This window comes from Engystomops pustulosus, chromosome 5 (genome assembly GCF_040894005.1).
Source record: "Engystomops pustulosus chromosome 5, aEngPut4.maternal, whole genome shotgun sequence".
Lineage (NCBI taxonomy): Eukaryota > Metazoa > Chordata > Amphibia > Anura > Leptodactylidae > Engystomops > Engystomops pustulosus.
The window spans coordinates 205,632,347-205,693,294 of record NC_092415.1 but is presented as its reverse complement, the minus strand read 5'-3'; the positions used below and the strand labels follow the sequence as shown (position 1 = coordinate 205,693,294).

At 46.9% G+C, this 60,948-nt stretch overlaps 4 protein-coding genes across 4 annotated transcripts; 2 read left to right on the top strand and 2 right to left on the bottom strand.

Annotated features, from left to right (window-relative positions):
* The first annotated feature begins 4,741 nt into the window (after nucleotides 1-4,741).
* On the top strand, nucleotides 4,742-26,105 carry LOC140133812 (uncharacterized). The gene is made up of 6 exons (XM_072154418.1): nucleotides 4,742-4,990; nucleotides 21,170-21,259; nucleotides 22,812-22,880; nucleotides 22,960-23,070; nucleotides 23,307-23,945; nucleotides 24,705-26,105. Exons 2-6 carry the CDS (start codon nucleotides 21,178-21,180, stop codon nucleotides 25,493-25,495), a joined length of 1,692 nt encoding a protein of 563 aa, XP_072010519.1. The 5' UTR covers nucleotides 4,742-4,990; nucleotides 21,170-21,177; the 3' UTR covers nucleotides 25,496-26,105.
* Nucleotides 26,106-31,962: 5,857 nt separating this feature from the next.
* Nucleotides 31,963-43,789, bottom strand: SELENON (selenoprotein N). Its single transcript, XM_072154416.1, has 2 exons — nucleotides 43,555-43,789; nucleotides 31,963-36,845 (listed from the first exon to the last, which is right to left on the bottom strand). The coding sequence occupies exon 2, from the start codon at nucleotides 36,841-36,843 to the stop codon at nucleotides 35,149-35,151; it is 1,695 nt and encodes a 564-aa protein (XP_072010517.1). The 5' UTR covers nucleotides 36,844-36,845; nucleotides 43,555-43,789; the 3' UTR covers nucleotides 31,963-35,148.
* A 3,679-nt stretch (nucleotides 43,790-47,468) lies between these two features.
* On the top strand, nucleotides 47,469-50,989 carry LOC140133810 (E3 ubiquitin/ISG15 ligase TRIM25-like). Its single transcript, XM_072154415.1, has one exon. The coding sequence runs from the start codon at nucleotides 47,526-47,528 to the stop codon at nucleotides 49,209-49,211; it is 1,686 nt and encodes a 561-aa protein (XP_072010516.1). The 5' UTR covers nucleotides 47,469-47,525; the 3' UTR covers nucleotides 49,212-50,989.
* A 4,419-nt stretch (nucleotides 50,990-55,408) lies between these two features.
* DNAJC19 (DnaJ heat shock protein family (Hsp40) member C19) lies at nucleotides 55,409-58,710 on the bottom strand. Its single transcript, XM_072154414.1, has 6 exons — nucleotides 58,551-58,710; nucleotides 57,684-57,735; nucleotides 57,129-57,202; nucleotides 56,969-57,045; nucleotides 56,272-56,342; nucleotides 55,409-55,936 (listed from the first exon to the last, which is right to left on the bottom strand). The coding sequence occupies exons 1-6, from the start codon at nucleotides 58,551-58,553 to the stop codon at nucleotides 55,866-55,868; spliced, it is 348 nt and encodes a 115-aa protein (XP_072010515.1). The 5' UTR covers nucleotides 58,554-58,710; the 3' UTR covers nucleotides 55,409-55,865.
* Nucleotides 58,711-60,948: the final 2,238 nt, after the last annotated feature.

Below are 60,948 nucleotides of genomic sequence, written 5' to 3'. Positions count from 1 at the left end.
AGGGGGATCTCCCTGTGTATGTGCAGGTCCAGTATTTGGGAGGGGGATCTCCCTGTGTATGTGCAGGTCCAGTATTTGGGAGGGGGGTCTCCCTGTGTATGTGCTGGTCCAGTATTTGGGAGGGGGATCTCCCTGTGTATGGGCAGGTCCAGTATTTGGGAGGGGGATCTCCCCGTGTATGTGTAGGTCCAGTATTTGGGAGGGGGATCTCTCTGTGTATGTGCAGGTCCAGTATTTGGGAGGGGGATCTCCCTGTGTATGTGCAGGTCCAGTATTTGGGAGGGGGATCTCCCTGTGTATGTGCAGGTCCAGTATTTGGGAGGGGGATCTCCCTGTGTATGTGTAGGTCCAGTATTTGGGAGGGGGATCTCCCTGTGTATGTGCAGGTCCAGTATTTGGGAGGGGGATCTCCCTGTGTATGTGCAGGTCCAGTATTTGGGAGGGGGATCTCCCCGTGTATGTGTAGGTCCAGTATTTGGGAGGGGGATCTCCCTGTGTATGTGTAGGTCCAGTATTTGGGAAAGGGATCTCCCTGTGTATGTGTAGGTCCAGTATTTGGGGAGGGGGATCTCCCCGTGTATTTGCAGGTCCAGTATTCGGGAGGGGGATCTCCCTGTGTATGTGCAGGTCCAGTATTTGGGGAGGGGGATCTCCCTGTGTATGTGCAGGTCCAGTATTTGGGAGGGGGATCTCTCTGTGTATGTACAGGTCCAGTATTTGGGAGGGGGATCTCCCTGTGTCTGTGCAGGTCCAGTATTTGGGAGGGGGATCTCCCTGTGTCTGTGCAGGTCCAGTATTTGGGAGGGGGATCTCCCTGTGTATGTGTAGGTCCAGTATTTGGGAGGGGGATCTCCCTGTGTATGTGTAGGTCCAGTATTTGGGATGGGGATCTTCCTGTGTCTGTGCAGGTTCAGTATTTGGGAGGGGGATCTCCCTGTGTATGTGCAGGTCCAGTATTTGGGAGGGGGATCTCCCTGTGTATGTGCAGGTCCAGTATTTGGGAGGGGGATCTCCCTGTGTATGTGCAGGTCCAGTATTTGGGAGGGGGATCTCCCCGTGTATGTGCAGGTCCAGTATTTGGGAGGGGGATCTCCCTGTGTATGTGCAGGTCCAGTATTTGGGAGGGGGATCTCCCTGTGTATGTGCAGGTCCAGTATTTGGGAGGGGGGTCTCCCTGTGTATGTGCTGGTCCAGTATTTGGGAGGGGGATCTCCCTGTGTATGGGCAGGTCCAGTATTTGGGAGGGGGATCTCCCCGTGTATGTGTAGGTCCAGTATTTGGGAGGGGGATCTCTCTGTGTATGTGCAGGTCCAGTATTTGGGAGGGGGATCTCCCTGTGTATGTGCAGGTCCAGTATTTGGGAGGGGGATCTCCCTGTGTATGTGCAGGTCCAGTATTTGGGAGGGGGATCTCCCTGTGTATGTGTAGGTCCAGTATTTGGGAGGGGGATCTCCCTGTGTATGTGCAGGTCCAGTATTTGGGAGGGGGATCTCCCTGTGTATGTGCAGGTCCAGTATTTGGGAGGGGGATCTCTCTGTGTATGTACAGGTCCAGTATTTGGGAGGGGGATCTCCCTGTGTATGTGCAGGTCCAGTATTTGGGAGGGGGATCTCCCTGTGTATGTGCAGGTCCAGTATTTGGGAAGGGGATCTCCCTGTGTATGTGCAGGTCCAGTATTTGGGAGGGGGATCTCCCTGTGTCTGTGCAGGTCCAGTATTTGGGAGGGGGATCTCCCTGTGTATGTGCAGGTCCAGTATTTGGGGAGGGGGATCTCCCCGTGTATTTGCAGGTCCAGTATTCGGGAGGGGGATCTCCCTGTGTATGTGTAGGTCCAGTATTTGGGAGGGGGATCTCCCTGTGTATGTGTAGGTCCAGTATTTGGGATGGGGATCTTCCTGTGTCTGTGCAGGTTCAGTATTTGGGAGGGGGATCTCCCCGTGTATGTGTAGGTCCAGTATTTGGGAGGGGGATCTCCCCGTGTATGTGCAGGTCCAGTATTTGGGGAGGGGGATCTCCCTGTGTATGTGCAGGTCCAGTATTTGGGAGGGGGATCTCCCTGTGTATGTGCAGGTCCAGTATTTGGGAGGGGGATCTCCCTGTGTATGTGCAGGTCCAGTATTTGGGAGGGGGATCTCCCTGTGTATGTGCAGGTCCAGTATTTGGGAGGGGGATCTCCCTGTGTATGTGCAGGTCCAGTATTTGGGAGGGGGATCTCCCCGTGTATGTGCAGGTCCAGTATTTGGGAGGGGGATCTCCCCGTGTATGTGCAGGTCCAGTATTTGGGAGGGGGATCTCCCCGTGTATGTGCAGGTCCAGTATTTGGGAGGGGGATCTCCCCGTGTATGTGCAGGTCCAGTATTTGGGGAGGGGGATCTCCCTGTGTATGTGCAGGTCCAGTATTTGGGAGGGGGATCTCCCTGTGTATGTGCAGGTCCAGTATTTGGGAAAGGGATCTCCCCGTGTATGTGTAGGTCCAGTATTTGGGAGGGGGATCTCCCCGTGTATGTGTAGGTCCAGTATTTGGGAGGGGGATCTCCCCATGTATGTGCAGGTCCAGTATTTGGGAGGGGGATCTCCCTGTGTATGTGCAGGTCCAGTATTTGGGAGGGGGATCTCCCTGTGTATGTGCAGGTCCAGTATTTGGGATGGGGATCTTCCTGTGTATGTGCAGGTCCAGTATTTGGGAGGGGGATCTCCCTGTGTATGTGCAGGTCCAGTATTTGGGGAGGGGGATCTCCCTGTGTATGGGCAGGTCCAGTATTTGGGAGGGGGATCTCCCTGTGTATGTGCAGGTCCAGTATTTGGGAGGGGGATCTCCCTGTGTATGTGCAGGTCCAGTATTTGGGAGGGGGATCTCCCTGTGTATGTGCAGGTCCAGTATTTGGGAGGGGGATCTCCCTGTGTATGTGCAGGTCCAGTATTTGGGAAGGGGATCTCCCTGTGTATGTGCAGGTCCAGTATTTGGGAGGGGGATCTCCCTGTGTATGTGTAGGTCCAGTATTTGGGAGGGGGATCTCCCTGTGTATGTGCAGGTCCAGTATTTGGGAGGGGGATCTCCCCGTGTATGTGCAGGTCCAGTATTTGGGAGGGGGATCTCCCCGTGTATGTGCAGGTCCAGTCTTTGGGAGGGGGATCTCCCTGTGTATGTGCAGGTCCAGTATTTGGGAGGGGGATCTCCCTGTGTATGTGCAGGTCCAGTATTTGGGAGGGGGATCTCCCTGTGTATGCGCAGGTCCACTATTTGGGAGGGGGATCTCCCTGTGTATGTGCAGGTCCAGTATTTGGGAGGGGGATCTCCCTGTGTATGTGCAGGTCCAGTATTTGGGAGGGGGATCTCCCTGTGTATGTGTAGGTCCAGTATTTGGGAGGGGGATCTCTCTGTGTACGTGCAGGTCCAGTATTTGGGAGGGGGATCTCCCCGTGTATGTGCAGGTCCAGTATTTGGGAGGGGGATCTCCCTGTGTATGTGCAGGTCCAGTATTTGGGAGGGGGATCTCCCTGTCTATGTGCAGGTCCAGTATTTGGGAGGGGGATCTCCCTGTGTATGTGCAGGTCCAGTATTTGGGAGGATGATCTCTCTGTGTATGTGCAGGTCCAGTATTTGGGAGGGGGATCTCCCTGTGTATGTGCAGGTCCAGTATTTGGGAGGGGGATCTCCCTGTGTATGTGCAGGTCCAGTATTTGGGAGGGGGATCTCCCCGTGTATGTGCAGGTCCAGTATTTGGGAGGGGGATCTCCCTGTGTATGTGTAGGTCCAGTATTTGGGAGGGGGATCTCCCTGTGTATGTGCAGGTCCAGTATTTGGGAGGGGGATCTCCCTGTGTATGTGCAGGTCCAGTATTTGGGAGGGGGATCTCCCCGTGTATGTGCAGGTCCAGTATTTGGGAGGGGGATCTCCCTGTCTATGTGCAGGTCCAGTATTTGGGGAGGGGGATCTCCCTGTGTATGTGCAGGTCCAGTATTTGGGAGGGGGATCTCCCTGTGTATGTGCAGGTCCAGTATTTGGGAGGAGGATCTCCCTGTGTATGTGCAGGTCCAGTATTTGGGAGGGGGATCTCCCTGTGTATGTGCAGGTCCAGTATTTGGGAGGGGGATCTCCCTGTGTATGCGCAGGTCCACTATTTGGGAGGGGGATCTCCCTGTGTATGTGTAGGTCCAGTATTTGGGAGGGGGATCTCCCTGTGTATGTGCAGGTCCAGTATTTGGGAGGGGGATCTCCCTGTGTATGTGCAGGTCCAGTATTTGGGAGGGGGATCTCTCTGTGTATGTGCAGGTCCAGTATTTGGGAGGGGGATCTCCCTGTCTATGTGCAGGTCCAGTATTTGGGAGGGGGATCTCCCTGTCTATGTGCAGGTCCAGTATTTGGGAGGGGGATCTCCCTGTCTATGTGCAGGTCCAGTATTTGGGGAGGGGGATCTCCCTGTGTATGTGCAGGTCCAGTATTTGGGAGGGGGATCTCCCTGTGTATGTGCAGGTCCAGTATTTGGGAGGAGGATCTCCCTGTGTATGTGCAGGTCCAGTATTTGGGAGGGGGATCTCCCTGTGTATGTGCAGGTCCAGTATTTGGGAGGGGGATCTCCCTGTGTATGCGCAGGTCCACTATTTGGGAGGGGGATCTCCCTGTGTATGTGTAGGTCCAGTATTTGGGAGGGGGATCTCCCTGTGTATGTGCAGGTCCAGTATTTGGGAGGGGGATCTCCCTGTGTATGTGCAGGTCCAGTATTTGGGAGGGGGATCTCTCTGTGTATGTTGAGGTCCAGTATCTGTGTCAGTGCAGACCCTCCCCGCGCCCCTCCATCCCCGCCTCCTGTTTGCGCTTCCTTTGTGCCGGCTGCAGCCTCCAGGAAGAGGACGGATTGTTTATGTTCCTGGATGAGGGTCTCGCTGCATTCAGGGGTCTAGTACAGAGGGGCCCCAGAGGACTCCGCCAGGGGCCACTTCCTGCAGGGCTCATCCTCATTACTTCCCCTGCCCCCACTGCTGTTACTAGGTAAGATACTGCACATCCCCCCACCCCAGAGTATTAACCCTTACAGCTCTGTATTCTCCATTCTAAGCTGTCTATCTATCTCCTATCTATCTCCTATCTATCTATCTATCTATCTATCTCCTATCTATCTATCTATCTATCTATCTATCTATCTCCTATCTATCTATCTATCTATCTATCTCATATCTATCTATCTCATATCTATCTATCTATCTCATATCTATCTATCTATCTATCTATCTATCTCATATCTATCTATCTATCTATCTCTCTCATATCTATCTATCTATCTATCTATCTCCTATCTATCTATCTATCTATCTATCTATCTATCTATCTCATATCTATCTATCTATCTATCTATCTCATATCTATCTATCTCATATCTATCTATCTATCTATCTATCTATCTATCTCATATCTATCTATCTATCTCTCTCATATCTATCTATCTATCTATCTCATATCTATCTATCTATCTATCTATCTCATATCTATCTATATCATATCTATCTATCTATCTCATATCTATCTATCTATCTATCTCATATCTATCTATCTATCTCATATCTATCTATCTATCTATCTATCTATCTATCTATCTATCTCATATCTATCTATCTATCTATCTCTCTCATATCTATCTATCTATCTATCTATCTCATATCTATCTATATCATATCTATCTATCTATCTCATATCTATCTATATCATATCTATCTATCTATCTATCTATCTCATATCTATCTATCTATCTATCTATCTATCTCATATCTATCTATCTATCTCATATCTATCTATCTCATATCTATCTATCTATCTATCTATCTATCTCATATCTATCTCATATCTATCTATCTATCTATCTATCTCCTATCTATCTATCTATCTATCTATCTATCTATCTATCTATCTATCTATCTATCTATCTCATATCTATCTATCTATCTATCTCATATCTATCTATCTCATATCTATCTCATATCTATCTATCTATCTATCTATCTATCTCATATCTATCTATGTTTCTATCTATCTATCTTTATATATCCTTCTATTAATTGATCTTTCTTAGAGCCTGATACATTATAAGCCGCCAGTATCATTCTATAAGTTTTGTATCTTCCTCCTTATATTTCTTTCTTTCTCTTCCTTTTCATCATTACAATCTTTTTCTCTCCTTCCTCCTTTCATTTATTTAGTTCTTTTTTTTTCTCTCTTCCTTCTATCTTTCTTTTGCCTCCATACCTTACCCTTCTTCTTTTTTCACTAAATTCCTTTCTCATCTCATCTCATTTCCTTCCCATCCTCTCTCTTTACTTCCTTTTATTGCTTTCTTTCTTTGAACCTTTCTTACTCCATTATTTCTTTTTTTATATTATTTTCCTTTTTTTCTCTTTCCCTCCATCCATCCCTCCCTTTCTTCTTTCTTTATCCCTTCACCTTCTCTCCCTTTCTTTCTCTCCATACTTTATCTACTTCTATCATTCTCTTCATCTTTTTTCCACACACTTTCTACTTATTTCCTTTCCTACCTTCTCCCTCCTTCACTTTCCTTCCTCTTCCCAAAACTTTCTTCCTCTTTCCTCTATCTTTCTTTCTTCCTTCCTTTCTTTCCTTTTCCACTCACTTCTGTCCTTCCTTCCCCTTCCTTCTTCTTCCATCCTTCCCTTTCTTTTCCCCTTCCTTCCAGGTGGGAGGCCGATGCTGGCTTGACAGACGTCTGTCTTTTGGTTTAAGAAACAGATTTATTGGTAAAATTCAGATGGTCCACACAGTAGTAGATCTTCGCTTCAGCAATGTCTGTCCACATCTACTACTATGTGTACATCTACTACTGTGTGTACATCTACTACTGTGTGTACATCTACTACTGTGTGTACATCTACTACTGTGTGTACATCTACTACTGTGTGTCCATCTACTCCTGTGTGTACATCTACTACTGTGTGTACATCTACTACTGTGTGTACAGCTACTGCTGTGTGTACATCTACTACTGTGTGTACATCTACTGCTGTGTACATCTACTACTGTGTGTACATCTACTGCTGTGTGTACATCTACTGCTGTGTGTACATCTACTACTGTGTGTACATCTACTACTGTGTGTACATCTACTACTGTGTGTACATCTACTACTGTGTGTACATCTACTACTGTGTGTACATCTACTACTGTGTGTACATCTACTGCTGTGTGTACAGCTACTACTGTGTGTACATCTACTACTGTGTGTACATCTACTGCTGTGTGTACATCTACTACTGTGTGTACATCTACTACTGTGTGTACATCTACTGCTGTGTGTCCATCTACTGCTGTGTGTACATCTACTACTGTGTGTACATCTACTGCTGTGTGTACATCTACTGCTGTGTGTACATCTACTCCTGTGTGTACATCTACTGCTGTGTGTCCATCTACTACTGTGTGTACATCTACTGCTGTGTGTCCATCTACTGCTGTGTGTCCATCTACTGCTGTGTGTCCATCTACTACTGTGTGTACATCTACTGCTGTGTGTACATCTACTACCGTGTGTACATCTACTGCTGTGTGTACATCTACTACTGTGTGTACATCTACTACCGTGTGTACATCTACTACTATGTGTACATCTACTACTGTGTGTACATTAGAGAAGAGCGAGCACTAAAATGCTCGGGTACTCGTTATTCGAGACGAACTTTTCCCGATGCTCGAGTGCTCGTCTCGAATAACGAACCCCATTGAAGTCAATGGGAGACTCGAGCATTTTTCAAGGGGACCAAGGCTCTGCACAGGGAAGCTTGGCCAAACACCTGGGAACCTCAGAAAAGGATGGAAACACCACGGAAATGGACAGGAAACAGCAGGGGCAGCATGCATGGATGCCTCTGAGGCTGCATAATCGCACCATTATGCCAAAATTATGGGCAACAGCATGGCCATGACAGAGTGACAGAATGAAGCTAGATAGCATCTAAAACATCCAATAATTGACCCTGACACTATAGGGGACGGCATGCAGCGGCAGCAGCGGCAGGCTAGAGAGTGGCATGGCGACATACCCTAAATGGACTCAGGCTTCAAACCAATGGGTAGCAGAGAGGAACCAAAGGAGGTGAGCAAGAAGCGCTCAAATAATATCGGTACATGATAAAAGTTTGCCAGTATATTTTGTGGATTACACAGCAGGGTGGCGACCAAGTTAACATGGAAGCCATGAAAACAACCCAAAATTCTGCCTGACACAGCTCGTTTGATAAGGGGACGATGTATGGAGGCAGTGAACTAGTAGTAGATTAAAGGTGCTGCAGTTAAAACTATGTTAGTTGGTTCTTGGCATGGAGCTGGCGCTCCGCTGCCAGGCGAGCTTTCGCCAATCCAAGCCCCTGTCTCTAGGCTACTCCCCAAACAGCACTTCTAAGAACCTTTTGTATAAGATCAAGTGTAGTAGCGTTCTTATAAGTTTGGGATATGGCGGGTGAGGGGAATGTAAACAGATGCGCAAGAAGCGCTGAAATAATATCCCTAAATGAAAAAAGTTTGCCAGTATATTTTGTGGATTACACAGCAGGGTGGCGACAAAGTTAACAAGTTTGATGTGGAATGCCCTGTAATAGCTCTTGGGCGGTGTGCCTTTTATCACCTAGGCTCAGCAGTTTGAGCACCGCCTGCTGTCGCTTAGCGACGGCACTGCTGCTGTGCCTAGAGCTACCGACTGATGGCGCCATGCCCACGGATGGTAATTCGGAGGAGGAGGAGGTGGAGGAGGGGTGGGAGGAGGAGGAGGCATAGTAGGCCTGAAACACCTGGACCGAGGTAGGCCCCGCAATCCTCTGCGTCGGCAGTATATGACCAGCCCCAGGGTCAGACTCAGTCCCAGCCTGCACCAAGTTAAGTGTAGTAGCGTTCTTATAAGTTTGGGATATGGCGGGTGAGGGGAATGTAAACAGATGCGCAAGAAGCGCTGAAATAATATCCGTAAATGGTAAAAGTTTTCCAGTATATTTTGAGGATTACACAGCAGGGTGGCGACAAAGTTAACAAGTTTGTTGTGGAAGCCATGAAAACAACCCAAAATTCTGCCTGACACAGCACGTTTGATAAGGCGGGCATGTATGGAGGCAGTGAACTAGTAGTAGATTAAAGGTGCTGCAGTTAAAACTATGTTAGTTGGATCTTGGCATGGAGCTGGCGCTCCGCTGCCAGGCGAGCTTTCGCCAATCCAAGCCCCTGTCTCTAGGCTACTCCCCAAACAGCACTTCTAAGAACCTTTTGTATAAGATCAAGTGTAGTAGCGTTCTTATAAGTTTAGGATATGGCGGGTGAGGGGAATGTAAACAGATGCGCAAGAAGCGCTGAAATAATATCCGTAAATGGTAAAAGTTTGCCAGTATATTTTGTGGATAACACAGCAGGGTGGCGACAAAGTTAACAACTTTGATGTGGAATCCATGAAAAAAACCCAAATTTCGGCCTGACACACCTCGTTTGATAAGGGGACGATGTATGGAGGCAGCTATATGGACGACTTTTGGAGGTAGCAATGGAGACAACGTGTGGAGGCTGCTATGGAGACAATTCAATTTGGATAGTGCCTGTATGTGGCAGTCCAAAAAAGTTTTCAAACCAGAGGAGCAGGTAGGTGGCCCTCCAGAAAAATGGAATAGATTGAGTGCCTGTATGTGGCAGTCCAAAAAAGTTTTCAAACCAGAGGAGCAGGTAGGTGGCCCTCCAGAAAAATGGAATAGATTGAGTGCCTGTATGTGGCAGTCCAAAAAAGTTTTCAAACCAGAGGAGCAGGTAGGTGGCCCTCCAGAAAAATTTAATAGATTGAGTGCCTGTATGTGGCAGTCCAAAAAATTGTTTAAAACAGAGGACCGGGTCGGTGGCCCTCCATAAAAATTAAATGCATAAAGTACTATAGCTAGAGCCAGTGGGCCCTGTCAAAAAATAGCCAGTTTCCTCTGCTTTACTGTACAAAGAGGAGGAGAAGGAGGAAAATGAGGAGGAGGAGGAGTGGATAAATTATTCAGGTTGAGCTTCCTTCACCTGGTGGAGATTGGAAATTAGGAGAAATCCATGCTTTATTCATCTTGATAAGCGTCAGCCTGTCAGCGCTGTCAGTCGACAGGCGTGTACGCTTATCGGTGATGATGCCACCAGCTGCACTGAAAACCCGCTCGGACAAGACGCTAGCGGCAGAGCAGGCAAGAACCTCCAAGGCGTACAGCGCCAGTTCGTGCCACATGTCCAGCTTTGAAACCCAGTAGTTGTAAGGAGCTGTGTGATCATTTAGGACGATGGTATGGTCAGCTACGTACTCCCTCACCATCTTTCTGTAAAGATCAGCCCTACTCTGCCGAGACTGGGGACAGGTGACAGTGTCTTGCTGGGGTGACATAAAGCTGGCAAAAGCCTTGTAAAGCTTACCCTTGCCAGTGCTGGACAAGCTGCCTGCTCGCCTACTCTCCCTCGCTACTTGTCCCACAGAAGTACGCCCTCTGCCGCTAGTGCTGTCAGAAGGGAAATACTGTTTCAGCTTGTGCACCAGGGCCTGCTGGTATTCATGCATTCTCACACTCCTTTCCTCTCCAGGGATGAGAGTGGAAAGATTTTGCTTGTACCGTGGGTCCAGGAGAGTGAACACCCAGTAATCGGTGCTGGAATAAATTCTTTGAACGCGAGGGTCACGGGAAAGGCAGCCTAGCATGAAATCTGCCATATGCGCCAGAGTACCAACGCGTAAGAATTCACTCCCCTCACTGGCCTGACTGTCCATTTCCTCCTCCTCCAACTCCTCCAACTCCTCTTCTTCTGCCCATACACGCTCAACAGTGAAGGACTCAACAATGGTCCCCTCTTGTGTCTCGCCAACATTCTCCTCCTCTTCCTCCTCATCCTCCTCCACCTCCACCTCCTCCGATATGCGCTGAGAAACAGACCTAAGGGTGCTTTGGCTATCAACAAGGGAATCTTCTTCCCCCGTCTCTTGTGACGAGCGCAAAGCTTCCGACTTCATGCTGACCAGAGAGTTTTTCAACAGGCCAAGCAGCGGGATGGTGAGGCTGATGATGGCGGCATCGCCACTGACCATCTGTGTTGACTCCTCAAAGTTACTCAGCACCTGACAGATATCAGACATCCACGTCCACTCCTCATTGTAGACTTGAGGAAGCTGACTGACCTGACTACCAGTTCTGGTGGAAGTTGACATCTGGCAGTCTACAATCGCTCGGCGCTGCTGGTAAACTCTGGATAACATGGTCAGTGTTGAATTCCACCTCGTGGGCACGTCGCACAACAGTCGGTGAGCGGGCAGTTGGAGGCGGCGCTGCGCTGCCCTGAGAGTGGCAGCATCTGTGCTGGACTTCCTGAAATGCGCACAGATGCGGCGCACCTTCGTGAGCAAATCAGACAGATTGGGGTATGTCTTGAGGAAACGCTGAACTATCAGATTTAACACATGGGCCAGGCATGACACATGTGTCAGTCTGCCGAGTTGCAGAGCCGCCACCAGGTTACGGCCGTTGCCACACACAACCATGCCTGGCTTCAGGTTCAGCGGTGCCAGCCACAGATCAGTCTGCGCCGTGATGCCCTGTAATAGCTCTTGGGCGGTGTGCCTTTTATCGCCTAGGCTCAGCAGTTTGAGCACCGCCTGCTGTCGCTTAGCGTCGGCACTGCTGCTGTGCCTAGAGCTACCGACTGATGGCGCCATGCCCACGGATGGTCGTTCGGAGGAGGAGGTGGAGGAGGGGTGGGAGGAGGAGGAGGCATAGTAGGCCTGAAACACCTGGACCGAGGTAGGCCCCGCAATCCTCGGCGTCGGCAGTATATGACCAGCCGCAGGGTCAGACTCGGTCCCAGCCTCCACCAAGTTAACCCAATGTGCCGTCAGCGATATATAGTGGCCCTGCCCGGCAGCACTCGTCCACGTGTCCGTGGTCAGGTGGACCTTGTCAGAAACGGCGTTGGTCAGGGCACGGATTATGTTGTCTGACACGTGCTGGTGCAGGGCTGGGACGGCACATCGGGAAAAGTAGTGGCGGCTGGGGACCGAATACCGAGGGGCGGCCGCCGCCATGAGGCTGCGAAAGGCCTCGGTCTCTACTAGCCTATAGGGCAGCTTCTCCAGGCTTAGCAATCTGGAGATGTGCACATTAAGGGCTTGGGAGTGCGGGTGGGTTGCACTATATTTGCGTTTCCGCTCCAGCGTCTGGGGTATGGAGAGCTGAACGCTGGTGGATGCTGTGGAGGATCGTGGAGGCGACGATGGGGTTTTTGTGGCAGGGTCCTGGGCAGGGGGCTGACTATCAGCTGACACAGGGGAAGGAGCAGTGGTGTGCACGGCCGGAGGTGAACGCGCTTGTTGCCACTGAGTGGGGTGTTTAGCATTCATATGCCTGCGCATACTGGTGGTAGTTAAGCTATTAGTGGTGGAACCCCTGCTGATCCTGGTTTGGCAAATGTGGCACACCACAGTCCGTCGGTCATCCGGTGTTTCCTGTTCTGGTCGAGGACTCTCCTCCGTCTCAGAAGCACTGTGTTCACCTGGCCTCTCAACCCAGCTTGGGTCTGTCACCTCATCATCCTCCGATCCCTCAGTCTGCTCCCCCCTCGGACTTCCTGCCCTGACAACAACTTTCCCACTGTCTGACAACCGTGTCTCCTCATCGTCGGACACCTCTTTACACACTTCTTCCACTACGTCAACAAGGTCATCATCACCCACAGACTGCGACTGGTGGAAAACCTGGGCATCGGAAAATTGCTCATCAGCAACCGGACAAGTGGTTTGTGACTGTGGGAAGGGTCCAGAAAACAGTTCCTCAGAGTATGCCGGTTCAAATGGCAAATTTTGCTGGGAGGGGGCAGACTGGGGGGGAGGAGGCTGAGGTGCAGGAGCTGGAGGAGTGCCGATTTCGGTGACATGGGTGGACTGCGTGGAAGACTGACTGGTGGACAAATGGCTAGAAGCATTGTCGGCAATCCACGACATCACCTGTTCGCACTGTTCTGGCCTCAACAGTGCTCTACCACGAGTCCCAGTAACTTCAGACATGAACCTAGGGAGTGTAGCTCTGCGGCGTTCCCCTGCTCCCTCATAAGCAGGTGGTGTCTCACCCCGCCCAGGACCACGGCCTCTGACCCCTGCAGTAGTTGGACGCCCACGTCCACGCCCTCGTCCTCTACCCCTAGCCCTCGGGTTAAACATTTTGAAAATGAGAGTTATAACTTTAATTTTTTTTTTAACTTTTTTTGGTGTTTTTTTTGTGTTTTTTAGTTTTTAAAACCAAACGATGCTATCCTATTGCTATGGCTATTTTCTAGCCAAGTATTACAGCACACTACTATGCCAGATGAGATGACGCTGAGTTATGAAAAAAATAAACGTAAAATAAAAAAGGAAATGGCAGACTGTGCCTAATTGAAATCCAACACCGGGCCCTAATAAATTTACCCACTTCGGTCTTTGCGATGGATATGTGCGTCACTAAGCGCAAAACACAGCGGTCGCAAGTCTGACTCCAAATTGCTCACAATTTACTAGTAGATGCACTGCAACAACTACAGCCACCAGCAGATCAACCAGAAATCAAATATATATAACGCTATTGTAGGCGTAAGTAAGCCTTTTGGATTCTCCTATGGCTATTTTCTAGCCAAGTATGAAAGCACACTACTATGCCAGATGAGATGACGCTGAGTTATGAAAAAAATAAACGTAAAATAAAAAAGGAAATGGCAGACTCTGCCTAATTGAAATCCAACCCCTAATAAATTTTCCCACTTTGGTGTTTGAGGTGGATATGTGCGTCACTAAGCGCTAAACACAACGGTAGCAAGTCCCCCTGCTAATTCCTCACAATATGGTACTAGCTGCACTACTAGTGCCAGCAAGCCCAGCCACAAGCAAATAAAAAAAAAAAAGTATAACGTTATTGTAGCCCTAAGAAGGGCTGTTGGGTTCTTTGAGAATCACTCCTGCCTAACAGTAAGCTAATAGAACAGCCTAACGCTTTCCCTGACCAGCAGCAGCTCTCTCCCTAGCGGCATCCAGACAGAGAATGATCCGAGCAGCGCGGGCAGCGGCTAGTCTATCCCAGGGTCACCTGATCTGGCCAGCCAACCACTGCTATCTACGTGTAAGGGTACCACGTCATGCTGGGTGGAGTGCAGAGTCTCCTGGCTTGTGATTGGCTCTGTTTCTGGCCGCCAAAAAGCAAAACGGCGGGAGCTGCCATTTTCTCGAGCGGGCGAAATACTCGTGCGAGCAACGAGCAGTTACGAGTACGCTAATGCTCGATCGAGCATCAAGCTCGGACGAGTATGTTCGCTCATCTCTAGTGTACATCTACTACTGTGTGTACATCTACTGCTGTGTGTCCATCTACTACTGTGTGTACATCTACTGCTGTCTGTACATCTACTACTGTGTGTACATCTACTACTGTGTGTACATCTACTGCTGTGTGTCCATCTACTACTGTGTGTACATCTACTGCTGTCTGTACATCTACTACTGTGTGTACATCTACTACTGTGTGTACATCTACTGCTGTGTGTACATCTACTGCTGTGTGTACAGCTACTACTGTGTGTACATCTACTACTGTGTGTCCATCTACTGCTGTGTGTACATCTACTACTGTGTGTACATCTACTGCTGTGTGTCCATCTACTGCTGTGTGTACATCTACTACTGTGTGTACATCTACTACTGTGTGTCCATCTACTGCTGTGTGTACAGCTACTACTGTGTGTACATCTACTACTGTGTGTACATCTACTGCTGTGTGTACATCTACTACTGTGTGCACATCTACTACTGTGTGTCCATCTACTGCTGTGTGTACATCTACTACTGTGTGTCCATCTACTGCTGTGTGTACATCTACTACTGTGTGTCCATCTACTGCTGTGTGTACATCTACTACTGTGTGTACATCTACTCCTGTGTGTACAGCTACTACTGTGTGTACATCTACTACTGTTTGTACATCTACTACTGTGTGTACATCTACTACTGTGTGTACATCTACTACTGTGTGTACATCTACTACTGTGTGTACATCTACTGCTGTGTGTACATCTACTACTGTGTGTACATCTACTACTGTGTGTACATCTACTACTATGTGTACATCTACTACTATGTGTACATCTACTACCGTGTGTACATCTACTACCGTGTGTACATCTACTACTATGTGTACATCTACTACTGTGTGTCCATCTACTGCTGTGTGTACATCTACTGCTGTGTGCACATCTACTACTGTGTGTACATCTACTACTGTGTGTACATCTACTACTGTGTGTACATCTACTACCGTGTGTACATCTACTACCGTGTGTACATCTACTACTATGTGTCCATCTACTGCTGTGTGTACATCTACTGCTGTGTGTACATCTACTGCTGTGTGTACATCTACTGCTGTGTGTACATCTACTGCTGTGTGTACATCTACTACTGTGTGTATATCTACTACTGTGTGTACATCTACTACTGTGTGTACATCTACTGCTGTGTGTACATCTACTGCTGTGTGTACATCTACTACTGTGTGTACATCTACTACTGTGTGTACATCATCTACTGCTGTGTGTACATCTACTACTGTGTGCACATCTACTACTGTGTGTAAATCTACTGCTGTGTGTACATCTACTACTGTGTGTACATCTACTGCTGTGTGTACATCTACTACTGTGTGTACATCTACTACTGTGTGTACATCTACTACTGTGTGTACATCTACTGCTGTGTGTACATCTACTACTGTGTGTACATCTACTACTGTGTGTACATCATCTACTGCTGTGTGTACATCTACTACTGTGTGCACATCTACTACTGTGTGTAAATCTACTGCTGTGTGTACATCTACTACTGTGTGTACATCTACTGCTGTGTGTACATCTACTACTGTGTGTACATCTACTGCTGTGTGTACATCTACTGCTGTGTGTACATCTACTACTGTGTGTACATCTACTGCTGTGTGTACATCTACTCCTGTGTGTACATCTACTACTGTGTGTACATCTACTACTGTGTGTACATCTACTGCTGTGTGTACATCTACTGCTGTGTGTACATCTACTACTGTGTGTACATCTACTTCTGTGTGTACATCTACTACTGTGTGTACATCTACTGCTGTGTGTACATCTACTCCTGTGTGTACATCTACTACTGTGTGTACATCTACTACTGTGTGTACATCTACTGCTGTGTGTACATCTACTGCTGTGTGTACATCTACTACTGTGTGTACATCTACTTCTGTGTGTACATCTACTACTGTGTGTACATCTACTACTGTGTGTACATCTACTGCTGTGTGTACATCTACTGCTGTGTGTACATCTACTACTGTGTGTACATCTACTGCTGTGTGTACATCTACTACTGTGTGTACATCTACTACTGTGTGTACATCTACTGCTGTGTGTACATCTACTACTGTGTGTACATCTACTGCTGTGTGTACATCTACTGCTGTGTGTACATCTACTACTGTGTGTACATCTACTACTGTGTGTACATCTACTGCTGTGTGTACATCTACTGCTGTGTGTACATCTACTACTGTGTGTACATCTACTACTGTGTGTACATCTACTACTGTGTGTACATCTACTGCTGTGTGTACATCTACTCCTGTGTGTACATCTACTCCTGTGTGTACATCTACTACTGTGTGTACATCTACTGCTGTGTGTACATCTACTACTGTGTGTACATCTACTACTGTGTGTACATCTACTCCTGTGTGTACATCTACTACTGTGTGTACATCTACTGCTGTGTGTACATCTACTACTGTGTGTACATCTACTGCTGTGTGTAAATCTACTGCTGTGTGTACATCTACTACTGTGTGTACATCTACTGCTGTGTGTACATCTACTGCTGTGTGTACATCTACTGCTGTGTGTACATCTACTGCTGTGTGTACATCTACTGCTGTGTGTACATCTACTCCTGTGTGTACAGCTACTACTGTGTGTACATCTACTACTGTGTGTACATCTACTGCTGTGTGTACATCTACTACTGTGTGTACATCTACTACTGTGTGTACATCTACTGCTGTGTGTACATCTACTGCTGTGTGTACAGCTACTACTGTGTGTACATCTACTGCTGTGTGTACATCTACTGCTGTGTGTACATCTACTGCTGTGTGTAAATCTACTGCTGTGTGTACATCTACTACTGTGTGTACATCTACTGCTGTGTGTACATCTACTACTGTGTGTACATCTACTGCTGTGTGTACATCTACTGCTGTGTGTACATCTACTACTGTGTGTACAGCTACTACTGTGTGTACATCTACTGCTGTGTGTACATCTACTACTGTGTGTACATCTACTACTGTGTGTACATCTACTGCTGTGTGTACATCTACTACTGTGTGTACATCTACTACTGTGTGTACATCTACTGCTGTGTGTACATCTACTGCTGTGTGTACATCTACTACTGTGTGTACATCTACTGCTGTGTGTACATCTACTGCTGTGTGTACAGCTACTACTGTGTGTACATCTACTGCTGTGTGTACATCTACTGCTGTGTGTACATCTACTGCTGTGTGTACATCTACTGCTGTGTACATCTACTACTGTGTGTACTTCTACTACTGTGTGTACATCTACTACTGTGTGTACATCTACTGCTGTGTGTACATCTACTACTGTGTGTACATCTACTACTGCTGTGTACATCTACTACTGTGTGTACATCTACTGCTGTGTGTACATCTACTGCTGTGTGTACATCTACTCCTGTGTGTACATCTACTACTGTGTGTACATCTACTACTGTGTGTACATCTACTGCTGTGTGTACATCTACTGCTGTGTGTACATCTACTACTGTGTGTACATCTACTACTGTGTGTACATCTACTACTGTGTGTACATCTACTACTGTGTGTACAGCTCCTGCTGTGTGTACATCTACTACTGTGTGTACATCTACTGCTGTGTGTACATCTACTACTGTGTGTACATCTACTGCTGTGTGTACATCTACTACTGTGTGTACATCTACTACTATGTGTACTTCTACTACTGTGTGTACATCTACTGCTGTGTGTACATCTACTGCTGTGTGTACATCTACTGCTGTGTGTACATCTACTACTGTGTGTACATCTACTGCTGTGTGTACATCTACTACTGTGTGTACATCTACTGCTGTGTGTACATCTACTACTGTGTGTACATCTACTGCTGTGTGTACATCTACTGCTGTGTGTACAGCTACTACTGTGTGTACATCTACTGCTGTGTGTACATCTACTACTGTGTGTACATCTACTACTGTGTGTACATCTACTGCTGTGTGTACATCTACTGCTGTGTGTACAGCTACTACTGTGTGTACATCTACTGCTGTGTGTACATCTACTACTGTGTGTACATCTACTACTGTGTGTACATCTACTACTGTGTGTACATCTACTACTGTGTGTACATCTACTACCGTGTGTACATCTACTGCTGTGTGTACAGCTCCTGCTGTGTGTACATCTACTACTGTGTGTACATCTACTACTGTGTGTACATCTACTGCTGTGTGTACATCTACTGCTGTGTGTACATCTACTACTGTGTGTACATCTACTACTGTGTGTACATCTACTGCTGTGTGTACATCTACTACTGTGTGTACATCTACTCCTGTGTGTACATCTACTGCTGTGTGTACATCTACTGCTGTGTGTACATCTACTGCTGTGTGTACATCTACTACTGTGTGTACATCTACTGCTGTGTGTACATCTACTACTGTGTGTACATCTACTACTGTGTGTACATCTACTGCTGTGTGTACATCTACTACTGTGTGTACATCTACTGCTGTGTGTACATCTACTGCTGTGTGTACAGCTACTACTGTGTGTACATCTACTGCTGTGTGTACATCTACTGCTGTGTGTACATCTACTGCTGTGTGTACATCTACTACTGTGTGTACATCTACTGCTGTGTGTACATCTACTACTGTGTGTACATCTACTGCTGTGTGTACATCTACTGCTGTGTGTACAGCTACTACTGTGTGTACATCTACTGCTGTGTGTACATCTACTACTGTGTGTACATCTACTGCTGTGTGTACATCTACTGCTGTGTGTACAGCTACTACTGTGTGTACGTCTACTGCTGTGTGTACATCTACTACTGTGTGTACATCTACTGCTGTGTGTACATCTACTACTGTGTGTACATCTACTACTGTGTGTACATCTACTGCTGTGTGTACATCTACTGCTGTGTGTACATCTACTACTGTGTGTACATCTACTGCTGTGTGTACATCTACTACTATGTGTACTTCTACTACTGTGTGTACATCTACTACTGTGTGTACATCTACTACTGTGTGTACATCTACTGCTGTGTGTACATCTACTCCTGTGTGTACATCTACTCCTGTGTGTACATCTACTACTGTGTGTACATCTACTGCTGTGTGTACATCTACTACTGTGTGTACATCTACTACTGTGTGTACATCTACTCCTGTGTGTACATCTACTACTGTGTGTACATCTACTGCTGTGTGTACATCTACTACTGTGTGTACATCTACTGCTGTGTGTAAATCTACTGCTGTGTGTACATCTACTACTGTGTGTACATCTACTGCTGTGTGTACATCTACTGCTGTGTGTACATCTACTGCTGTGTGTACATCTACTGCTGTGTGTACATCTACTACTGTGTGTACATCTACTGCTGTGTGTACATCTACTGCTGTGTGTACAGCTACTACTGTGTGTACATCTACTGCTGTGTGTACATCTACTGCTGTGTGTACATCTACTGCTGTGTGTACATCTACTGCTGTGTACATCTACTACTGTGTGTACTTCTACTACTGTGTGTACATCTACTACTGTGTGTACATCTACTGCTGTGTGTACATCTACTACTGTGTGTACATCTACTACTGCTGTGTACATCTACTACTGTGTGTACATCTACTGCTGTGTGTACATCTACTGCTGTGTGTACATCTACTCCTGTGTGTACATCTACTACTGTGTGTACATCTACTACTGTGTGTACATCTACTGCTGTGTGTACATCTACTGCTGTGTGTACATCTACTACTGTGTGTACATCTACTACTGTGTGTACATCTACTACTGTGTGTACATCTACTACTGTGTGTACAGCTCCTGCTGTGTGTACATCTACTACTGTGTGTACATCTACTGCTGTGTGTACATCTACTACTGTGTGTACATCTACTGCTGTGTGTACATCTACTACTGTGTGTACATCTACTACTATGTGTACTTCTACTACTGTGTGTACATCTACTGCTGTGTGTACATCTACTGCTGTGTGTACATCTACTGCTGTGTGTACATCTACTACTGTGTGTACATCTACTGCTGTGTGTACATCTACTACTGTGTGTACATCTACTGCTGTGTGTACATCTACTACTGTGTGTACATCTACTGCTGTGTGTACATCTACTGCTGTGTGTACAGCTACTACTGTGTGTACATCTACTGCTGTGTGTACATCTACTACTGTGTGTACATCTACTACTGTGTGTACATCTACTGCTGTGTGTACATCTACTGCTGTGTGTACAGCTACTACTGTGTGTACATCTACTGCTGTGTGTACATCTACTACTGTGTGTACATCTACTACTGTGTGTACATCTACTACTGTGTGTACATCTACTACTGTGTGTACATCTACTACCGTGTGTACATCTACTGCTGTGTGTACAGCTCCTGCTGTGTGTACATCTACTACTGTGTGTACATCTACTACTGTGTGTACATCTACTGCTGTGTGTACATCTACTGCTGTGTGTACATCTACTACTGTGTGTACATCTACTACTGTGTGTACATCTACTGCTGTGTGTACATCTACTACTGTGTGTACATCTACTCCTGTGTGTACATCTACTGCTGTGTGTACATCTACTGCTGTGTGTCCATCTACACCAAACGACCTGTCCCGGCTGCAGCGACCTGTCTCTCATCTCCTTGCACCCCCAGGATTGTTACAATGGCTCCACATACAATGTGATACATCAGTGTTACTCCTGTAGCAGTTCTATATCTATTCCTTCCTCTCCTCCATGACTCTCCTGCGTTCTGTCCATCACTGTTTGTCGTGTTTCAGGGTCCGCGATGCAGATGTTTTCTCAGCTCTCGTACCTCAGCAGGATCCGCGAGGCGCAGGCCTTCATCACCCGGGACCCCAACCTCTTACGTGAGTGCGACTGTACACATTGTAGCAGTGTGGGGAGTATACTGCCAGGTGACATGTAGCAGAGGTGTCACACCATGGAGGAGTATACTGCCAGGTGACATGTAGCAGAGGTATTACACCATGGAGGAGTATACTGCCAGGTGACATGTAGCAGAGGTATCTCACCATGGACGAGTATACTGCCAGGTGACATGTAGCAGAGGTATTACACCATGGAGGAGTATACTGCCAGGTGACATGTAGCAGAGGTATCACACCATGGAGGAGGATACTGCCAGGTGACATGTAGTAGAGGTGTCACACCATGGAGGAGTATACTGCCAGGTGACATGTAGTAGAGGTGTCACACCATGGAGGAGTATACTGCCAGGTGACATGTAGCAGAGGTATCACACCATGGAGGAGTATACTGCCAGGTGACATGTAGCAGAGGTATCTCACCATGGAGGAGTATACTGCCAGGTGACATGTAGCAGAGGTATCTCACCATGGAGGAGTATACTGCCAGGTGACATGTAGCAGAGGTATCTCACCATGGAGGAGTATACTGCCAGGTGACATGTAGCAGAGGTATCACACCATGGAGGAGTATACTGCCAGGTGACATGTAGTAGAGGTGTCACACCATGGAGGAGTATACTGCCAGGTGACATGTAGCAGAGGTATCTCACCATGGAGGAGTATACTGCCAGGTGACATGTAGCAGAGGTATCACACCATGGAGGAGTATACTGCCAGATGACATGTAGTAGAGGTATCTCACCATGGAGGAGTATACTGCCAGGTGACATGTAGCAGAGGTATCTCACCACGGAGGAGTATACTGCCAGGTGACATGTAGCAGAGGTATCTCACCATGGAGGAGGATACTGCCAGGTGACATGTAGCAGAGGTATCACACCATGGAGGAGTATACTGCCAGGTGACATGTAGCAGAGGTATCTCACCATGGAGGAGTATACTGCCAGGTGACATGTAGCAGAGGTATCTCACCATGGAGGAGTATACTGCCAGGTGACATGTAGCAGAGGTATCTCACCATGGAGGAGTACACTGACAGGTGACATGTAGCAGAGGTATCTCACCATGGAGGAGTATACTGCCAGGTGACATGTAGCAGAGGTATCTCACCATGGAGGAGTATACTGCCAGGTGACATGTAGCAGAGGTATCTCACCATGGAGGAGTATACTGCCAGGTGACATGTAGCAGAGGTATCTCACCATGGAGGAGTATACTGCCAGGTGACATGTAGCAGAGGTATCTCACCATGGAGGAGTATACTGCCAGATGACATGTAGCAGAGGTATCTCACCATGGAGGAGTATACTGCCAGGCGACATGTAGCAGAGGTGTCACACCATGGAGCAGTACACCGGCAGGTGACAAGTAGCAGAGGTGTCACACCATGGAGCAGTACACCGGCAGGTGACAAGTAGCAGAGGTGTCACACCATGGAGCAGTACACCGCCAAGTGACATGTAGCAGAGCTAAGTTTGCCATTCGGCACACCCTATTCTATTTGCCTACTGATGACGCGTCTCACTTTTAGGATTCCCGGAGGTTGTACTAGAGAGGATTGAGGTGAAGATTGAGGATGACCTCCCAAAACACACAGAAGGTGAGTGTCTGACCCCACATATAGAGGACTGCTGTGTAGTATACGGGGAGAGGGACTCATCTCCCTCTGTGTCCTGCAGATAAGGAGCCGCAGCCTCTGGAGGAATCTCAGGTTAAATCTGAGAAGGAGTGGAGGAGCGAGAAGCGTGAACCCCCGGAGACGAGCGCCGCTGCTCCCCCGTACCAGCCAGGTGAGAGGGTAATCTCAGGGTCATGACCTCTCTGCAGTGACATCATCAGTCTCTGATGACAGCGTATACCTAAGAGGCTCTCATAGTGTCAGCCGCTGGGGTAACGGAATATGTGGAATCCTATAGGATTGGGATTGGTAACCATATTGTTTTTTTGTACTTTCTGAAACCTAATAGCCGTTTCCTTGTGTTTTTCCTTCTTCCTCCGCCTTTCCCGGATATTTCCCTCTCTACAGCCGGTGCGGTGGGGTACCAGGGGGCAGCAGACAGTAAGGAATGTAATGGGGAGATAGCCCCCGAGAAGACCAATGGGGATCTGGGTAGAGAGACCCTCAGATCCGGGGGTAACGTGTTACCCAGACAGATTGGGAGGCCCCCCGGCCGGAGGAAGAGGGGCGGCTGGCACCAGTACATCTACAGGGATCGCCAGCAATTTGACCGAAAATTGAAGAGACATTGCCCCAACTACGTGGAGGAGGAGCGGCAGCGCGGGCAGCGGTTCAGCGAGGCGGAGAACCGGGCACTGATCGAGGGCGTGCTCACCCACTACCGGGAGCTATGCGGGTACTCCGCCTTAAAGGGGAGCGCCTCCAGGAAGAGGCGGCTCTGGCAGGAGGTGGCGAATAAGGTCAACAGTGTCGGGACGGCCTACCGGACCATCGAGGTCTGCAAGAAGCGTTACGGGGACTGCAAGCGGGCGGTGAAACTCAAGATGGCGGCTCTGGAGCGCCAGGCCAGGGGGTGGGGGGGTCCTCCGGAACAGATCAAGTTTAATAACTGGGAGGAAAGTCTGAGACAGAAGATCATCTCTGTGACCATGAGCGGGGTGCATCGGGTGCTGGACACGTCCAAAGCCGACACACTGGAGCCCACCGGTGAGTACTGGGGTGCACGGGGCATGGCGAGACCCCAGAGTAGTCACAGCAGACCCTTCCTCCGTAAAGATTCCTCGGGTCCATCATCCACACCCTGGCAGTGCCCGTCCTGGGCGCCCGCCATAGACACCGCAGGTCAGACCCATATTGTACATCCTTATTTCTTAAAGGGGTCTTGTACAACTTTTTAGGATGGCCCATCCATATATTTAAATTCGCCTTCATTGCTTGCACAGTGCCATGTATATAATTGTGGCTGTGCTTGGTACTGCAGGTCAGTCCTCTACATTTGGTTACAAGCTGCAGTACCAGGTGCAGACAGAACGGCCCCGATGGGGGGTTATTTATTGCTGAATCTGGGGCTCACACACATGCACATCCAAAATTTGTAAATGTAGATATTAACAAAATACAGAAGCTGTAAATAATCCCTTTAATGGATCAAGTATAAGGAAGGGGTGGAGTTCACACATTGATACCTGGGACACATTAGGCCGGTGGCACACGTGGCGTTTTGAATCCATTTTTGGGCCGTTTTTAAGCAGTCCGTTAAAAAACGCATCGGTTTTTGACTCGTTTTAATTAAGATAATTGGTAAATCTGGTCAAGAATGGATGCATTTTCAAAAAACGCATGTTTTTTTTTAACGGACTGCATATAAATGGCCCAAAAACGGGTTCAAAACACCACATGTGCCGCCGGCCTCAGTGTGAGTGGGTGAGGGGTCTCCATCGATAATCTCTCCTTTGTCCTCCGCAGCCGCTCAGGTTACCCAACCATCGGCCTCTGACTACGATGAGACGTCCTCTCCCCTGGACATCCGGCTGATCAGTGAATGGTCGGAGGAGGAAGCTCCTTGTACCCCGGCAGCGCCTGTTCCCAATGAGGAAGTGAGCGCAGCCGAGCCACAAACTGAGCCACAGACCGAGCCACAGACCGAGCCACAGACTGAGCCACAGGCCGAGCCACAGACCGAGCACAAGCTCCTGACCGCTGCAGACATCACCTTAATCACCGACCAACATCAGCAGGAAGAACACAACCGCAGCCTGCGGCACCTGGCCCAGACCCGCAACGTGGAGCTCCACAAGTTCCGAGAAAACCTGGTAGAGGGCAACGCCAGAATAACGCAGCAGCTGGAGGGCCTGGCAGCGGAGGTGCGAGAGTTAAACAGCCACGTGCAGCAGATACACGTGAACCAATCGCACTTCAACCACATGTTCCAGAACTACATCAGCGACACCAAGCAGTTCTACGGGGCCATTGTACAAGCCATAAAAGCCCTACAACCGGCGCCGACTGTGAGTCCTATGGCATCACCCCCCTCCTCGCCCGTATCCTCTCCCAGATACCCTGCGGCCCAAACCAACCCCAACCCAGTGCTAGTGGCAGCGGCCATGTCTGACTCTGCATCCCTCTCTCCGGGGTCCGCAGAACCTGCCTCTGCGTCTTCCACCGCTTCTGAGTTCAATGTAAGAAGCCGCAGCCAAAGACGGAGACCGGGCCCGACCCTCCAGTCACAGCTGGTAAAAAAGCCTCGGCGCCCTTAGTCCACATGCGGCTCTCCAGGCACTGACTGGCCGCTCTCCAGGCACTGACTGGCCGCTCTCCACGCACTGACTGCCCGCTCTCCAGGCACTGACTGCCCGCTCTCCAGGCACTGACTGCCCGCTCTCCAGGCACTGACTGCCCGCTCTCCAGGCACTGACTGCCCGCTCTCCACGCACTGACTGCCCGCTCTCCACGCACTGACTGCCCGCTCTCAACGCACTGACTGCCCGCTCTCCAGGCACTAACTGCCCGCTCTCCACGAACTGACTGGCCGCTCTCCACGCACTGACTGCCCGCTGCGGGAGGGGGGAAAGGGCTCAGACACAGCAGCCAGTGTGAGTGAGCAGAGCTGCAGCACAGAACTTCACGACAGAACTAAACTACAGGGCTGAAATATTTGTGGGATTTGTGACTACCTCAGGCTCCAGCAGGCGCCGCAGCAGAGCTGGAGCCAGTCATGTCCTCATGGAGCAGCAAACACTGACGATGATACGAAGCAGAACCAAAGGTAGAAGTGACATTGAATAGTCCAGATCTGGAGACCCCGGAACATGGATGTCACTGTTATTATGTGTCTCTTATAAATACATAGAACTATTTGGTTCCTTATTGTCTGATGCATTCCGTCTGTTTTCTTAAAGGGGGAATAGCTCTGACCGTAAATATATCCATAGACACTATAAGATCTCATGGACGGTGTGAGCTGTAAGCACCAGGTGTGCACCATATGGCGGTATATCCCTCCTCATCATCCATGTAATAAGATATCTGGTGGCCTCAACATGGACAAAGAGGCAAAGTACAGGACCGTACATTATTACTGATATATGGCTGTGTGTCTGCTGACTATATAGACTGCAGCCAGTGTTATGTATTGTCCTCACACTGCTGTGCTCCCTGCAGCCAGTGTTATGTATTGTCCTCACACTGCTGTGCTCCCTGCAGCCAGTGTTATGTATTGTCCTCACACTGCTGTGCTCCCTGCAGCCAGTGTTATGTATTGTCCGCACACTGCTGTGCTCTCTGCAGTCAGTGTTATGTATTGTCCTCACACTGCTGTGCTCCCTGCAGCCAGTGTTATGTATTGTCCTCACACTGCTGTGCTCCCTGCAGCCAGTGTTATGTATTGTCCTCACACTGCTGTGCTCCCTGCAGCCAGTGTTATGTATTGTCCTCACACTGCTGTGCTCTCTGCAGTCAGTGTTATGTATTGTCCTCACACTGCTGTGCTCCCTGCAGCCAGTGTTATGTATTGTCCTCACACTGCTGTGCTCCCTGCAGCCAGTGTTATGTATTGTCCTCACACTGCTGTGCTCCCTGCAGCCAGTGTTATGTATTGTCCTCACACTGCTGTGCTCCCTGCAGCCAGTGTTATGTATTGTCCTCACACTGTTGTGCTCCCTGCAGCCAGTGTTATGTATTGTCCAGCTAGTTGTTAGTAGCAGCTGCACTGTCTGTGGTATATGGATATATATTCCAGGATTGTAGATTCTACAAATGCACTGCGGGGCATGTGCAACATCCCCCACCGGGGCCTTTTCTTGGGGCCTGGAGGCAGCCGGGGCCCAGAATACCGGAGTGGCTGGCGGTTGCAGTCTGGGGCACGCTGTGGTCACGGTGCTTGGTGTGGGGACCGGAGGACTGTCCTACAGCCTGGCAGGTCTCCAGCAGGTGGTGTGTGCAAAAAATATGGAGGGAGAGGCTGATGTACTGGTTCTCCCTGGGGCAACCCCTGAGTCTCTGTAAGATAAGTCCCTGGGTAATGGATGGGGGAGCCCGTGGTGGTAAAAGCCGTATCCAGGGATCAGACAGAGGCAACGTTGTGCAAATCAACTCACGGTTCTTAATTGAACAAGTAGCAACAGGCCCAAATGGTCAACAGCAGATTCTGGCACCAGGCTGGGGTAATGGAGATGGAGCTGTGTCCAAACTGTGGAAGCTGAGTCTTCTGACTCTGGTCCTAGGATTGGGTTCTGTGGCAGCACTGAAGGTGTACTGTGCACTGACTCTCTCTATGTTCCCTCAGTCCGTGTGCTGAGAGTCCTGATGGTGAAGCATGTGCTCTCCATGAGAGCTGGAGGTAAAGAGAAGACTCCTGAGGAGGAGCGAGAGGTCCAAGAGGCCTGAGCTCCCCCTGCACAGGGGTTTTATCCTCCTGGACAGGGGCTAGCCCTTCTCCAATCACACTCCAGCTTACAATACAGCCAACTCATTGGTCAATAACTTACACCCACTTAACTATTGCCTGTCCAGGCAGAGGCTACAGCTGATATTATCCCTTGGGTGAGTTGATCAGACTCACTAGATGGAGACATGTAGCCAGCATTAGATATCATCTTTCGAGAGATGTGCACTGGGGGAGGGCAGGGGGTGGGGGGTCCTCACACTGCTGTGCTCCAGACAGACAGCATAAGGTATTGTCTCTGGAGAGATGTGTAAATAGACCTTTGTGTATGTTATTAGTAGCAGCAGGACTGTGAAATATGGATTTATATTCCAGATCTATAGCTTTTGCAAATGCACTGGGTTTGTGTCCTCCCTGCAGACAGTGTTATGTATTGTCCCTGGGGAGATGTGTAATCAGACCTCACACTGCTGTGCTCTGTCCTCCCTGCAGACAGTGTTATGTATTGTCCCTGGAGAGATGTGTAATCAGACCTCACACTGCTGTGCTCTGTCCTCCCTGCAGACAGTGTTATGTATTGTCCCTGGAGAGATGTGTAATCAGACCTCACACTGCTGTGCTCTGTGCTCTCTGCAGCCAGTGTTATGTATTGTCCCTGGAGAGATGTGTAATCAGACCTCACACTGCTGTGCTCTGTGCTCTCTGCAGCCAGTGTTATGTACTGACCCTGGAGAGATGTGTAATCAGACCTCACACTGCTGTGCTCTGTGCTCTCTGCAGCCAGTGTTATGTACTGTCCCTGGAGAGATGTGTTATCAGACCTCACACTGCTGTGCTCTGTGCTCTCTGCAGCCAGTGTTATGTATTGTCCCTGGAGAGAGGTGTAATCAGACCTCACACTGCTGTGCTCTGTGCTCTCTGCAGCCAGTGTTATGTATTATCCCTGGAGAGATGTGTAATCAGACCTCACACTGCTGTGCTCTGTGCTCTCTGCAGCCAGTGGTATGTATTGTCCCTGGAGAGATGTGTAATCATAGCTCACACTGCTGTGTTCTGTGCTCTCTGCAGCCAGTGTTATGTATTATCCCTGGAGAGATGTGTAATCAGTCCTCACACTGCTGTGCTCTGTGCTCTCTGCAGCCAGTGTTATGTATTGTCCCTGGAGAGATGTGTAATCAGATCTCACACTGCTGTGCTCTGTGCTCTCTGCAGCCAGTGTTATGTATTGTCCCTGGAGAGATGTGTAATCAGACCTCACACTGCTGTGCTCTGTGCTCTCTGCAGCCAGTGTTATGTATTGTCCCTGGAGAGATGTGTAATCAGACCTCACACTGCTGTGCTCTGTGCTCTCTGCAGCCAGTGTTATGTACTGTCCCTGGAGAGATGTGTAATCAGACCTCACACTGCTGTGCTCTGTGCTCTCTGCAGCCAGTGTTATGTATTGTCCCTGGAGAGATGTGTAATCAGACCTCACACTGCTGTGCTCTGTGCTCTCTGCAGCCAGTGTTATGTATTGTCCATGGAGAGATATGTAATCAGACCTCACACTGCTGTGCTCTGTCCTCCCTGCAGCCAGTGTTATGTATTATCTCTATAGATATGTATAATCAGACCTTTGTGTATATTGTTAGTAGTAGCAGGACTGTGATATATGGATTTATACTCCAGGATTGTAGCTTCTACAAATGCACAGCGGGGCTTGTGCTCACACTGCTGTGCTCATAGCTCTCTGTACTACTGACTCCACAGACCCTTTCCTCTGCTCTGAGTAACTGCTTTAGTGTACAACCAGAAGCCTTTAGCAGCTTTATTAAGGACAGATGATAGGGATTTGCTATGAGGCAAATCAGAGCAGGGAGCTAAGAGCACAGCAGTGTGAGGACTGAAATCCTGAAATATAAATCCAACATATAACCAAGCTTTAATGAACCGTCTGTACATGATGGTAGCAGTGATAATGCATTGCTGATGGTATAATCCCCTATTATATGTGTATTATACACTCAGCCTGATGTACGGTAGAAGAATCACCGGTATCGGTACTTAATAGCGTCTGGAGGTCACAGGAGGCGCTGGGGGAGGGAGGGGGCACTTATTATCTCATGAAGCTTCAGGTTTTATGGTGGAATCATTGATATTTATGGCTGAGTGTAGCTGGCACCTCCGCACACGGCATCGGAGCCAGGAAATGATCCGTCTCTGTAACGTGTCCATCTAGATACTTGTATACGCTGCACCAGCCATCAAGCAAGCGGAGACACTTGCCTCAGATGGGGCCCCAGAACGGGAAACGGGGGACAGCATCTTGGGGGCCAGTACTGAAGCCTCCTGGGCCATTGTCATCAAGTTTTTGCATGAAAATGGGGGGGGGGGGGCGCAGCGCATGTATTTCCATACAGATACAATGTGGCAGATTTATCAGAAGTGTCTGAGAACAGAACTGTTCTAGTTGCTCAAAGAAACCAATCAGAGTTCAGCTTTCATTTTATGAACAGCTGTTGTAAAATGAAAGCTGAGCTCTGATTGGACAACTAGAACAGTTTTACCTCAGACAATTCTGATACATTTCCCATTTACTGTATCCCTCGGGGATAAGGACCTTGTGATGATGTCATGATCACATGACCTGCAGGGAAACGCCTTGTACAGGCTCAGACTAGTATAGAGGATGATGACAGGGGCTGCTCGGTGAGGAGGGGGGCAAATATTAGGGACAGACTGTGAGGAGGGGGGCAAATACTAAGGGGGCAGACTGTGAGGAGGGGGGCAAATATCAGGGGGCAGACTGTGATGAGGGGGGCAAATATCAGGGGGCAGACTGTGATGAGGGGGGAAAATATCAGGGGGCAGACTGTGATGAGGGGGGAAAATATCAGGGGGCAGACTGTGATGAGGGGGGAAAATATCAGGGGGCAGACTGTGATGAGGGGGGCAAATATAAGGGGCAGACTGTGGCAAATATTGGGGGAAGACTGTGATGAGGGGGGCAAATGATGAGGGGGCAGACTGTGATGAGGGGGGCAAATATGAAGGGGGCGGACTGTAAGGAGAGGGGGCAAATATGAAGGGGGCGGACTGTAAGGAGAGGGGGCAAATATGAAGGGGGCAGACTGTGAGAAGAGGGGGCAAACTGTGAGAAGAGGGGGCAAATATGAAGGGGTGCGGTCTGTGAGGTCAGTGGGCAAATATTAGGGTGGACAGAGTGTGAGGAGGGGGGCAAATCTGAGTATTTACCTCATGTAGAAGTCATATAACTCCTCCCCTGCTTTATTTACAGCAATCAGGGTTTTGCTTTACTGCAGCTACGTGCACCATAGAAACTGATGCGTCTCTAGAAAGACAAAGCTCTCACTCTACTGCCCCCTATGGGTAACAACTATGTAAGTCATTGTCGGGCCTACTAAAGGGAAACCATCATCAGGTCTAACACTAATGTCCCTGGAGAGAGGTGTAATAAGACCTTTGTGTATGTTGTTAGCAGCAACAGGACTGTGATAGATATCAGATCTATAGCCTTTGCAAGTGGGAGTGTGTCCCCACACTGCTGTGCTCTGTGCAGCCAGTATTAGATGTTGTCTCTGTAGAGATGTGTAATCAGACCTCCTTATATGTGGTTAGTAGCAGCAGGACTGTGAAATATGGATTTCTATTCCAGGACTGTAACTTCTCAATGTTTACTGGGGGTTTGGCCTCACACTGCTGTTCTCTGTGTTCTCAGCAAACAGTGTTAGGTATTGTCCCTGGAGATCTGTGTAACCATACCTTTTTGAATGTTGCTAGTAGAAGCAGGACTGTGATATAGGGATTTATATTTCCGATCTATAGCTGCACTGGGGGTGTGTCCTCACACTGTTGTTCCCTGTGATATCTGCAGCCAGTGTTAGATATTATCCTTGGAGAAATGTGGACTCAGGGGCGTATCCTCACACTGCTGTGCTCTCTGCAGACAGAGTATTGTCTCGGGATAGAATCGTAAATAGACCTTTGTTTATGTTATTAGTAGCAGCAGGACTGTGAAATATGGATTTATATTCCGGATCTATAGCTTTTTGCATGTGCACTGAGGGTGTGTCCTCACACTGCTGTGCTCTGTGCTGTCTGCAGCCAGTGTTAGATATTATCCCTAGAGAGATGTGTAATCAGACCTTTATGGATGTTGTTAGTAGCAGCAGGGCTGTGCTACACTGTTAAGGGTAGCAAATCTCCCCCAAAGTGATGAGCTAAAACTACAGAGAGCAGCTGATCAGGGCCATAGATTGTAGTGTTAGTAATTTATTATGTTGGGGGCTTCATATTTTCTATCCCGTCACTAAATGTTTTTAAAATCGACAAAAACATCAGTAAAAAGAAACACCAAAAGTTTTTATTAATTAATACGTCAAATTATTAAAAACAACATAAACCCTCAAATATTGGATGAAAATAGAAAACAAAAAGATACAAAATTTGAAGAAAGAAAAAAAAAAAATAAAACAGCAGAAAAGGTAAAAATTACTTCCTACTCATCTCCTATAATTCGCCGTCCGCAGGACTCGGGTCTCACCCGGCGACAGGAATCGCTTTCGGATGAGACCGTCATAGAGGACAGAGCATTCAGGAGATGTCAAGTAAATCGCCCCGATGCTGCGCTATAGAAAAAAACCAGATATAGAAAACAGCGTAAAAACCTTTGGTGCAGGCCCAAAGGGGAGGAGTTATCCCAAACAGCCAATCAGATTCCATCATACTGCAGTGTAAGTAATCTGTGATCTGACTGGTCATGGACAGCCCCGCCTCCTCTCCCTCCACAATTTTTATATTTGTGTATTTCTTGTATTATGTGCTTCTAGTTTTGTCTTTAACAACTTGATTAGTCTTAAAGGGACGGTACACATTGGTGGCGTTCATTGCTTTTTATCAAAACCAAAGGCAACTGCATAAATATTGGCGCCAACACAGATCTTACAGCAGCGGCGCCTGTGAATAATCATCTCCTGCGCTGGCTGCAAAGGGGTTAAATAAAGTTTTTCATTAAAAAAATCTTCTCTTGTTTTGTAGAAGAGAAAAAAAAAAATGAACCAATCCAGATTCAGGTTTTATTTCCTGGTGCAGAATTAACATTTTCTGGATTGTTAAATTGTCATCCAGACTGGATTCACCTACAGAGGAGCCGCTCAAAGCCAAAATCAACACAAACAGGACGAGCCCTCGAAATCCCGATTCCGGTTTAAAGGGATTTTCCTATATGTTTTGGCCCAGGTACAAGTAAGTCTCTATTTAGTGAGCAAGGGCCTTCCGGATAAGACAACATTAAAAATGTCTCATAAAATAATAAAAATAGTAACTGAGGGTTAAAATAGGCAGAAGAGTAATAGAAAAATAATGAAAATGTCTAATTATATATATATATAAAAAAAGTTCCGGACCCGTCTTATGGTTGGGACAGATCCTCTCTCTGCATAGAAACATGTAGTAACCATGACGGTACAATTTCACAACGCACAGTGTATGACGGGAATAACAGTAAGATGTGGTGCTATGTATGGGGGTGGGGCAGGGGGCGGAGTTAACAGAAGTAGTAGTAGTAGTAGTAGACATGTAATACACAGTTATAGAACTGGACGGCTTGTTATACATGAGCCATTGTCTGATTTTAGAGGAGTAAGCTCCTCATGGGTTGGGCATAATACTTGCCCCGCCCATGAGGAGCTAAAGCATAACCACTACATCAAAAAAAACGGTGATAGTGAAGGTATAAATGCAACTCTCCACTTAAGATTCTTCAAATATTTCCAAATCCTTTGGTTCCGCCTACCACCCCACCCCCCCATGTGACACCACCTCTGAAGGACAATATGAGTAACGTACTTATTACACACATATAACGCGACGACCCACCAGGATCAGTTCCACAAAAATACTAAAAAGTTTGTAGGAAAAAATAACAAGCAGAAGATTTCCAGACTTTCCCCCTTCCCGAATTATGCCCATGCAGAATAAAATCAGGTCTAACCCGTTAACGGTAAATTTAGGGCCACACCGTCATGTAGCAGGGCACATCCGGGGTCAGGGGGGAAACTCATTCTCTGCTGCTGTAGGATAAAAAAAATTTGGCACATACAATACATAGAAGTCTCCAGTGGTGCATAGTTCACATTAGACTGATATAAACTGCAAGTGTTTACTCCCAGCATGCCCTGAGGCCGTAAAGCGTGATGCTGTAAAATAGCTGGATACATATGCTCCTCCCCTCCGATACAGGGTCACATCATACACTAGGGGAGTCCAACCCCAATCCGACCTACAACTGGGCCACACAACGGTGAAGAATTTATTAAAATATGGACACATTAAATACTTCTTTACCGATACATTGTTACCCAAGAGACTGAAGGGGCAGAGCACGAGAGAATGAGGAGAGTAGTCATGCAGCGCCCCCACAGGCCTGTACTAGTCATGACACCTAAGAAAAAGAGGAGCATATGGTAATATAATACTGTGACGGAAGGGAACACTCAGTGTCATATCAGCCCAAAATGTTGGTTGTGCCCTTAAAAGAGAACCTGCCATCAGGTGTGATCATACAGACTGCAGCCAGTGCTATGTATTGTCCCTAGAGAGATGTGTGATCAGACCTTTGTGTTAGACCTTCTTGTTAGTAGCAGCAGGACTGTGATATATGGATTTATATTCTAGCATTGTAGCTTCTCCACATGCGCTGGGGGTGTGTCCTCACACTGCTGTGCTCTGTGCTCTCTAGAGCCAATGTTATGTATTATCCCTGGAGTGATGTGCAATCAGATGTTTTTGCATGTTGTTAGTAGCAGCGGGACTGTGATATATAGATTTGTATTCCAAAATTGTAGGTTCTCCAAGTGCACTGGGGGCATGTCCTCACACTGCTGTGCTTTTAGCTCCCAGTGCTCTCAGCTTCTTTACAGTCGTGCCCCTTTACTCTAAGTGACTGCTGTCATATGTAACCAGCTACGGTATTTACACAGAGCTGAAGGGATGGGCTGTGGAACAGCTCTGTGCACAGAGCTCAGAGCACAGGAGTGTGAGGACACAAACCGAAGAGCTTGAAGAATCTGCAATTTTCTAGTTGGATACTACATCAGTCACTCAGAACAGAGGAGAAGGGTTGTTGAAATGCAATGCAGAAAGCACAGAGTACAGCAGTGTGAAGACATCCCCCAAGTGCACTTGTGAAAAGCTACCATCCTGGTATATGAATCCATATATCACAGTCCCGCTGCTACTAACAACATACACAAAGGTTTGATTACACAGCTCTCCAAGGCTAATAGATAACACTGGCTGCACAGAGCACAGTAGTGTGAGGACACCCCTCCAATGTACTTGGGTAGGATACAATCCTGGAATATAAATCCATATATCACAGTCCTGCTGCTACTAACAACATACACAGAGGTCTGATTTCACATCTCTTTAGGGACAATACATAACACTGGCTGCAGTCTGTATGGTCACACCTAGGACAGATCCCTTTAAAAATTAAAGTCACAAAAAAGTAGTCTTAGTGTTCACCTAGGACTCCAAATAAGGTCTCGCTTTCTCCAACCCTTCTCTCAAAAATGTGACATAGGTGGAAGTGGACACATCTTCCAGGCCATCGGAGAAGCTGAACAGGCTGGAGTCCACCTCTTCTGGCTTCACGGAGGTGATATCCAGGAAATAATTGGCATTAATATGGTGCACGACGGTTCCGTTAGGTAGACAGATCATCATCTCCACCGGAAAGTTGTACTTCTCCAGGTGGAGCGACGCGTACGTTGCATATGAACGGTTTTCTTTCTGGCTTTGAAGTTCTTCGAGTTCCTTCACCAGCGACCAACTACTGACGAAGCTCTCATTGAGCAAAGCAAGAACGGGCAAACTCTCCAGGACCGTCTCCCGAAGAGTTCGCCCCGAACCTCAGCAGGACTGATCGTCCAGTGCACCCCAGAGTAAGACCGAGTGCACAAGTTTCTTTTCGGCAAATGCTCGATCGAAAGCTTCCGTGAACGGAAAATAGGAAACCTTCTTAAAGGGATACATGGTGACTTCAAGTTTTTTGGCTGCATGTTCCCAACTAATCTCAGATTCCCAGTTTATCTCCTCGAATACAAACTCCATAGGTTCCCCATCGGGATTCCGACTATCGATGACGTCTCCATTTTCATCGTAGATCACTGAGGGGATGGATGGACCTAAAGACTCCAATTCCATTTGGGGCATGTAGCCAATGTCCACCTCCATGTTGCTGCTTTCACTCGCCCCATACAACCATTCCATGTCCACGTTCAGAGTCCTGTTATTTGGCACAAACATTTTGAAGTATCGGACGTGGGAAGCGTCCTTGGAGATGACTATATGGCCGGTGAACTGCCCAGGTGAGAACCAGAACGGGAAATTTGGTGGCTCATTGAGTTGGAACTCGGCATGGATGCGAAAGACGATATCATAGTAGAAGTCACTGACCGCTCGGATACAAGCCACCGCACCCTGGGGCGCGAACCTGGTCTTTACGAAGGGGCGAGGGTGGAAGATGGAGAGAAGTTTATGGATGAGGACCTCTTTCCCCTTGGGTGGCGGAGGGTAAATTCGATTATTGGGTAAGTAACCGGTGAAGATGTTGAGCTCACTCGGGATGATCCACCAAGGATCTCCAACGCCCACTTTGTTTTTGGGTGGGAGGAAAGCCTTGAACTGCCGCGCAAAAAACACAGTGTTGGGCACCACTGGTGTTGTCCAGTTTCTCAGTCCTGAAAGAGCACTGTTAGTGATCCCTAGGAAACCGTCTTTGCTCTTGGTCATGGTCTCCATGAGCAGTGGCTGAAACCGTGCAGAGATACTTAGGGTCTCCCCGTTAGGATCCAGGTTGTCCTCTTCTTCATAGTCGAAAGCTGGAGTGATCCCTGTGAATTTCTCAGCGATAGGTCTGAACTCTTCTGGACTTATGTACAGATCTTTGTCGGCATCAAGTGAGGAGAATAGAAGGAGACCCTCCATACCCAGAGCCCGCAGAGCCGCCTCCTGCCGCCTCACCAGTTCATTATCACGGTACAAGCGCACACCGACCACTAGGACCACGAGCAACAGGAGAACCAGCGTCCACCGGAAGAACCTCAAGCAAAAAGAAGCTTTTTCTTTCTTGTCTTTCTTTTTGTCCACAGTTTCTTGATGAGCGACGGCATTATTCAATTCTGTATCTTTCTTCCTTTTGCGAAGATCAGTGGTCATATCTATCAATAAAGAGAAAAATGATATAAAAATATATACATAATATAAACCATAAAGAAGTTCAACTACAATAATACTGTCCGCAATGTACAACAATATAACTACTATAATACTGCCCCCTATGTACAGGAATATAACTACTATAATACTGCCCCCTATGTACAAGAATATAACTACTATAATACTGCCCCCTATGTACAGGAATATAACTACTATAATACTGCCCCCTATGTACAGGAATATAACTACTATAATACTGCCCCCTATGTACAAGAATATAACTACTATAATACTGCCCCCTATGTACAGGAATATAACTACTATAATACTGCCCCCTATGTACAAGAATATAACTACTATAATACTGCCCCCTATGTACAGGAATATAACTACTATAATACTGCCCCCTATGTACAAGAATATAACTACTATAATACTGCCCCCTATGTACAGGAATATAACTACTATAATACTGCCCCCTATGTACAGGAATATAACTACTATAATACTGCCCCCTATGTACAGGGATATAACTACTATAATACTGCCCCCTATGTACAGGAATATAACTACTATAATACTGCCCCTATATACAGGAATATAACTACTATAATACTGCCCCTATGTACAAGAATATAACTACTATAATACTGCCTCCTATGTACAAGAATATAACTACTATAATACTGCCCCCTATGTACAGGAATATAACTACTATAATACTGCCCCCCATGTACAAGAATATAACTACTATAATACTGCCCCCCATGTACAAGAATATAACTACTATAATACTGCCCTCCATGTACAAGAATATAACTACTATAATACTGCTCCCTATGTACAAGAATATAACTACTATAATACTGCCCCTATGTACAAGAATATAACTACTATAATACTGCCCCCTATGTACAAGAATATAACTACTATAATACTGCCCCCTATGTACAAGAATATAACTACTATAATACTGTCCCTTATGTACAAGAATATAACTACAATACTGCCCCCTATGTACAAGAATATAACTACTATAATACTGCCCCCTATGTACAAGAATATAACTACTATAATACTGCCCCCTATGTACAAGAATATAACTACTATAATACTGCCCCCTATGTACAAGAATATAACTACTATAATACTGCCCCCTATGTACAAGAATATAACTACTATAATACTGCTCCCTATGTAGAAGAATATAACTACTATAATACTGCCCCCTATGTAGAAGAATATAACTACTATAATACTGCCCCCTATGTACAAGAATATAACTACTATAATACTGTCCCCTATGTACAGGAATATAACTACTATAATACTGCTCCCTATGTAGAAGAATATAACTACTATAATACTGCTCCCTATGTAGAAGAATATAACTACTATAATACTGCCCCATGTACAAGAATATAACTACTATAATACTGCCCCCTATGTACAAGAATATAACTACTATAATACTGCCCCCCATGTACAAGAATATAACTACTATAATACTGCCCCTGTGTACAAGAATATAACTACTATAATACTGCCCCCTATGTACAAGAATATAACTACTATAATACTGCCCCCTATGTACAGGAATATAACTACTATAATACTGCCCCCTATGTACAAGAATATAACTACTATAATACTGCCCCCTATGTACAGGAATATAACTCCTATAATACTGCCCCCTATGTACAGGAATATAACTACTATAATACTGCCCCCTATGTACAAGAATATAACTACTATAATACTGCCCCCTATGTACAAGAATATAACTACTATAATACTACCCCCTATGTACAGGAATATAACTACTATAATACTGCCCCCTATGTACAAGAATATAACTACTATAATACTGCCCCCTATGTACAAGAATATAACTACTATAATACTGCCCCCTATGTACAAGAATATAACTACTTTAATACTGCTCCCTATGTACAAGAATATAACTACTATAATACTTCCCCCTATAACTAGCATAATAATGGTACAGCTGTGTAATATATCAGTAGAATATACACAGATGTGGTGGTATAATACATCCGCAGTCCTCAGTGTCAGGGATGATACTGATATAATGCAGGCAGTGGCTCTGGTGCCTCTGGTAATGCTCATTGATCACACTTGTAATATTGTGGAGTACAATATGGCGGCACTCTATATATAGTGTCCAGGATATATACACAGATGTAGCAGGGCTGAACCTGTCATTGAACCATTTCTCCATGTGACATTACACAGGACACACTTGTACGCTTCGCTCTCAGAGGATGAAATGGGTGGATTTTCATGAGTTTTGTGAAAAGCTATAAAATCCTAAGTGCATCTTTATCCTGCGGGCGTTCACTGCGATCGATGCCAATAAGGGGCTGCGGGGCCTAACGTGCGTCATTTATTTCCATTCCGCTGGCGCTGGATGCGGGTCGCCTCTGCTTTGTGTACAGGGTCAGATCTATAAGCCCTGGGGTCGTATTATTGTGCGCCGCCTTAAAGGGATATACACATGATTTACTGATTGACCTGAACTATAATATATTGTAATGTAATGGCGGCCGTTGCCACTCCAATAACCCACATGGAAACAGATCTCTACTCGAAAATCATACAAATTGTAGCCCCTTTTATGGGAATTTATAGGTAATTGGTTGTGGGACCAAGATCGGATTCACCCCTTTTGTTGTCAAGGTTGAAATTCTCATTAAATTCAGATTAGTTCTGTGTTAACATACCCTTAAAGAAAGCAACCAATCACAGAGCAGTTTACATTTTTAAAAAGCAGAATCGGAAATTAACCCCTTAAGGACGCAGCCATTTTACAGCTTAAGGCTCAGCCCGATTTTTTGGATTCTGACTTGCTTCGCTTTATATGGTTATAACTTTTGAACACTGTTACTTATCAAAACGATTCTGAGATTGTTTTTTCCCCACATGTTGTACTTCATTTTAGTGGTAAATTTTGGCAGATAAGTTTTGCGTTTATTTACAAAAAAAAGAAAATGTGATGAATTTTTTGAAAAATTTGCCATTTTCGAAATTCTAAATCATCACGTTTTCAGGCAGATAGATTTACCACCTAAATAAGTTGCTGAATAACATTTCCCATTTGTCTACTTTACATTTTCATAATTTCTGAAATATCTGGATAATTTATTTTGACGTCACGCGGCTTACAAATAGAATATCGCTTTTCCGGATTTTCAGAATTGACTATTTTGGGGATAAATACAGTTTTGAATGAAATTTTACATATTTAGCATCAAAACCCCCTATATAACCAACCCATTTTCAAATCTGCACCCCTCAAGCTATCAGAAACAGCTTTTACGAAGATTGTTAACCCCTTGAGATCTTCATAGTAATTGAATCAAAATGGAGGTGAAATTTAGAATGGTCATATTGTTCCCTTATACGTTCATTTAGCACCAAAATTTACACATTTCCAAAATATAAAAAGAGAAAACCCACCATACAATTTGTTCTGCAATTTCTCCTGAGTACAAAGACCCCCCACATGTGGCCGTTACTTGTTTTATGGGGGCACAGCGAGGCGCAGAAGGGAAGGAGGGCGCTGCAGCTGCCAGGAATTTAGTTTCCTCATTGGCCCCTTTTGAAGGCTATAAAATTTTCGCTTTTTCGTTATTGGGGCCATGTGACGGCATTTTTTTTGCGGGATGAGATGCTTTTTCCATTGTTACCATTTTGGGGTTGGTATCACCTATTGTTGAAAATTTAGGAACTTTTTTTGAGGGCAGGAGTAGAAAAGCATCAATTCTGTACTGGATTTTTGACTTTTTTTTTTTTGGTGTTCACCGTATAGACTAATAGTCATGTTATCTTTATTCTATGGGTTGATACGATTACGGGGATACCAGACATGAATATATTTTCTTACGTTTTACTAAATTTGTCAAACAAAACCCTAATGTGGGGAAAAATCTATAATTTTTGTATTGCCATCTTCCAAGTGGCATAACTTTGTTACGTTTTTGGCTACGGAGCTGGTTGATGGCTTATTTTTTGCGGGACATGTTGTACTTTGCACCAGTATCATGTCTGAGTACATATGGTTTTTTGGTCGCATTTTATATCATTTTTTGTGGGATTGAAAAGGTAAAAATCATAATTTTTGGAGGGTTTATAACAGTTTTTTTTTACGGCGTTTATCGTGGGGGTTCAATAATGATTTACTTTTATTCTACGGGTTGTTACGGACGCGGTGATACTATATATGTGGGGTTTGTGTTATGATTTAGACTTTTTTTTTGAGTTATATGTCTCTTTATATGTTTTGGGGGTTTGGGGCATTTTTAGTGATTTATGACTTTATTTTTTTATTGAATAACTTTTTTTTTTACTTTTTCACTTTTATACCATGGGACATGAAGAAGCAATCTTCTGATTGCTTCTTCATGATAATATTCTGCAATACTCATGTATTGCAGAGTATTATCAGTGTCAGCCTATGCACTTGCATAGGCTGGCACTTTGCCAGTAAGATGACGTCACAGACGCCATCTTACTGGCAATTCTTGCTAGTAACTCTGGGGTCCAGATCGGACCCCAGAGTTACTATAGCAACGATCGGCGCCCCCCGAAAACGGTTCGGGGGGGCCGATCGTGGGGGAAAGACCCCCCAGATACTTGTTAGATGCCGCGGTCGCGCTGACCGCGGCATCTAACGGGTTAAGCACCCGCGATCGGAGACAACTCCGATCGCGGGTGTTACACTGGGGTGCCGGCTATTAGTTACAGCCGGCACCCCGTGTTTCCCGATGCCGGTTCGGCTCTGATCCAGAGCCGAGCCGGCATAGGAGCCGTGGCGGATATATCCGCCACTGAGCGCTAAGTCACTGCGCTCCGTGGCGGATATATCCGCCGCGGAGCGCGAAGGGGTTAAAGCTGTACTGTGATTGGTTGTTAGGGGAAACCAGATGGTGTCAGGGCTGATATGTAAACAAGGCCTCAGCAGTCGTGTTATTAGTGAACATAACGCCCCAGAGGCCATCTTGTTGCCCATAGGAACCAATCACAGAGCAGTTTGCATTTTTAAAAAACAGAATTTGAAATTCAAGCTGTTCTGTGATTGGTTGTAAGAGGAAACAAGATGGTGTCAGGGCTGATATGTAAACAAGGCCTCAGCAGTCGTGTTATTAGTGAACATATCGCCCCTGAAGCAATCTTGTACCCTACAGGAACCAGTTAGTCAAAGGCCATGTTGTAAAGATAACACTAGGAACATCTTGTTAACCCGTCACAGAGCGGATTTAGTTTCATAACTTGCTGTAAAATGAAAGTTGCGCTGTGATTGGTTGTTACTGGCGTGCGGCTTATGATGACCGGCCTCATCAGTGACACCATTGAGGCCAGTGGACTATAGAGCTGTAAATAACACATCACAACTTCTAACGATTTAATAAAAGAGGATCCTCTGCTCACGAATCTCGTCTAAAGTAGAAAGCAGTAAATAGAGATGAGAAAACCTGACGTTCGCATTCCGGCGCCACGGCCAATCATAGCCATTGACTAGTCACTAGGGGCTGTACGTCCGCTAATCCGGGAATATGTCTGGGTCGCACTGCCTAAACAGGACTCCAGGTTCACTCAACTCTAGTACTAAAGAGCGTCTCTCCCTCCGGAGGACCCGTCCTGTCCTCCTTACAACCACAACTCATTGATATGAACGGACAATGTGTAATACTTCATATCTCCTGTGGGGGCGCTGCAGGAAAACTGAAGATTCGCTACTAGACTTCCTCACTGGTAGAACAGAGAAGACCCTACATTTTAAGGTTTTTAATATTAAAATTCTGGATTCTGGATCTGCTTTAAAAGGGTCGTCCAATTCTGCCCCGACTGCTCAAAGAAAACTATAGGATGTCCAATTAGTTGTAGCCAATTCAACATATATAAAGGGGTTTTCTGAAAATGTAAACATCCCCTATTCAGGTGATGGGGAACTATAGAATGAATGTAGTGGTGGTCTTTAGGGGTAGGTGCTCTTTAGGGGACTGATGAAGTTAGCAACATGGCTGCCACAATGTATCCTTGAGCTGTAATACCAAACACAGCCTGTTGATGGTTGTGGCGCTGTGTAAGAAGGAAAGCAGCAAACACTTTAAGAAACTTGGACGAAATAAATTAAGATGAAAGTGCAAAGGTCAGGACATGACCGGCGCCACCGCTATACGATATCATCCTTAAAATGTAAAGGTCCCGTGCACTTGACATGACAGATCCACCCTCTGGGTCACATGTGGCATTATTAGACATTGCAGAGCGCCCCCTAGAGGGCACACAAACATGAAATACCAACATATACACATAAAATTCACGTCTACAAACCCTTTTCCATGGATAAGATACAACTTATTTCCGCTATACGGGGTAATCAGATTATCGCTGGGGCGCCATAGCAGTAAATAAGGATCCCCCAAACCCCGGCTAAGGGAGTGGGCTGTACAGAAAGTTACGTGACTCCATTCACATGCAGTATGGAGCCCCCCAGGATAAGGCAGATGCTATAGCACATCTGGAGGGTAAGGAGACAGTCAGTATGCAGGGTATGTGCAGTGCAGAGCGCCCCCTACTGCACAGGAGAGAGATAATGACATGCTAATAATAATAATTATAACAGCACATTGCATGCATCACTATAACCACCATCATTCATGATGAAGATGATGAGGAGCCTCTTACCTCCCACACTGCCTCCCAGCCAGAATGAAGCTCTGCTGCCTGCACTCAGGGCCTCACTATCCCCTACAGGAATGGGGGAGCCCACACACTTCCCTCATGTCCTGTCCACGCCGGAATACTCTGCCCGGTACTGATCCACATCTAACAGAACACTCTCTACACAGCACCGGCTCTCAAGTGTAATGGACCCTCAATATAACTGTAAATAATAAATTTGCAGTTTACATCTCCCCCCATTCTGCTGCATAGTGGTACGGCCGGGGGCTGCGCCTGATTGCGTTGTACGGGCCGGACCCGCCGGGTTAACGCCTTCGTGTCTGGTGTAATTTGAGTAGAGGCTCAGCGGGGGGAGCATCCATCCTGTGTGACCTGCAAAGGGGGGGGGGGGGGCTGCAGATATGGGGTTAACTCTTCATGTGCTGATAATTGGGACTCACTAGCTAAGGCAAAAGAGGGGAAAATAAGGTGCTTATAGGGTTAATCATATTATAGAAGTCTATCTACACAGCTATGGCAGCATTATTTAGGCATTGATGTGTCAGTGCAGGTCTCAGTTGCTTAATATGGGCACTTTGTAGCATTATTGTTCGTCATTATATGGCAGTATTATTTAGACATTATACGTCAGTATTATTTTGGCATCATATGGCAGTATTATTTAGTCATTATATGGCAGTATTATTTAGACATACGTCAGTATTATTTTGGCATCATATGGCAGTATGATTTAGGCATCATATGGCAGTATTATTTAGTCATTATATGGCAGTATTATTTAGACATTATACGTCAGTATTATTTTGGCATCATATGGCAGTATGATTTAGGCATCATATGGCAGTATTATTTAGTCATTATATGTCAGTATTATTTAGGCATCATATAGCAGCATTATTCAGGCATTATATGGCAGTATTATTTAGACATTATACGTCAGTATTATTTAGGCATCATATGGCAGTATTATTTAGACATTATACGTCAGTATTATTTAGGCATCATATGGCAGTATTATTTAGACATCATATGGCAGTATTATTTAGACATTATACGTCAGTATTATTTAGGTATCATATGGCAGTATTATTTAGACATTATACGTCAGTATTATTTAGGCATCATATGGCAGTATTATTTAGACATCATACGGCAGTATTATTTAGACATTATACGTCAGTATTATTTAGGCATCATATGGCAGTATTATTTAGGTATCATATGGCAGTATTATTTAGACATTATACGTCAGTATTATTTAGGCATCATATGGCAGTATTATTTAGACATTATATGTCAGTATTATTTAGGCATCATATGGCAGTATTATTTAGACATCATATGGTAGTATTATTTAGGCATCTTATGGCAGTATTATTTAGACATCATATGGCAGTATTATTTCTACATCATATGGCATTATTATTTAGGCATTATGTGGCAGTATTATTTAGACATCATATGGCAGTATTATTTAGACATCATATGGCAGTATTTTTTTGGTATCATATGGCAGTATTACTTAGGCATTATATGGCAGTATTATTTAGACATTACGGTATATGGCAGTATTATTTTTGCATTATATGGCAGTATTATTTACGCATCATATGTCAGTATTATTTAGACATTATGTGGCAGTATTATTTACACATCATATGGCAGTATTATTTAGGCATTATATGGCAGTTGTATTTAGGCATTATATAGCAGTATTATTTAGGTATTGTATGGCAGTATTATTTAGGCATTGTATGGCAGTATTATTTAGACATTATGTGGCAGTATTATTTACACATCATATGTCAGTATTATTTGTAGAGCGCACAACAATATTATTTCAGTAATGTATAGCAGTATTATTTAGCAACTACATGGCAGCATTACTTGGGTGATGTATGACTGTATTTCTTGAGTAATATATAGCAGTAATATTTGGGTAATGTATAAATTAACAGTATTATTTGGAAAGTACATGGCAGCATTATTTGGTATTAACGGTATTATTTATGGTATAATAGGCAGCACTGTTTTGGTTGTGCTTGGCAGTATTATTATCAACCCTATTTTTTGGGTGATATATAGCAATATTGGCAGTATTATTTAGGCAACATATGGCAGTACTGTTTGGGTCATGTATGGCAGGTCTTTCTGAAGTAATGTATGACGGTATTATTTGGATATGATTGTATAATATGTAGGAATAACATATGACATTATTATTTCAGTGATATATTGAAGCATTGCATTGCTTGGGTGGCCTGGTTTTTTTGGGGTCCATTATGACAGTATTATTTGGGTAATACAATATGTTTTGGCTACTGCATGGTAGTATTATTTAGACATTGCATGGCAGTGTTATTTTGGTAATATACAACAGGATTATCAGGAAATGAATGAGTATTATTTGGGATAAAATATGGGATTATTTCTTGGGTAATGTATGAATCAGGGAGATTTGGGTGAGGTATAGCTGAAGTATTTGGATATATTGTTGTAGTATTATATTAGGGATGTACAGCGGTATTATTTGCCCTATCACAGTGCAGTGCGGTTGTATATTTGTGCGCTGTATGGCGGTATAGAGGGATATGATGATATTACATGAAACATGAAGATGATCGATGTCTGGGGTTTTATGTGCACATTGTATGTCAGATTATTATCTGGGCAATTCCTTATTTCATAGAATTATATGCTGCTATATTGTAGAGGTAATTGCTCTCTGTTATCAGCCATTACATCCCGGGGAGAGGAGACTGTACAGGGGGGATACAATCTATTACTCTCTGTTATCAGCCATTACATCCCAGGGAGAGGAGACTGTACAGGGGGATACAATCTATTACTCTCTGTTATCAGCCATTACATCCCGGGGAGAGGAGACTGTACAGGGGGGGATACAATCTATTACTCTCTGTTATCAGCCATTACATCCCGGGGAGAGGAGACTGTACAGGGGGGATACAATCTATTACTCTCTGTTATCAGCCATTACATCCCGGGGAGAGGAGACTGTACAGGGGGGGGGGGATACAATCTATTACTCTCTGTTATCAGCCATTACATCCCGGGGAGAGGAGACTGTACAGGGGGATACAATCTATTACTCTCTGTTATCAGCCACTACATCCCGGGGAGAGGAGACTTTACAGGAGGATACAATCTATTACTCTCTGTTATCAGCCATTACATCCCGGGGGGGGGGGGGGGGGGACTGTACAGGGGGGGGGGATACAATCTATTACTCTCTGTTATCAGCCATTACATCCCTGGGAGAGTGGACTGTACAGGGGGGATACAATCTATTACTCTCTGTTATCAGCCATTACATCCCTGGGAGAGGAGACTGTACAGGGGGGGATACAATATATTACTCTCTGTTATCAGCCATTTCATCCCGGGGAGAGGAGACTGTACAGGGGGATACAATCTATTACTCTCTGTTATCAGCCATTACATCCCTGGGAGAGGAGACTGTACAGGGGGGGATACAATATATTACTCTCTGTTATCAGCCATTTCATCCCGGGGAGAGGAGACTGTACAGGGGGGGTACAATCTATTACTCTCTGTTATCAGCCATTACATCCCGGGGAGAGGAGACTGTACAGGGGGGGATACAATCTATTACTCTCTGTTATCAGCCATTACATCCCCGGGAGAGGAGACTGTACAGGGGGGGATACAATCTATTACTCTCTGTTATCAGCCATTTCATCCCGGGGAGAGGAGACTGTACAGGGGGAGATACAATCCCGCATTGTTATGAGTTGAAGCTTTTAGGGTTAGTGGCCCTTTAAATCCTGGATAACCTAAGTTTCCCTCTTGTCTCCGAGTTTTCTTCTGCTTATCAACACATGGACCAATCAGGGCTCCCTTAGCACTTTCTGGCAGTGTAGCCTGAGAGGCGCATTGCTATTGGGGACTCCCGGTGACTGGCGGGGTGTGGGCAGATCCGCAGTGTGGCTTACATGTGCCCTGGGGGCTGGGAGCATTCACATTGCTGCTGCAGGAGGTCTGCACAGTGTCAGGAGGTGCCCTGCACAGCTCCATCGCTTCCTGCAGAAATGGCTTCTACTGAACTGAAAGAGGAGCTGAACTGTTCCATCTGTCTGAGCATCTACACAGATCCTGCTATGCTGAGCTGCGGCCACAACTTCTGCCGGGTCTGTATCAGCCGGGTCCTGGATACCCAGGAGGAAGCGAGCGCCTACAGCTGCCCCGAGTGCAGAGCCGAGTATCGGAGCCGCCCGGCCGTGCAGAGGAACATGAAACTCTGCAATATAGTCGAGTGCTTCCTGTCCTCTAAACCGGTGCAGGAACAAGCCGGGATCTTTTGTACCTATTGTGTGCATTGTCCTGTGCCGGCCATCAAGACGTGTCTACAGTGCGAGACGTCTCTGTGTGACATCCACCTACGGGCGCACAGCAAACTGGTGGAGCACACCCTGACCGAGCCAACCACCTCACTGGAAAACAGAAAGTGTACCATCCACAAGAAACTCTTGGAGTACTACTGCTCCCAGGATGCCGCCTGCATCTGTGTGTCGTGTTGTGCCTTCGGAGAACATCGGGGGCATCAGGTGGCACTTCTCTACGAGGCCTCCAAGAAGAAGAAGGAGAAACTGAGACTCGTCATGGAAAAACTGACCACAAAGAGAGAAGAGACTGAGAAGAGGGTGCAGAGTCTACAGGAACACCGGCAAAAAGTGGAAGAGAAGGCGTCTGCCATAACCGAGAGGGTCACACTCTTGTTCAAGGAGATCCGGGAAGAGCTGGAGCTCTTGGAGAAGAAGGTCTTGAATGAGATCTCCAGTCAGGAGGAGCAGGTGTCTCTTCATGTGACCGACCTCATCCAGCAGCTCCAGATGGAGAAGGACGAGTTGACCAAGAAGATGCAATGCATCGAAGAGTTGTGCAATGTCACCGACCCGTTGACCGTCCTACAAGGGCGAGAGTCGGACGAGGCCAACGGTTATGTGGTGGAGGATGGAGAACATGACGACCGGAAGAGAGACGACAAGAAGGTCCAGGCCGTGTGCGATCTGGATGAAGGTCTCATCTCGGTGATACTCCACACCACGCTGACGGACATTGTGACCGGTCTGAAGGCCAAGCGAGGCTTCAACATGAAGGTGGCCTCCGATATCCTACTGGACGTCAACACAGCCGGGGACTATGTATCAGTGTCCCGAGACCTTAAGACAGCCTCGTGGTCAGAGACTAAGCACTGCCGACCCAAGACCCCCGAACGCTTTGTGAATTACCACATCCTGAGCACCAGGATATTCACCACCGGACAAAACTACTGGGAGGTGGAGACCAGCGAGTGCGGCTACTGGATGGTGGGACTGGCCTACCCAAGTATCGAGAGGAAGGGCGACCGGGCCGTCACCGGATACAACAAAAAATCCTGGTGCCTACGAATGTCCGATAAAACGCACTCCGCCATCCACGACTCCAAGATTAACCCCTTGTTCCCCGACACATCAGTGCAAAGACTTGGGATATACCTGGACTACGAGGCGGGCCGCCTCTCCTTCTACCAGGTGTGTGACTCCATCCGGCACCTGCACACCTTCATGGCGCACTTCTCCGAGCCTCTCCATGCCGCCTTCTGCGTGTATAATAACTCCTGGGTGCGTATCAGGAGCTGAGACAGGGACTCCATCACCTTGGGCTTTTCATGGTGGAGTCATATATGAAGGATCAAGGGGTCACGTATCAGTATACCCCCAAGGGGACCACATCTTCTAGTCCACTTGTAGACCCCTGTAGATCTGAACTAACCACTAGGGGGCATCGCCTGTAGATTTAGGGGTCGAAGAAGGTTACAGGACCCTGATAGATGAGAAGGTCCATGTACTTCATGACTACATAAGGAGATGGCGGTTCTACACACTGCATGTAGGACTTGGGGGGAGGGTCCTGGTTTGAATTTATCAATGTTGCACCAGGTAAGTGGGGGTACTTACCCTCTGGATGGTGTATATATTGTGACCTTATATATCGTAATTCTTACAAAATAATGGAAAACTGCCTCTTGTGCTGGACTTGAGTTTCATCAGGATTTGTACTCTGGTTACATCCAAAGCTGCATTTACTATTCATCTCCTTTCCTGCAAGTGTGAATGCTGCGGGACCCCAGCTCTGAGTTTGTAGGGCTGGAAACAGGTAGGAGGAGTTTTAACTAACATGTATATATCTAAATTTCCAATAAAGCAGTCCTTTCTGGTCCAGAGCTTCATCAGGATTTATACTCTGGTTACACCCAAAGCTGCGCTTACAATTCCGCTATCTTCCTCTAAGTTTGGAAACTGCAGGCCCCCAAATGTGTAACTCACCTGCTGGTTCAGGGTTCAGTATCAGGATCTGCTGCAGAGCATTCAGGGAGGCGCAGTGTTCCCAGCATCCAATGTACAGTAGCCTCTATCTCCCATAATGCACCATGTTTGTAGCCACGTTCCTCTTTGGAGTACTGATTGAGGTCCTGGAAGGTCAGATTTTGGATTGTTGGAGCCACTGATTACTAAAAGGATGAATTTCCCAATGAATTCATGTTGGGAAAGTCGTTATAAACTTGAGAATGACTTTAAAGGGGACTTGTTACCAAACACAAAATACTCTCTTCCACACATCATGTGATCGCTGCTGATCCCCTGAACAATTTGCCGTTTGTTTTTTAAAAATGTGCCCAACGGTTTAAAAGATATGACCCCCGGAAGGCTGTGTATGAATTGTCTCATACAAGCCATGGGGGCGTGTCTGTATGAAACTATAAAGTCTCCGCCCCCTTAGCTGGTGCGACTAAATAGTTCACTAAACTTACGGGGCCGTATCTCTTGAACTGGTGGATGGATTTTACAAAAAGAAACAACAAATTAATCAGGGGCTCATCAAGAATCAGACGACATACGACATGCAACAGTTTGTACTCGGTGAGAGATCCCCTTTAAAATGTGATATTGTACAACTTTCTCATATACTTTGCGTTTTATTTCCTTGTCCTTTACAAGTCACTTGCTGCCAGTGAATGGAACATGAAGTTAAAACTCTCACAGATGATGGTTTGTTACAGTTGAATTTAGTCTAGGAAATTCTAACATTTCAGCAGCACAAAACTGTTCTATTTGCTACAGTGTATCAGTGCAGTTTAAACATATGAATCGTAAAATGACTCCACTGCAACTTTGTAAACCTGTGATCTATGATGCAAATCCATATGATGCAGACCTGCAGTGCAGCAGGTCTGACCCTTGGCCTATCAGTCTGGCATTTTACACTGGATACAATGTACCAAACCCTCAGCTGTATTAGATTTTGCTGCAGCGATGTCCTCGGTGCATGTTCAGTATTTCTGATCATATTTTGCCTCCTGTAGATGTTTAAATCCAGAAGCTGCGGATCTTGTTGTTTTCTCAGAAATGCTACAATAAAAACCTAAAATCTGAGATTTATGGGACGGAGTCTCTTGTGGCCACCAATCAGATCTGTCTGCCTCTGGGCAAGACCTTCCTGGGGTTAGAGGTCAACATTAAGTTGATTTACAGGGCTAATTTCAAAGGTTATGCACAGCATCTCTTCTGTTTCAGTGTTTCATGTCACTTTTCGCACTATGGTGAGGAGGACACCACACAGCTGCAGAAGTCTTCACCCCCCCCCCCCCCCCAAATCCAATGTACCAGCTATTACTAAAGGCTTCATCAGATTCCATCCTGATAATCCAGGGACATTACTCATAGATCCGGGCACCAGGACTGTGGGAACCGTCTTATATTTGCTATCCATGGCCTCCTTCCTTCTAGAATCAAATTTTAAAATTCTGCTACAATTCTGCCTGAAGTTTCTATGAGTGGTGTTACCATAGCCCCTCCGTGTTGTAGCTTCACAGGATGTTACACCGTGCAGGAATGTTTCCCCTCCCACTGTGTGAGATAACAACAGACAGAGGTGGAGGGGGGAAATACAGAGGAAGCATGGAAGGAAGAGACAGTTTAACAGCCTGTGAAGCTACAGCACGGGGGGTGGGGTGGTGGCCTCTGGTAACACCTCCCAGATTTCCACAGGCTCATGAGTCTAATTTTAAAAGTTAATATTAGAGGTAAGGAGGCCATGGATAACAAATATAAGAAGATACCACAGTCCCGGTGCCTGGATCTATGAGTAATGTCCCCGGTTTATCAGGACTGGTTTTGATGGAAGATTTTATTTAAAGGGAACCTGTCAGCAGGTGTGACCATACTGGGTGCAGCCAGTGTTATGTACGTCAAACCTTTGTGTATGTTAGTGGCAGCAGGACTGTGATATATGGATTTAGATTCCCGGATTGTGGCTACTTCATGTGCACAGGGTTGTGTCCTCACACTGCTGTGCTCTGTACTCTCTGCAGCCAGTGTTATGTATTGTCCCTGGAGAGATGTGTAATCAGACCTCACACTGCTGTGCTCTGTGCTCTCTGCAGCCAGTGTTATGTATTGTCCCTGGAGAGATGTGTATTCAGACCCCACACTGCTGTGCTCTGTGCTCTCTGCAGCCAGTGTTATGTACTGTCCCTGGAGAGATGTGTAATCAGACCTCACACTGCTGTGCTCTATGCTCTCTGCAGCCAGTGTTATGTATTGTCCCTGGAGAGATGTGTGATCAGACCTCACACTGCTGTGCTCTGTGCTCTCTGTAGCCAGTGTTATGTATTGTCCCTGGAGAGATGTGTAATCAGACCTCACACTGCTGTGCTCTGCAGCCTGTGTTATGTACTGCCCTGGTGAGATGTGTAATCAGACCTCACACTGCTGTGCTCTGTGCTCTATGCAGCCAGTGTTATGTATTGTCCCTGGAGAGATGTGTAATCAGACCTCACACTGCTGTGCTCTCTGCAGCCAGTGTTATGTATTGTCCCTGGAGAGATGTGTAATCAGACCTCACACTGCTGTGCTCTGTGCTCTCTGCAGCCAGTGTTATGTATTGTCCCTGGAGAGATGTGTAATCAGACCTCACACTGCTGTGCTCTGTGCTCTCTGCAGCCAGTGTCAAATTTTGTCCCTGGAATTATGTATAATCAAAAATGTGTTTGTTGTTAGTAGCTGCAGGACTGGAGGTGAATGAGGGCATGTGGAATACATCATAATATAATGTATCAGTAAACATTCCTGTATCCAGAGTTTTGGAGGTTTCTCCATAGGACGTGGGGATACAATGTATCTCAGCACAGAAGGTCATGTACATCATCACTGCAGGAGAACATGTGGCGGCCGACAACAGACAAATAGTAACTGTACACAATAGAGGAGGCCACGAATAGAATGCGAGGGTAACTGGATCCTCTGTCTGCAGAGCGCGGGAAGAGCTGTCCCCCTTTATCAATAACCTCCAGATCACATGATGTAAGTAATATTCTATAAAGGGAACCTGTCAGCAGGTGTGGCCATATAGACTTCAGCCAGTGTTATGTATTATATTGGATGAACAGCAGGACTGTGAAATATGGATATAGATTCCAGGATTGTACCTTCTCCAAGTGCATTGGGGGAGTTTCCTAACACTGCTGTGCTCTGTGCAGCCAGTGTTATGTATTGTCCCTGTAGTGATGTGTTGTCACACCTTTGTGTATTTTGTTAGTAGCAGCAGGACTGTGTTATACAGGTTTATAGTCCTGGGTCAGAACCTCTCAGGGGAGGGGGAGCACATCCTCACACTGATGAGCTCTGTGCTCTCCAGGGACAATACCCAACACTGTCTCTAGTAAGCATGGTCTTAGCAAAAAGCCAAGAGCACAGCAGTGAGAGGACACCCTCCTAGTCCATCTTTAGAAGTTACAATCCAAGAATATAAAACATTATATCATAGTCCTGCTGCTACTAACAACATACACAAAGGTCTGATTACACCTCTCTACAGGGATAATACATAACACTGGCTGCAGAGAGCACAGAGCACAGCAGTGTGAGGTCTGATTACACATCTCTCCAGGGACAATACATAACACTGGCTGCAGAGAGCACAGAGCACAGCAGTGTGAGGTCTGATTACACATTTCTCCAGGGACAATACATAACACTGGCTGCAGAGAGCACAGAGCACAGCAGTGTGAGGTCTGATTACACATCTCTCCAGGGACAATACATAACACTGGCTGCAGAGAGCACAGAGCACAGCAGTGTGAGGTCTGATTACACATCTCTCCAGGGACAATACATAACACCGGCTGCAGAGAGCACAGAGCACAGCAGTGTGAGGTCTGATTACACATCTCTCCAGGGATAATACAGAACACCGGCTGCAGAGAGCACAGAGCACAGCAGTGTAAGATCTGATTACACATCTCTCCAGGGACAATACATAACACTGGCTGCAGAGAGCACAGAGCACAGCAGTGTGAGGTCTGATTACACATCTCTCCAGGGACAATACATAACACTGGCGGCAGAGAGCACAGAGCACAGCAGTGTGAGGTCTGATTACACATCTCTCCAGGGACAGTACATAACACTGGCTGCAGAGAGCACAGAGCACAGCAGTGTGAGGTCTGATTACACATCTCTCCAGCGACAATACATAACACTGGCTGCAGAGAGCACAGAGCACAGCAGTGTGAGGTCTGATTGCACATCTCTCCAGGGACAATACATAACTGGCTGCAGAGAGCACAGAGCACAGCAGTGTGAGGTCTGATTACACATCTCTCCAGGGACAATACATAACACTGGCTGCAGAGAGCACAGAGCACAGCAGTGTGAGGTCTGATTACACATCTCTCCAGGAACAATACATAACACTGGCTGCAGAGAGAACAGAGCACAGCAGTGTGAGGACAGACCCCCTGTGCACACGGAGAAGCTACAATTCTGGAACATACTTGTAAGACCATGTTTTACAGTTCTGCTGCTACTAACTACATACACAAAGGTATATTTGCGCTTGTCTATAGCTGGCTCAGCAGTCTATATGGTCACTGCAGAGAGCAAAGCAGTGTGAGGACACAACCCCAGTGCACGAGTCCATCCATTCTTTACATGAGCACTGCCTGTGTGGGCACTGACCCCCTGGGGCGGTGAGGTGAGTCGCTCAGCAGGATATAAGCGGGGGAAGATGTGCGAATCAATTCCTTCCAGCCGAGATGTTTAATTCATGCGATGGCGCAGCCTGGGCTCAGTGCGTGCAGATCGTGTACGGCCCAGAATAGCTCAGTACTCAAGGACACCCCCCCCCCCCCTCCTCCTCCGCCATCACTGAGGAGGTCACACAACACTCATGGAGAGGAATAGGAGAGGAGCCTTAATTAAAGGGACTTAGAGATCGGAAAAACTCCATATGTGCAGAGGTTTTCATCATTGGACTAGTCATGTACATTGTAGGCTTTAGCACTGAGCCAATACCTGGTAGTAACAGTGCTGACACCAGTGATTGGCTCAGTGGTTACATGCACAATGTCCACCTGCTTAAAAAAGATGAATAATAAAGCAGCGTGGATGCCTTTAATTGGAGCAGCAGAACAAACCGCTAAAGCAATGCAGAGATAATCATCTATTTATCCACCTTTAAGTGCACTAGGGGCGGAGCCTGTTTTTGCTAACAGACAGCCGTGACACAGGAAGAGGATGAAAACATCACTGGGTAAAGGGTAAGTATCAGTAAGTGATTCCAGAAGTGATCCTGAGCGCTTGTGACTGTCGGCAGACTCATAATTAAAGTTAAGCTCCGCCCTCAATGCACTTGCAGACAGATTTGCATATCAGATGATTATCTGTACTTTGCTTTATAAGTTTGTGGCCGGGATTAGTTCTGCTGCAATTAAAGAGCCCTAGGTGACAATATTATGGGTCTTCGTTTGGACAACACACTCCCTTTAAATCATCTGTAACTTTTCACATGAGTTTATTTATTGATTTTATTAGTATTTTCAATATCTCCGCTTGCTGTCAGTAACGTGGATCATGCTTCTGTACATCATTGGGGGGAATGACCCAATTCAGCTCACTCATCCAGCCAGGAAAGAGTTACAGCACAAGTTTCCATTCACTGACAGCAAGGCTGAAAATGAATAGAAGGTCTGAGTTTTACGTTCAGCACCAAATCTGGACGTTCAGTTACTGTACGATCCAATGCAAGTGCTCTGTTCTCTGTTATCAGCCAATTCCAGAAAGGCAGGAAAGGTGAACCCCGGCTACTGTTCGCTGTTATCAGCCATTCCAGGCAAGTCATTCCCTGCCCCACGATCGCAATTCATTCACTTTATTGACAATCACGTCCCTGAAATTCCCAAAATTATCTCCACTGAGGTAAATCGAGTCCAGTGTCGCCTCGGCCGCTCAGAGCTATTTCTTGGCCTGACCCTCCAGTAGATCCTTGGCTTCGTTGATCTTGGCCGCAATGTACGGAGATCCCCCTGTAAGCAGAGAGACTGATCAGCTTCTGTATCCCCATGACAACTCTTCCTGGCACAAGGGTCTTGTAATGATCCACATGACTGTAATAGGGAATGGATCCACATGACTGTAATAGGGAATGGATCCACATGAAAACCAATCAGTGGCCACCAAGGTGATGCGGCTGCTCATAGACCGGCAATGGTTACATGACAGGAAGTGTTGTCATGAGGACACAAGAGAAGACATGATAGGTTATGGGACGTCAGGATTATCCAGGATATAACCAGATACCAGACTATCATCCATTCCAGATTATCAAGTAGCGGATCAAGTAGAAGGACTTTGCGGTTACCTTTGTCCGGGTGATTGAGCAGCATGATCCTCCTGTGCGCCTCCCTGATCTTCAGCTTATTTGCTGTGGGGCTGCCCAAAAAAATCAGATGGGAGTCAAAATCAATCCAGAAGCTTCAACACTGTATATTTAATTATTTTCGGTTCCCATGCTTGCTGTCAGTGAATGGTTTCAGTCAACAGCATTAGCACTGCTGAGGGTTTGCTACAACTGCAGCCAGTGTAGACAATCCTGGGTTATCCTTTAGCTGCTGATGCAGCTTCTTACCTGACCCCCAACCGCGACAGCCCCTCCTCCGAGCCGATGACCCCCAACCGCGACAGCCCCTCCTCCGAGCCGATGACCCCCAACCGCGACAGCCCCTCCTCCGAGCCGATGACCCCCAACCGCGACAGCCCCTCCTCCGAGCCGATGACCCCCAACCGCGACAGCCCCTCCTCCGAGCCGATGACCCCCAACCGCGACAGCCCCTCCTCCGTGCCGATGACCCCCAACCGCGACAGCCCCTCCTCCGAGCCGATGACCCCCAACCGCGACAGCCCCTCCTCCGAGCCGATGACCCCCAACCGCGACAGCCCCTCCTCCGAGCCGATGACCCCCACCCGCGACAGCCCCTCCTCCGAGCCGATGACCCCCAACTACGACAGCCCTGCCCCTTACCTGACCCCCCTACAACATACAATAGACTTGCACTTACCTGACCCCGAGCACCAGCGCCGCTTCCCTTTTGGTCATTTTGGGTTCAAATCCACCTTTGTAATAACCAGCAAATGCCTAAGGATGGAAAAAAAAATCCCAAATTTACCCTCCTAAATTTATTTGTGAAGGGACCAGCACCTTCCATGTGGCTTTCTTACCGCCTTGGGCAGGGTCTGGATCGCCTGCTTGACCTGAGGCTCCAGGTGTTTGAAGGCTTGTAACGCGTAACGGCCTGAGGGGAGACACACGGGATCAGGAGTCTCCCGCACCCATCACTTTATAGGTTTACATAAGTCATCACATATTCTCCCCCATATGACAAGAAGTGTTGTCATGGGGTCACAGGAAAACACCTGGGTATCTGATAGGGCGGTGTGCCAGGTCACTGCTGCTCCCACAATGATCACTAATCATAAGGACAAGTCATCAGCATTTTAGTCCCAGAAAACCCCTTTAAGGCTTTGACCATCGACTCCTTAATTTAAAACCGACTTTAACCCCATTTCCCCTGCAGCAATGACAAGGTGTTCCCATAAAAGGGGGGTCCTAGGGAAGCCCTAGATACTGTCCTACCCTCATTAAAGCCACATCTTTGCTTTTGTCCAAAAAACGGGCCCCCTTTCCCTGCTGGTGACTGGTGGTATTACAGCTCAGCCCCACTGAGCCGCAATACCAAACACAAACAGGTGAGGCGCTATATACAAGTCACGTACCTGCAAATCCTGCCACGGCGATGGTGAGGCCGGCTGCGATCAGCGAGCTCGCCTAGGAGGAAGACAGAATAAGCGTTATACACTGCCGGTACCGCTACAGACCCCGTCACCCCCAAAACTACCGGGGGACCTGTCCCTGCGTGCACTAGAGAGGAAGCCGGACATCACAGCAGAGGGGCACTGGGTGCTACAGGGACATCCCACCAATGTCACATATGTGCTCATGAAGGTGCAGGGGCTCCCAGGAACCCTAGGAAAGTGCAGCCAGGTGCAGGAGCCCCTCAGGAACCTTGTGAAGGCTCATATGCAGACCCCATCCCCATCCCAGGAACCCTATAAAGGTCCAGCCAGGTGCAGGAGCCCCTGAGGAAACTGATGAAGGTCCAGCCAGGTGCAGGAGCCCCTGAGGAAACTGATGAAGGTTCAAGCAGGTGCAGGGATCCATAGGAAATCTAGAAAGCCTGAGCTGCAAGGTTATAGCAGCCTTAAACAGCTGCAGAGCTCGTTCCTGTGTACCAGGGCTCCCTACACAACAAGGGCAGGATTTCTGCATTAAAAAAAAAAATTACCAAAAAACTGTCTCCATACACTGACAACAAGCAGAGATCATGGAATTACTGAGGAATAATAATAGAAAAAAAACAGTCTATGGAGAAATTTCACTGCTTGTTTTTAGTTACACAATAGTCAAGCTTTATTGACATAAGAGAGGACAAACATCAAACTGACAGCACGCCGGTCACGTGACCATTAGACGGAGACCCCCCACCTTCTTCACGGGAACTCCTGTGATTGGCAAGGTCAGGGACATGTGACCTCTCCCAGCACTAAAGCCAAGCACAGGCCTCCCTCTCATTTACTCCTTACCATTCTGAGAGGCGCTAAGGATACGCCGGAACCGCAGCGTTACCGCATAGAGACCATGTCCCCTCCAAGTGCGGTGTCTATGCACGTTCTAAGCCCTGGAGACCGCCCCTTCCGGTGCTAGCTCCACCCACCACACCAGCACTTGCATCTACACAAGGTTAGGTTGACACGTGACGCTTTTTTTTTTTATATTGAAGCTCCCCAACTTTATTGTAGACACACAAAACTGACAGTCTGATTGTAACCGATCTGATCGAACAACGATCGGGATTGTTTGTGATTATTCTGTATTCTGACCCCACTTTTTTCAGGGGAATATGTTGGTAAGATAACAACCTGCGGAATGATTAACAGCAATCTGTTGCAACAGAAATCCCTATATATATAGTATATAAACCCTCGCTAGGTTACATACATATATATAAAATCATGAAAAGTAATTACAGCCGGTTATAAATACAATGGGCCACATTTATCACTTTTGTGCGCCTAAGTGTAGTAGTTGCGCCTAAATTCGGGCGCACTGTTTTGCTAGAATTATCACAAGCTACAACCATACCTCCCAACTTTTGGGCAAGGAAAAGAGGGACACAAAGCCCCACCCCCTTTTTCTAAACCACGCCCATTCTTCCACCTACAGGCATAGTATAATATCGAACTTGATGGTCCCCATATTGTACAACGCCACTTAATTTGGCCCCCTTCCTGTGGACCAATATAATATCCCCTAATGCAACTCTGCAACATGTAAAACATATAAAACCCCTTCTTTAATTTTATCCTGCCTTTACATTTGGTTTTCCGCTTTTATTTATCTCCCCAAACTTACACATAATGCTATCTGTACTCAAACCCCCACCCCTCCTCACATGGTGTGGTCCCTGTTCTCTATCCTCCTCATTCTTCTGTCCTCCATCCTCCTCCTGTAGTCTCCTGTCCTCCATCCTCCTTATGTAGTCTCCAGTCCACCAGCCTCCTCCTGTAGCCTCCTGTCCTCCAGCCTCCTCCTGTAGCCTCCTGTCCTCCAGCCTCCTCCTGTAGCCTCCTGTCCTCCAGCCTCCTCCTGTAGTCTCCTGTCCTCCATCCTCCTCATGTAGTCTCCAGTCCACCAGCCTCCTCCTGTAGTCTCCTGTCCTCCATCCTCCTTATGTAGTCTCCAGTCCACCAGCCTCCTCCTGTAGCCTCCTGTCCTCCAGCCTCCTCCAGCCTCCTCCTGTAGTCTCCTGTCCTCCAGCCTCCTCCTGTAGTCTCCTGTCCTCCATCCTCCTTATGTAGTCTCCAGTCCACCAGCCTCCTCCTGTAGCCTCCTGTCCTCCAGCCTCCTCCAGCCTCCTCCTGTAGTCTCCTGTCCTCCAGCCTCCTCCTGTAGTCTCCTGTCCTCCATCCTCCTTATGTAGTCTCCAGTCCACCAGCCTCCTCCTGTAGTCTCCTGTCCTCCATCCTCCTTATGTAGTCTCCAGTCCACCAGCCTCCTCCTGTAGCCTCCTGTCCTCCAGCCTCCTCCAGCCTCCTCCTGTAGTCTCCTGTCCTCCAGCCTCCTCCTGTAGTCTCCTGTCCTCCATCCTCCTTATGTAGTCTCCTGTCCTCCATCCTCCTTATGTAGTCTCCAGTCCACCAGCCTCCTCCTGTAGTCTCCTGTCCTCCATCCTCCTTATGTAGTCTCCAGTCCACCAGCCTCCTCCTGTAGCCTCCAGCCTCCTCCTGTAGTCTCCTGTCCTCCAGCCTCCTCCTGTAGTCTCCTGTCCTCCAGCCTCCTCCTGTAGTCTCCTGTCCTCCAGCCTCCTCCTGTAGTCTCCTGTCCTCCAGCCTCCTCCTGTAGTCTCCTGTCCTCCAGCCTCCTCCTGTAGTCTCCTGTCCTCCAGCCTCCTCCTGTAGTCTCCTGTCCTCCAGCCTCCTCCTGTAGTCTCCTGTCCTCCAGCCTCCTCCTGTAGTCTCCTGTCCTCCAGCCTCCTCCTGTAGTCTCCTGTCCTCCAGCCTCCTCCTGTAGTCTCCTGTCCTCCAGCCTCCTCCTGTAGTCTCCTGTCCTCCAGCCTCCTCCTGTAGTCTCCTGTCCTCCAGCCTCCTCCTGTAGTCTCCTGTCCTCCAGCCTCCTCCTGTAGTCTCCTGTCCTCCAGCCTCCTCCTGTAGTCTCCTGTCCTCCAGCCTCCTCCTGTAGTCTCCTGTCCTCCAGCCTCCTCCTGTAGTCTCCTGTCCTCCAGCCTCCTCCTGTAGTCTCCTGTCCTCCAGCCTCCGCCTGTAGTCTCCTGTCCTCCAGCCTCCTCCTGTAGTCTCCTGTCCTCCAGCCTCCTCCTGTAGTCTCCTGTCCTCCAGCCTCCTCCTGTAGTCTCCTGTCCTCCAGCCTCCTCCTGTAGTCTCCTGTCCTCCAGCCTCCTCCTGTAGTCTCCTGTCCTCCAGCCTC

Excerpts from the sequence above, each read along its gene's own strand:
- LOC140133812 (XM_072154418.1), top strand. The coding sequence starts at position 21,178 with ATGCAGATGTTTTCTCAGCTCTCGTACCTCAGCAGGATCCGCGAGGCG. Across the intron at positions 22,881-22,959 it reads CCTCCCAAAACACACAGAAG|ATAAGGAGCCGCAGCCTCTG; the intron begins GTGAGTGTCTGA and ends TGTGTCCTGCAG. Across the intron at positions 23,071-23,306 it reads TGCTCCCCCGTACCAGCCAG|CCGGTGCGGTGGGGTACCAG; the intron begins GTGAGAGGGTAA and ends CCCTCTCTACAG.
- LOC140133810 (XM_072154415.1), top strand. The coding sequence starts at position 47,526 with ATGTGCCCTGGGGGCTGGGAGCATTCACATTGCTGCTGCAGGAGGTCT.
- DNAJC19 (XM_072154414.1), bottom strand. Across the intron at positions 57,046-57,128 it reads TCCAGACCCTGCCCAAGGCG|GCATTTGCTGGTTATTACAA; the intron begins GTAAGAAAGCCA and ends TTCCATCCTTAG. Across the intron at positions 55,937-56,271 it reads GCTCAATCACCCGGACAAAG|GGGGATCTCCGTACATTGCG; the intron begins GTAACCGCAAAG and ends CTCTGCTTACAG.